This window comes from Zootoca vivipara, chromosome 1 (genome assembly GCF_965207765.1).
Source record: "Zootoca vivipara chromosome 1, rZooViv2.hap1.1, whole genome shotgun sequence".
Lineage (NCBI taxonomy): Eukaryota > Metazoa > Chordata > Lepidosauria > Squamata > Lacertidae > Zootoca > Zootoca vivipara.
Window position 1 is genome coordinate 69,243,149 of NC_142582.1, and position 53,234 is coordinate 69,296,382.

The 53,234-nt window shown below is 41.0% G+C and overlaps 1 protein-coding gene across 28 annotated transcripts; it reads left to right on the top strand.

Annotated features, from left to right (window-relative positions):
• The first annotated feature begins 3,124 nt into the window (after positions 1-3,124).
• FAR1 (fatty acyl-CoA reductase 1) lies at positions 3,125-44,733 on the top strand. Of its 28 annotated transcripts, none has more exons than XM_088667668.1 (13): positions 3,125-3,350; positions 10,323-10,492; positions 17,779-17,973; positions 24,280-24,455; positions 25,903-26,082; positions 27,098-27,275; positions 28,217-28,261; positions 28,354-28,481; positions 30,046-30,113; positions 32,377-32,548; positions 38,106-38,235; positions 39,814-39,941; positions 42,214-44,733. In XM_088667668.1, the coding sequence occupies exons 3-13, from the start codon at positions 17,782-17,784 to the stop codon at positions 42,374-42,376; spliced, it is 1,560 nt and encodes a 519-aa protein (XP_088523794.1). In that variant the 5' UTR covers positions 3,125-3,350; positions 10,323-10,492; positions 17,779-17,781; the 3' UTR covers positions 42,377-44,733. The 28 variants fall into 28 exon arrangements, 24 of the variants coding, with proteins under 24 accessions (XP_088523794.1, XP_088523812.1, XP_088523829.1 ...); XM_088667686.1 differs by having other exon boundaries at positions 28,354-28,472; XM_088667703.1 differs by lacking the exon at positions 32,377-32,548 and adding an exon at positions 32,823-32,994 and having other exon boundaries at positions 28,354-28,472.
• Positions 44,734-53,234: the final 8,501 nt, after the last annotated feature.

Here is a 53,234-nt window from a genome sequence, read left to right on the forward strand (position 1 = left end):
ATCCAAAAACTCTGCTTGCAGAAACCAATAGCTATAGATGAATTAAACATAATTTTTACAGTCACATGCATGGGCTTTCAGTCTCTTCTTCTAACTTCCAAACAACTTTTATTTTCCTTTCTTTCCAGAGCTCAGCACTCAGCCTTCTGTATCTCAATTAGGCCATGCCTTGCAGCTCCTATGAGAGATTTCCACTTTTACCTTATTCAGTTTTGCTCTTTCCTTCAGAGAAGCAGCACTCCAACACTCTATTCAACCTAGCAGTATTCCCAGTGGATTGTGAAACACAGTCATAAAATGGAGTCTCACCCTTACTAGATACCTTCCATGTGACCAACGTTAGCCAATCACATGAGAACTACTAGAGAATACAGTACTTCAGCTACCAACCAATCAAATGTATTTTAATGTTTTGTTGGAAGCCGCCCAGAGTGGCTGGGGGAACCCGGCCAGATGGGCGGGGTATAAATAATAAATTATTATTATTATTATTATTATTATTATTATTATTATTATTATTATTGTTAAACACATCGTAATACATACAAGCATTTACAATTTCAGTGAATTAAATCACCATACTTAACAAGATTGCTGTGAGTGTAGTACATCAGTTGCCAAAATGGGTACAGCCTTTTGCACTAACTTCGTTATTACTTTATACAGACTATGAAACTCTGTTTATATAAATGCCAAAAAGGTAAATAAAGGTAGGGTAAGTTATAGATCAGAACAGCAGGCTTTACTGGTTACAGAAATGTAAAGTTCTACAAGGATTCTTCAGTGCAATGTGAATCCAAATATTGCACATCCAGGAAAACAAGGGGGCTGACTCTTGAGTAAATATGTTTATTTAGCATCAAGGTAAAAGGCAAATCAAATATTCTATTTAAAAATAAAGCTTAGTATTTGGAAAGTTGGCTTTTTTTGTCTTGAGGTTGACAGCAAGGATGAAAACTTGAACGTTTTAAAAATTGTATTTGTTCAATGTAAGCACAGCAGACAAGATAAAATAAATTCAACTGTTGAAGAAGAAGAGAGTTCGGATTTTATATCCTACTTTATCACTACCCGAAGGAGTCTCAAAGCAGCTAACATTCTCCTTTCACTTCCTCCCCCACAACAAACACTCTGTGAGGTGGGTGGGGCTGAGAGACTTCAGAAAAGTGTACCACTCTTAACCACTACACCACACTGGCCAAAGAAATGTTGTGGGCCTAAGTAGACCCAACATATATTGTGTTGTAAAGATGCAGCTCCCTACCAAAAGTGTCACATACAAACCCCACTTTCCCCAGGACCCACATCTTCATTGCTTATTTATGTATTAATTTCATAAATTTTGTACACTGCTCAGGGTAGTTTACAAAAAGATAAAACAATATACAGTCAAACCTCACTTCCTGAATGGCTCCATTTTGGAACATTTTGGCTCCCGAATGTCAAAAATCCGGAAGTAAATGCTCCGGTTTTCAAACCTTTTTCGGAAGTCGAATGTCCGGTGTGGGTTCCACTTGAGTGCAGGAAGTTCTTGCAACCAATCGGAAGCCACGGCTCAGTTGTTGAATATTTTGGAAGCTGAACGGGCTTCCGGAACGGATTACCTTCGTCAACTGAGGTTTGACTGTAATTGAGAAAAATTCACAACAATACTTTAAAAGAAACAAAAGTTAAAATACTAAAACAGATTAAAATTACCCAAACTTTCTAAGCATCTGGGTAGGCTTGTCTAAACAAGCATGTTTTTAGCAGGTGCCCATAAGAGAACAGTGAAGGCCCCTGCTTGATGTCAGTTGGCAGGGAGTTTCAAAGTGATGATGTTGCCACACCAAATCATTGCATTCTTACAAATGCAGAATGGGTATTATGTGGCAAAGATCTTAGCCAATGCTAAGGCTGAGGTTTAAAGAACCAGAGAACTAGATAACACCTGATGGATTAAAAACATCGAGAGATCCAGCACTTAGCTAACGCTCATGTTGCAAAGCCACATGTTGTTTAAAGCCACAAAGAGCATCATGTGGCAATAAATGATGGCATACCCCTCCTACGCTCAAAACACAGTATCAAACTTCTAAAAGATAAAGAAGCTATTGCACTGCACTGGAAAGGATTAGACTTCCATAGTCAGGAATGCCAACTTGAATAGAATATTTGAGAGGAGGGCAGGTAAGCCCTGCCCTTCATAATGAGTCGCATGATGTGGCACATGCACACTATTTGAATGGCAACGTCCAGTGATTTTTTCCTGGGGGTACGCATACCGCTAAACATTTTGTGAATCTAAGTTTGGCCTCATTGAGGGGCAGTTTTTCAATACGAGTAGGGAAATAATAGTACCCCTTAACTTTTTTTAAGGGAAAAAAGCACTGGCAACGTCCATCACCTTTGGGGGGGGCAACCCCCTCAAGTATTTTATTTGGGGGTCGGGCAAACGGATCTTGGCACCTAGGAGTTGGCTCCTATGTCCATAGTAACATCTGTGCAACTCTTTTTTTAAAAAATCCCACTAGGTCAGTGTACCGTGATGACTGGGTGCGACTGTTCAGCGCCAAGTTACTTAAGAAAGAATTAACTTGCAATAGGAGGCCACAAAGGAGTCGGTGGACCAGCTTTTGGAAATACTAAGGATGTGGGGCAAGAGATGGAAATCCGGAGGTCTGTAGACAAGCAGCGGCAACTTTCCTTTCCCGAGTCGGATGCAACTACGGGAAACCTATGCGTGCCTAGCGGGAAAAGGCCGTACTACCGGTAAGCAATGCCGAGCCTAAGGCGTAGCTGGAGCACAGCTTCTTAATTATGAAAATGCTCATTGTACAGGCGGCCGCCTAGAGCTGCTGCCTCCAAGGTAATGGCGAGGCCAGGCGAGACGCAGCCCGCAGGGTTCCTCTCCCTCTATTGGCCAAGCTCCCTCCGCAACTGAGAGGCAGCCAAACCGCCCGCGCTCTGAATGGACACGAAGCGGCCGGCGGGAGGCGGGCCTCCGGGGCCCTCGACCAACCAGGGGCGGCCGGCGTAGGGCAGAGTGGCGCGCTTCCGACCATAACGTCGCGCGAGCGCCAATCGTATTCTCTCCGCCCCCGCGTCTTCTTTTTCCTCCTTCTTCCAGGGCCGCTTGTTGGGCATATAGCGGCGCGGCAGCACCAACGCCACCACAGCCGCCGGCGGTAGCAGCATCACTACGACCTGCGGCGGCAGCGGCAGCGGCAGCAGCAGCAAGTAAGCAGCGCCGTTCAGGAAGGCGTCGGAGCGGGCAGGGCTTGAGGGAGAGAGGGAGGTGGTGAGCGCGAGCCGGCTCTGAGGGAGGAGGTGCAACCGCTCGTCGTGCGCGCGGCAGGACCCAAGTGCCGGTGAGGGACGGCGGCGGGTTGGGCGGGTGACCGTTGGCGGCGGGGAGGTCGCGAGCGAGAGGCTCTGTGGGCGAGGGAGGCGGCGGCGGGGGAGCGAGGGGGGTGAGGCAAGGCGGGAGGGGGCAATTCCGCTCCACGGTAGGCGGGGGAAGGGAAGATGAGGCGAGGAGGCCCCTGGGGTGCCACGGCTTCCTCTGAGGGGAGCCTTGCCGGATGGAGGAGACTCGGGAAGCAAAGCCGGTGGGTGGGGCGTCTGGGCGGCGGATACTCGCCTGGTGCGGCTTGAGGAGAGTTGAGGGCGGGCGAGCGGGTGAGAAACGACGCTCACGTTGTGGGGCGGCCTGTTCAGTTCCCCACACCCCCAAGTGAAAGGGGGCCTGAGTATTAACTGGAGCACGAGTTTATTTTATTTTATTATTTGAGGGCATTGTTATTGTACCCTTTCTCTAAAATGTGGAGAATATGGAGGCCCGAGAGAGCCAGGAAACCGCGGGCGGAGCGGAGTTGTTGGAGACAGGGGGAAAGATGTGCTGCTGCCGCTGCCGCCTGGATCTGAGGCCCTGGAGGTGGAGGTGCCCGGGCGGCTGTGAGCAGCGCCGCGCAAGTTTGAGGTCGCTCGTTGCAATACCGAGCCTTGGGGACAACTTAACGCAGGTTGCCTTTCTCCTTCGCTTTCCTGACCCCTTTCTATCCAGAAGCGACCGAAAAAACGGTTTCTAGGTCGTGGGTTGATGTCTTGTTCTCCTGCGGTTGTGTAATAGGGTTGCCATCAGCACATGTTCGGGGAGATGCAGGAAGACTGAGGAAGTCTTCAGTTTGGCACTGCACAAACTCGCACCCCGGAAACTGCAGGTCTTGCAAGCAAAATGTTCATGATGAGGAACCAAGCATGGGCATGACCAAAATGTTTGTGGAAGGTGGAGAATGAATCTCAACCTGCCCTGGTATTTTTAACGCCTTCTCCCTGTTTCCTTAAGATATTGTTCCCTTGGGTGGGGCTCCGTGCTGGGGATAAAGAAGACTGCCCTTGTAATAAAGCTCTGGGTCTTGCAGCCGTTATTCCACTGTAGGCGAATCTGTGCCATAGTGTGACTTCCCTGCCATGCCTATGTAACTGAATACTGGCTTTGGCAAGAAACAGTTTGGTGTTCCACGGGAAGGGTGTATCTCTTGCAGCAACAAAAGTTAGGAAATGTGCATCTGTCAAAAGGAACTGCCTGCAGTAAAACTTAAGGAAATTGCAATTGAAAAACCTAGTAGCTTAGTTAAAATTCTGCACTTCATCCAGGTAATATTATTCTTAAGCAAACTTCCTTAATACACCCAAGATTACCAGTTTGATGTTAGAAAATTATAAAATGCAAAAGAGCCGCAGCTCTCTTTTCAGTCTTACACATTTCAAGTCTAAAGTCCCAATGAGTTCAGTACATTTACTGCCAGGAAAATGTGTAGTATTGCAGCCATAAAAAGTATAGATGGAGCTTTGTTCAGCGCCATTGAGACACCTGGATGTCACAGTTCAAGAAGGATGTTGACAAAGTAGAATAAATTCTGAAAAGAGCTGCAGAAGTAGTAAAAAGTCTGAAGTAAAGACTAAATAAATTGGGTATGTTGATCCAAAGTCTGTGTTCAAATCTTTTTATTATTTAAAAGGATATTCAAAAGAGAAGGCAGTTTCTACTATCCCTACAATGTAGGAAACTTCAAAATAATGGAAAATGAGGTGAAAATGGAAGAAAATCAGTTGAGCAATGAAGAAATTTAGCTTAAAATGAGGCTTTGGAAAGAGTGCATTGTGTCTGTATTTTCAGTTTGCTGGTCATTCTAGGGGCAAGTGTGACTTTCATTTCATTCCACATTATAGCCCCTAGTGAGATTTCCTGCACAATTGAATTTTTAATGCTTGAAAATGATGATGATGATGATTACAAGGTTTTGAAGGACTTTGTAAAGCATTACCATATTGGCCCGAATATAAGCTACACCTATAAAATTCAAGGGAAAAAAGAGACAATACCCAAATATAAGAAGCTCCTTTAAAATTTTGCTGGCACTCATACCTGTTCTGTTTTACCGTTTGTCTGTTTCAGCAGCAATATCGTAAAAGCCTATTTTTGTAAGGTCATAGATTTAAGCCGCACTTTAACTTTTCACAGTCAGAATTTGGAAAAAGAAGAAGTGAGGCTTATATTCAGGCCAATACGGTAGTTCAAAGAGCAAGTTTCAGGTAAACAACATTTACAGGGATGTTTCTTCTAACTCATTTACTCTTTGTGTAGAGCCTACACAGTTTATTACATTGCTACCTGCACATTCTACTTAACAGATCAGATACCTTTGGAAGTGTTAGGTCCATCCAAAACCCCTTATTATATATCAATTACAGACACATGGAATGAAAAATCACTTTAAAAATGCCAGGTGAACATTTTAGAATATATCTAGTTTTATGGTGGTTGTAACAGCACTATAAAATTATATTTTATATTCTGGCTTTTGAATAAAAAAGCATCCATGAGACAGCCAAAAATCAGTTATATATTAAAACAATTATTCTGTCCATTAAAATCAACAGCTATTTGATTAAAACCAGTAGCTGTAAACAAAACAAATCCCAGCAAGGAAAACAGAAGAAAATACCAAGCCAAAGAGGGAGATCCCTTCAAAAATGGAGCTACCAAAGCACTCCAAGGGCACATTTACTAGCTGTTGGTATGCCAGAAAAGATGGATCTGATTTTTCCTCAGAAGCGACTTCTAGACACTTGGTGACCTCTTGAAAAGTTACCGGTATCCCTCCTCCAGTATACTTTAAATAGTAGATGAACATAGAGGAAGATCTATATCTAACAGTAGATTTACATGGGAGCAGTCAATCCTTTAAGTAAAACCTTAAATAGCCTGCATCTAAAAGGCAGTCAGAATTCCAGTCAACAGCACTTTCATCTGTCTGCATTACAATTTTTTTCCACTCACTAATCAGTCCCTCGGTGGTGGTGTGGTTAAACCACTGAGCCCTGGGCTTGCTGATCAGAAGGTCGGCGGTTCGAATCCCTGTGACGGGGTGAGCTCCCGTTGCTTGGTCCCAGCTCCTGCCAACCTAGCAGTTCGAAAGCACGTCAAAATGCAAGTAGATAAATAGGAACCGCTACAGCGGGAAGGTAAACGGCGTTTCCATGTGCTGCTCTGGTTTGCCAGAAGTGGCTTTGTCATGCTGGCCACATGACCTGGAAGCTATACGCCGGCTCCCTCGGCCAATAATGCAAGATGAGCGCGCAACCCCAGAGTCGGTCACGACTGGACCTAATGGTCAGGGGTCCCTTTACCTTTAATCAGTCCCTCAGTGATCCAAGACACCTATTTAGGACATCTAATACTTCCCTAGGATCATATGAGAAAATCTGAAAGAAACTTGAGTAATTAGCTTTGACACCAAACCTCAAACTTCTAGGCAACATCACCCAGCAGTTTCATGTGGATATTTAAATAGTTTAGGAGACAAGCAGGATCTCTATGGCATCATACAAGCCAGCAACCATTGGGATGGGTTCTTCCATCTGTGTTTTCACAATGCTTATCTACTGGAGTAATCAGGGCAATCCAAAGCTGGCTGCAAAGCCAACTTGAAAATATTTATGTGGGCAGTAAACTTGGTGCTTCAAATGTAAACAGAAATCGGACTTTGAAACTTCAGATATGTGAGGTGTGAGAAAGTAAATAAAAATCTATGTGAGACACATTGCTGATAATTACTGGTAAATGGCAAAAGTGACTGTGACTTGTAATCACTCTATCTGAATAGTCCATATTTATGGATTTGGATAAAGGTATATTGGAAGCTTTTTTAGGAAAATAATGAGGAATACTCAAATGTTTGTCATTCAGATAATTGCTGTCTTAAAGATTAACTTTTTACTAGTCTGAATTTGTAAATAGAAGGCCTTCTTTCACAACTTTAAAGAGAACTTAAAGGGGGGGAAATTATGTACCTTTCATGTTAAGCCCTGAAACCTTTTTACCACTCTTGCCACTATCTTTTCCATTCTTTATTCTACTTACTATAGAAGCTGCTGCTTATGTGTATATTTTGTTAGTCCATTGCTGCAAGCTTGTGCACTCTTGTATTTTCAACCGTCATACCACCTGAGTTGGAACTGACATGAGATAGTGATGTTTAAAATTCAAAAACAATTTTGTAAAACCAAACAACACTGTCACCATTAGACCACTTTGCCTTACTAGTTCTGTTGGATGTTTACAATGGCTCTGCTTTCTGCTGAGTGGAGAATGAATTGCCACAATGTGTAGTTAATTGAGAAGACAGTGTCTGAAATATCCATGCAGTGAACAACTACATACTGAGGTATTGATATTACTAAAACCAGTTATAGTGTATTCCCAGTTTCAGCAAAGATAAATACATATGAAAATGCTTCCTAGTTAAAAAAAAATCCTTTACACTATCAGCCAGTGCATAAAACAACCAAGTCCTGCATTGTGTTGGAAGGATTTTGGATGGAGCAAAAGTGCCCATCTGCCCAGCTTTGCCCTGCTGAGCCAGCCTCTGCTGCTAGGGAGCTTTGCTGTAGGAGGGGAGGCCCTGCCAACGAAGGGCACACCAGTCCACAATGTACAAATGGCAGGTTCATATTACCACTGGTAGCACTCACCAAAACCTGATGTTTCTAGTGGTGGTGGACTGCTGCTGGGTCACTGTTGGTGCAGCAGGCTTGATCCAGGGCTCTTCACTGTGTCAGCCCAGGAGCTGGCACAGTGAAGGAGTACTTTTATGTTATTAGCTGCTCTGAGCCCGGCCTCTGCTGGACAAATCATTTATTTATTTATTTATTTCCCTCTCCCTTTCACCCACAGCATTAAAAGTGTGGCTGTGGAAAATGCAGTGGCTTTACTGCTCTTATCAAGCGGTCAGGAATTTGGATTGAACACTTTGTATTAGTGGCTAACTAAGGAAGCAACCAACAGGGTACAAAATCATCAAATTTTCTCCTTTTTTTAAATTAAAAATTGCATGGGTAGTTCCCACCAGCTCTCAACTGACTGGGGAAGGCTTGATCAGTGTTTTCCAAGTGGTATCTAGGCATTGCATGGCAAGCTCACAGCCTTTTATTTTGTTTATTTATGTTTGTTTTCAAAACGTTACTCTGCCTAATTTGGAAAAGAACTCAAGCTGGTTTACAACCTGAAGCATAATAATAAATTACATAACATTACCTTTTAAATCACAAATACTGACATCAAACCAACTCTCATAAGAAAACCTAAAGCCACCAACAGTCTGGTAAAAGCCTTTTAAAACAGACACGTTTTTACTAGTCACCTAAAACAATATACCGGTAGTGATAGAGTCTGACCCTTGTTAAGGCATTCAACAGGATGAGTGCTACAACAAAAAAGGCTCCGGCTGCCTGCACCTTTGCCATCTGCAGGCAATTTGAGATCAAGGAATATCCTCTAATTACAAACAGTCTTTCAGGTAGAGTCTAACCCCATGCAAAACACACTCTAAACCAAAGTCCATCCACTAACAGTACTTCTGTTTTTTCTGACTTAAGCTTCAGCTTGTTCCGGTGCTTCACAGCTACCAAGCATTAGTTCAACCTTTCAGCTTCCTTCCTAGGATCAGATGGAAATGAGAGATAGAGTTAGGTATCAGCAGCATACCAAGAACTCTGCACCCCAGCCATCAGTTGCATGCAGATATTACAGAATCTTGCAGAACCTCATCATTACCTAGCACCACATTGCAGTATGGTTCTGCCCGTGAAGTATTTCTGCTTCCTAGATGGAATGATTCCCCCCCCCCTCACACAACCTATGCTCTGTTCTCAGGGTTCTCCCCGCAAAAATACTGGCTTCTGCAAGCACAACAACTTAGTTGAATCTAGACCTATATCACCATTCTCTTAAGTACCAAAAGCACTCAACACTTTCTGAGAGGCATTTATTACCGCACTCACTCATGTGTGCAAATGTGACCATGCTGATTTCACATCCAGTTTGAGTGAGAATCAAGAGCCAAGCCTGTTAACTGCATCTCTCTATGGATTTAATGCTCCTCCTCAGGGTGATGTATAGCATTGAATAATATACTCTATTCAATTAGAATGAAATGCTTGTAATCTTGAGATACTTTCATTTTTAATGTTTGGTATTTTCTAAACGATAACTAGTGCTGCTAAAACACATCCCATTATATGAACAATGCAAATACATAATTTAAAATGTTGAGATATTAAGTGATCAAAAGTATACAGCTTTCTGACTCATTCCTGACCTGTGTACTTTTCTAAAGCAGACCTTTGACTTTGATATTGTGTGGGATAAATCCATGATTTATCTTGAAGTGTGATCTTACCTAAAAACAACAACAGGGACTTGCTGATGAGGGGTTGAACTCGCCCTTGGCACATATCTATAGTGTTCAAGTCAGCTCTGCCAAATTGGCACATACCTTCTTTACAGTTTCCAGTGCTTGAAGGTCAGTGAGGCAATCCCTTTTTTATAGAGGTCCTGCTTTGGGATTCTGCTGAAAAACAAACTTTAGCCCCATGTGGTCCTGATGACTCTTTTCATATAACTGCTTTGCACTAAGCTCAGATAGTATCTTCAACTTAGTTGTCTTGTTCTTTTCATGATCCTATGTTTCATGATCCTTTGATAAAGGAAATTTTTCGGTGTGGTGAACATGTTCCATACTGTTGCAACAGTGCCATCGGTTCCATTTCGTCAGGTGGAATATTTATATTCCTTGGAGTTCTCTACACTATGGAAGAAAACTTAAAGCGCCAAACATTGAAATATGTTATTTTATTTTTCTTTAAGGCTCTAGTTTCTGTGAGGTAGCCAAGACTATAACAAAAGTTGATACTTGAACAGATTTCCTCTAATTTTAAGAACAGGAAATTATGTATTATTGCAAATAACTATATTAAATAATACTTCTATTTTCTAGTTCAGAACAAGAAGCAGTTTGTCCCAACCTGAACTGGTCTTCCCTGGCAGATGGCTAAGCTTGTTCCAGCCTTCAAGAAAATCACTAGGAAGCAACCATTTTAAATGTGCAGCCTGCTTTATATCAGAGGCCAGGAAAAGGAAAGCTAATATTAAAACCATATAAAACAGGTAGGATAAAACTGATGAAAAGTTTCCAGTGCTAGCACAGTCTTACCCAACTTAGTCTTCAGTTTTAAAAGCCAACCCAAATTGGTCTTTGATTCATAAATGTTTTTGAGCTCTGGCACTCGAGAAAATAAGTCCATTGTTATAGGTGCCTCAGAGTGCACCACTTTGTACACACCCTTGCCAGCCAAATAAGCCATACAGGTGAGTGTATTTGTTTGAACTTGGACATTGTGATGAGACACATTGGATGAACAGATTCTTTCTCTGATAATTCAACCCATATTATTTTGGACCCAAAATGGTACCTTAAATTGTACCTGAACGATGCCAGCGATGATACTGGAAATGCTTTTGGATGTGCTATATGCATACTGATATATCTGTTTTTCATTACAGCCCAGTGCACAATAATTTAACATGAATGACAGTTGCGAGTGTTAAGTGGAAAGCTTTGTGGCCTTTTCCATGGTACCCTGGCTGCTGCTGCAATCTGAAATTAATTCCAGACACAGCTGTAGAACCAAGAGTGCACTATAAGTCTACGCTAATCGTTTCTTTTGTCATGCTCGCATTTACTTCCAGTTGGCGAGTTTACATCCATCATTTAACAGTAGACAAAAACAGAGCCAGACTAGATTAAATTTGTTGCAGGTAGCTCAGTCTCTGAATAGAAGCAGTTAAAAATCTACGTTACTCACTATATAGAATAAGTGGGACTTCCAACAAAATGCTACTGTGGGGCTCTATTCAGTGTTCATGGTACTTAGTCATGTCCTTTCCCATGATACACCATTCCTGCACTCATCCACACTTCCATTCTCTTCTCCATCCTCCAACCAGTCAGCAAGCATTTATTGGCCATCAAGCATCCCAATAACTTCCTCTTATGTATGGATGCTTACATTTTGGTTATATAATGCTTTGCACTTATCTCTTCATTTTAGAAATGGTGGGAATGATAACTGCTGAACCTTAAAACATTCATTCTCAGTAGAGAGGATGCTATTACTATAGAATACTTTCTTTTTTAAAAAACAAAACTAAAAAGTGTTTACTGTATTTGGTAAGCTTTGACTGAGCAGTGCTCTACTTGTTTGTCTGGATTGATTTAAATAATCATACGTAGTATGTGGAGTATCTTCTTTTGTTTTTGTTTCTCTATGTAGATCATCTTGAACCTGTTTTCTGTGCTTCTGAATATCAGATTATATTTTAAGGTTCAACTATATAAAATATTTGGTTTTAAGTTTATATAGTTTTAAATAAATCCTGTGTTTTTTGCTATATTATTTCAAATGTATGTTATACTGCAATACTTTGATGCAAGCATAGTACAAAATTAAAAATTAACTCCATATATTTAGTGTTTTCTTTGTATCTTATTACGTTGCTCTTCTGCAAAGCTCAAAGTTCTAGCTCCTATCAATATTATTTAACCAGAAAAGCTTAGCTTAGGTATATGTCCACATTTTATCTACAGTTGTTATCTCTTGTGTCTGCTGTGTCTTCTCCCATTTGTAAAACTTGAGTTCTGAAAAGAATGTGATTTAATAAAGCTTGTACTTCCAACAAAGCAGAGATGTTGCAGTATATGGGGGCTAACAAGAGCAACTATTGTATGCTCCACAATGGCGCTCACACAGCGTTAGACACAAGAATCTTTTATTAAGAGGAAATGTTGGCCACAATGCTGGAGCTATTAGTCCCTGTTTGGATTTTTTTTTTAAAGTTTCTTCCATCAGAAGAACAAACATTGATCAAACATTTCTGTCAAAAGGGCAGTACCTCAGAATGCATTGTTATGCTCTTGAATACTGAATACTGAATTTATAAATGTTTGTTTCATCTAAGAGTGGACACTTCTGCAAGAAATTCTGGACAAATAGCATTTAGGAATCTCACATATTGAGGGTCTTTTTATCTTTTGTGGGGGGGAAAGAGTGACAAAGTCAAGTCAACTTTTAGCTAGCTTAATTTTTTTTCTTTGGCTTTCCATAATGTTTATTCATCTAACACTTACCCAAAGCATTGAAGAAACTAGCATGCACAGCATTCCTGCTTATCCTTTATTTCTCATTTGCAGTGTAGATTGAATTGCAAAATTCTACACTCCACAATCAATGACTAGTTGCTACTATGTAGCAACCTGTTGTGGATATTCACATAGCAGGAATATCTGAGTAAATGAACTGTTTATGCATGCTACATTAGCAATGAAAGGAAACATTTATTGGCTGGCATACTGGAGCACATTCCAATGAAATCCCTGGTTTTCTATACATTTCTATGTGTTGTTGAGCAGTTCAAGTGGAATACAGATACATTTAAGGTGCCAGTTTTTCAGCAAACCTTAGGGACACTCCTGTAGCTCTTCTTGACTTCGGCATCCTCATTTAGCCAGGAGTTGGGACAAATGTGCCCTGCACTCTGTCAAAGAAGATATCTTTCCTGTCCTTCCAGTTTGGCAACTAACCCCATGCCGATTATTTCTACTTCTGCTTGCTTACACCAGTAATATGAACAGAGCATTGGTGACTCTTGTGGCAAAAAGTGTTAGGACACAGAGAAGGAAGTTGGAGGCCAAGGTGAGAGGAGCTATAATATTTAGTTCAAGATAAACCAAGATTTCTTCAAAGCCTAACCAGTTCATTGTGGAAGGGTAAGTTGCTTGGGCCTGAAGGACTAGGGAAAAATACAAATGACTTTGAGCTATTGAAATAATTGTGTGGAACAGAGCTGATTTTCAGCTCTTGAATACTCACTCAGGATTGTATGTGTGCATAATGCAGCAACCCATGTCTTGAGATAATGGAAGAGTTGCCTGTGCTTAAGGGCCATTGTTACTTAGACCTAGAGAAGGAGTGCCCTAGGGCTGCAGAGATATTCTCTATGACAGTGTTTTTCAACCACTGTTCCGCGGCACACTATTATGGACCAGGAGAGACGATTTGAATTTTAGAAAAAAGACAGCAGTAGACGGTTGCGAGGAATCCCCAATTTCTTGAAGCATGGGAACCCCCAATTTTTTTTAGATGATTTGGTATAACATTTGGTTTGATTGATATATATGTGTATAATTTGAAATAATGTGATATAATTGGTTTTAATTGGAAAAATTAATAAAAATATATTTTTTTAAAAAAATATATAATAAGAATTGTAGTGTTGGAAAGGACCCTGAGGGTCCAACCCACTGGTGAATAGACATTCCATTGTGGCAACTCTAACCTAGTTTTAAGGTGCCATTTGGCATCTAGCTTATATATCTGAGTTTCTGAAACTGCTGTGAAGCCCAGTGAACAACCAGTGGAGACATCATGGGGGCAATCTGTCTGTTCCTAGGTGCTTTTAGGGAGGGATAGTAGCCTAGCCTGATTGGATTTTTAGTTCCCTGTATATCTCAAGTTTCCATGGTTATAGCTCCATTCTGAAGTAGTCTCATGTGTTGGTGATAACTTGGCATGCCTCTCTGCATATAACATGGGTGAGGTGTTGCATGTAACTGTTGCTATGTTGACCATAACATTTGCTTTTGAGACCTTATTATCTCAGGGCAGTGTTTCATTCCAGTAAACAAGAACAGTAGTTTCATAGGGAAAGGTGTAAAGCAATACAGTGGTACCTCGGGTTACAGACGCTTCAGGTTACAGACTCTGCTAACCCAGAAATAGTACCTCGGGTTAAGAACTTTGCTTCAGGATGAGAACAGAAATTGTGCAGCAGCGGCGGCAGCGGGAGGCCCCATTAGCTAAAGTGGTACCTCATGTTAAGAACGGTTTCAGGTTAAGAACGGACCTCTGGAACGAATTAAGTTCTTAACCTGAGGTACCACTGTATGTTAGGAACACAATGGAACCTTCATAATCTGTATATAACCCATTCCAAGGGCCAACCTTGGGGCATGGGTGGCGCTGAGGTTTAAACCACAGAGCCTAGGGCTTGCCGATCAGAAGGTTGGTGGTTCGAATCCCCGCGACGGGGTGAGCTCCCATTGCTCGGTCCCAGATTCTGCCAACCTAGCAGTTTGAAAGCACGTCAAAGTGCAAGTGGATAAATAGGTACCGCTACAGCAGGAAGGTAAATGGCGTTTCCGTGTGCTGCTCTGGTTCGCCAGAAGCGGCTTTGTCATGCTGGCCACATGACCTGGAAGCTGTACGCCGGCTCCCTTGGCCAATAGAGCGAGATGAGCGCCGCAACCCCAGAGTTGGTCATGACTGGACCTAATGGTCAGGGGTCCCTTTACCTTTTAAGGGCCAACCTACATATTTTTTATTTGTATTTTTTCATTTTGTTCTGTAAATAGCAGTGAAGGGACCACTGATCCACAATAGGGTCATGGCCTGGGCAGGGGGGTTTAATCCATTCTCCCCATCCTGCCGTCCCAGCTGAAAGTTTTAACCCCAACAGCTGCTTTTTGCTCATAGAAGGAAGCTATTTTTGACACCAATAGCAGCTTTCCTCCTAGGGCAAATTGTAGCTTGTGGGGGTGAGACTTAATTTGGGGGGCTGTGGTATGGGAGGAAAGTATTCTCCCTCCTCCATATGCTCTGTGATTTCCACTATTTAAATAAATGCAAACAAAATATGCACTTACTATTAATTATCATTTGGTTGAATTGATAATTATTGTGCCATAGTTAATAAATTAAGGCCCATCTGAATGCTTTGTGTGTAACATTTCCCCCCTATGAAACCCATGTATGTGCATGCTTAATTCTAGATCTGCTACACAAATTCATTCCAGTAAGCAAATATGCACTTCTGCATGCCCTTTTGACTAAATGAGCCTGCTCTTAGGCTTCATTTGTGAAAACTGATCATTTGTGGAAAATACATCATTGATAAGAAACAAACATTTTCCCCATAAGTGTTTGTCTGTATTTCGTAGTATTTCTAGCTTTAAATCCTAAAATCAGGTTTCTTATGGCATATTTTAAGGACCTCAACTGTCATGCATTTAGTGTAATATTTTTCAATAATTGATTACCGGTATGTGAAATGCCAGAGTTTACAAATATGTCAGCAATTTGATCTTGGCTTAACAAAAATCAGTAGTGTAAGTAGTATTATGATGAGCTGATTAATTGGTTAACAGAAATTAACATATGTAGAGAGATATAGTTTACACTGAGAACTATAAGCACTATTGTGATATGCAGCAGCAGTCTGAACCTCCAGCAAACGGGATTCAGAGTTAAACTAATAAATTTACAGTTTTGTCAAGGCCTTTCTTTGTTAGAATAGTCATGTGCCATCTGTGTAGCTTTTGCATTTGGATCAAAGTCTTCAAGATATTATTTGTGTGGGGGGTGAGGATAGTAACCAAAACCTCTTATTCAGCTGAAAATGTGTTAACTGTAGCACATCTTGTAATGAATATACTTCATTCTTGAGTCCTGGTCAGACAATTAGTTCTCTGTTTACATACCCACAGATTCACAACTCTTTAATCTAGTTGAGTACTGGATTGTATTGGCAATATTGCAAAACATTATTTATTTACATTAAAATATTTTCTTCAAATTCTATGAAGCACTGAGTTTCTGGTTGCCCGTGATTCAGTGCTTTATTTCTGGGGGGACGCAGGGGTGTGCATGCCCCTAAACATTTTGTGAATTTTGGCCTCATTGAGGGGCAGTATTTCAATATGAGTAGGAGTTGCACGGTTGGGGAAAGAACAGCGCTGTCCAGGTGCTATAAGAAAGCTGCAGATATTGTGCAAGATAGTGTACACCCCGGAAATGATCTCTTTCAGCTTTTGCCTTCTGGAAGGAGGTATAGGGTCATAAAGACCAGGACTAGCTGCCTGAGAAATAGCTTCTATCCAAGAGCGATTTTGGCTTTAAACGCAGCGAAAGGCAGTCTGTGAGGAAGGGTCTATATTCAGTCAGGGGGCATCAGAGTTTTAGGGGGTAAATCAAGAGGGGTATTACAGTTTTAGGGGTTAATTATGTATAAGCGGGATGGGTAGCGAGTTGATATGCATTTTTTGGATGGTAGGTTGATGGTTGTTGTAAGTTTGATGCAGATTTTCAATTTTGTTCTGTATAGGACAATGACAATAAAGAGTATTGTATCAGTATCCCTAAACATTTTTTTAGAAAAATAGCATTGGATATAACAATTATTTTTGGATAATTGATTCGCTTTTCTTTTCTTAAAAAAGAAGAAGAAGAAGAAATATGCATTTTTTCCCCAGACATGTATAACCCACATATATCTTAGACATGGGGATACTGCATGTTTTAATGGTCTGTGGCTATCATCTGTAGCAGGCAAAAATGTGATATCATCTCCCCAATAGTTTATCGGTATCATTGTTACTTTGTTCACTTGTTAGTTCCCAGGTGCAGAAAACTAGAAAAATAGGTATGTAGCCAGCAGAGACATGGGAGCTTTCCAGTGTATTGCACATAATGTCACAGGTATGACGGTCTGTTCGCTGAACAGAAGTTGTGGGTATGTGTTTAGTACAATGAGCTCCTAGCCTTCGGGACACAAGATGGTGACTAGGAGAAGTAGAGGGAGGTTGGTGGACAAGGCAGTTGGGGATGTAAAAGCTGTGTCCCACTCCCAAACTGACAGCACCCCTGGTGTTAGGGGAATGTGGATGGCCTCACCCTGAGGAGGACAAAAGTGATCCCTTAAAAAGGACCTATGCACTGGGGGGGGGGTGCATAGATACTTTGTTCGCCAAGAATACATCTCTGAAGAGTGGAATTACCCTGTCAGTAGAAGAATTGGCCGTTTAGAACATAGATAGCTTGGTGTGTGGTGGGCATGCTGACTTGCCTGCCTGGTGTGAAAGTTGCAAATGTCTCACATTGTCTAGATTGGTGGGTGGTGCTGGGGAGGAATCCGTCACTGTGGTGCATGTAGGCACCAGTGACATGGGGAAATGTAGTTGTGATGGGGAAATGCAGTTGAGAGGTCCTAGAAGTAAAATATAGGCTGCTATCTAAGAGGTTGGAAGCTGGGAAAGTCAAGGTAGCTTTCTCTTAAAAGCTTATCTCCCTGATTCCTGGTGCAGGGTCAACTAGAGAGGCCCAGCTTAGTAGTCTCAATGGGTGAAACTCAGTCTTTTATATGGCACAGTTTTGTGTCTGAGTGTTGTTTAAGGGAAATTGTTAGAAGCAACTAGAGGTCATACCATTTATACTAGGCTGAATATTATGTTTCTGTAAAAATTGAATTTCAAATGTAATTGGGCAAGAATTTAGCAGATAATATGTGATTAAGGGCCAGTACGGATGCAAAACTCTAACTTACTCTTAAATTCTCTTAAGATCATGATGGTATCTATCCCAGAATACTATGAAGGGAAGAATGTCCTCCTCACTGGAGCTACTGGCTTCATGGGAAAAGTTCTTCTGGAAAAGCTACTAAGGTCCTGTCCGAAGGTGAAAACGGTTTATGTGTTGGTTAGACACAAAGCAGGGAAGAATTCTCAAGAACGCGTGGAGGAAATGATCAACTGCAAGGTATCATTCCATAAAATGGCTATGTTAAACTTGACATTAAAAAAATATTGTAACAAAGTTTTGAAGAATAGTGAGAATACATGTGGGAGTACAGGGATGGGGAACTTTTCATTCCAAGGGCCACATGGGAGCCACATGTTATAGGGGCGGGACTCTAGTATGTGATAATTTGTAGCTTTGAAGCTGCATCTTAGTACAGTGAGTTTACATCCAGACCATTTGTATCAATACAGTGGTACCTCGGTTTATGAACACAATTGGTTCCAGAAGTCTGTTCATAAACCGAAGTGTTCATAAACCGAAGCGAACTTTCCCATTGAAAGTAATGGAAAGTGGATTAATCTGTTCTAGACAATGAAAAACACCCCCTAAAGCAGCAATTTAACACAAATTTTACTGTCTACCAAGACCATTGATACATAAAATGAAGGCAATAATCAATTTACTGTACTATAAAATAATCAAGACAGTATTGTTGATGAAAAAAATGAACATTTATTTTTTCCTTACCTAACTTTGGGGCTGGGAAGCTATGAGTGAGGGGTGCTCAGGTGGCAGCGGGAGCAAGCAGCAACAACGGCAACGCAGCGCGGGCAGGCCAGTCCGGGCCGGCTCCTCCGGGCCCGACCTCCGGGCCCGTCCTCACTCTCTCTCCGGGCCTTCGCTCCGATGCCTCCTGGAGGCATCGGAGCGAAGGCCAGGCCTCCCCGAAGGCATCGGACGCTCAGTAGGCCTCGGACATATCGGTTTACTAACTTCCGGGTTAGGATTGTTCGTAAACCGAAAATTCGTAAACCGAGGTGTCACAGATGGGGTGTTGGCTACTCCCGAGTAAGCACTCCACACATCCTCTGGATTTTCATAGTTTTATTGTGCATGCTATATACAGTGGTGAGATGTCTCAAATCATGTCTGCTCTGCATGGGGCAGAAGCCCACAATGGCGTCTCGTGGGCTCTGACCCCCCTTTCAAGACTCGGCATCCAAACGCCCCTCCTCCTTGCTCTATGGGTCCTCCGTGGTCCCAAACCAGGCTCCTGAGGTGCCGGTCTACCTCCTTTCCAGCCCCTGCTGAAGCTAGCTCCTCCCCTGCTTCCCTGCTACCAGCCTGGAGCTGAGCCACCAGGACTCTGCAGAGCCCTGGACCCGTCTTAACCCTTCCTGTTCCTGATTTAAACTCCCAGACTTGCTGCTGCTCTCCCATCTGATGGAAGTAAGCAGAGTGGGCTGCTCACTGCAAGCCCTCTCTCTTACATCCACTCCCCCTCCAGGCTCCCCCCTCCCCCCTTTCTGAGGCCTGGGTTGCCTGGTCTGATGTCTGTAAAGAGGGCTGGAAGCCTGACAGGTCTGCCTCCTCTGCTGTAGTGTGTGTAAAATCCTGTTCCCAGTTGGTGCTGGGTGGCTGGTCCGTGTAGTTCCCTCCGTTGTCCTCCTCCTCCTCTCTCTGGACAATTGCTTCCGATTCCCGGAGGGCTCCTTGGGTCTGCGTCTCCCAAGCTCCCCACCTGGGATCGCCCTCCCCCTCTGTGTCCCCTGTGCTACTGACATGTGGTGGTTCGGATCTGTGGGAGAAAGGAGCGTGCAGTTCCAGTGTGCGGCCCTCCCCTTGCATGGTGTGCATAGGTGCCTCCGCGTTTTGGGAAGCAGGAGTGTCCTGCCTGGCCATCAGACATTTTAACCCCCCTCCCCCCTTCGGGAGCCCGGGCTCGCTGTGGCACTGTAGACCTCTTCCTTTCTTTCTGGAACCTCTTGGCTGCCTTCTCCCTCCACCCTTCTGTCTAGTGTCTTTTGTGTGATTTCCTCCCCCTCCCTCCTGTCAGCGTCTTGTGTTGGATGTGTGTCACGTCCTCTGAACCTTGGGCTTTCCCTAAAGTGCGAGAGCAAAGACCTTTGACCCACGGGATGGACCTTCCTCGCTGTAGGTACTTCCCCCCTGAAGGTGACAGGGTTGATCTGTGTCAGAACCTTGAAGGGCCCCAGCCTTCTGGGTGCCAGCTTCTTCCCCCTTCCCCCCATGGGAAGGCCTTCTGACCACAGCCAGACCCTGTCCCCTCCGTGGAAGACCTTCTCCAGTCCCCTGTGATGGTCTGCCCCCTCCTTGTAAGCCTCATTGCCCCTTGCCACGTCTCCATCCAGTTGTTGGTGTACTGTCTCCCTCCTCTCACCCCATGCCTCAATGGGTGGTCCCCCAATCTCCCCCTCCCCCTGCTCTGGGAAGGCTCTGGGGTTTCGCCCAAGACTGGCCTTACTGGGTGTGAGCCTCGTGAAGACATGTACTGCATGCCCCTCCGTGGGGTTGTCATGATATTGCCTGAGAATCTTCCCTCTGAGGGAGTCCTGGGGCCTTCTAAAGAGTAACCCCTCTTTCTCTGCAAGCCCTTCCCCTGCCCCCTCTCCCTCCCTCAAGTCCCTCCGTATGTTCTGGGTAAAAGTGTCCTCTTTGGTGAGTTGGCTCAGTTTCTCTTCCTGCATCCCCGCCTCTGCGTCGTTCCATCCGCCTGGGGAGCTGATGTGGTGCGATCCTGAGGATTCTCCTTCTTTCCTGCAGTGCTCCTTGCCGTCTGCATCTCCAAAGGTGAGATCTCCCCGGCGCTGGCTGCCCACAGGGTCATTGTCCATTAAGTCCAAAGCTAGCACTTCTGCGTGCTTGTTCACTGTCATCTTCCGAGAGGGGGTCTGTTGCGTGACCTCACCCTCCTGCAATTCCCGGCCGCCTACGGTCAAGACGCTCATGGGCAGCTCCCTTGGGAAAATGGGAATCTGATTCTGCTTAGCCAAGTCCACCGATAGGAAATCGTTGCTGCTGCCCCTGCGGAGAAGCCCGACTGTCTCCTGGGTCTGGCCTCTTGGCAGCTGCAGACTCACTTCCATCTCTTTGTCGTGCTGTGGGGTGTTACCGGAGGGCTCAGTTGTTGGTGCTCCGCCTGGCCCCTCCCCTCCTGATCTGGCATCCAGGCTTGTGTCTGTGCCTGCCTGCTCTCGCCATTCCTTCCTCTGGGGGCAGTGTTCCACCAAGTGGCTGGGTGCATTGTAAAGGCATCTCCCGCCTTTCTCTTCCCTCTGTTTTCCCGCGTCAGCGTTTGAAAGTACCCGCGCGCGGGCTTTGTCCCTCTGCATCACATCTGGCTGGAGAGGTCTGTGCTGGGCTGCAGCTGCCTCCCCGGGACTGTATGGGAACTTGTGGCCGCTGCCTTTCCCCTCCGTCTGTCCCCTCTGCCCGGACTCGCCTCTCAGCCTCCTGCACTTCCACGCCACCATGCCTTTCAGCCTTAGAGCCAGCTTGTGCTGAGGGTCGCCCTACAAAGCGCTGGCCCGTGGCGGCAATCAGCTCCTCAGCCCTCCTGAGTGTCCTCTCTGCTTGTCCAGCCTCCGCTCCTCCGGCTTGGCTGTGTTCAGAGCTGCTCGGTTCAGTAAGCCTGGCTTCCCCTGTGCCCGGGTGCCTACCTGGTGCTTGAGCCGTTCCATAGTTGCAGGGTGCTGGCTGCAGCTTGCTCTCTGCTGCTCCCCTCACGCATGCCAATCCTTCCTTGGCATTTCTCTCTTCCGATTTAGATGCTGCCACGTTCCCAGGTCTCTCCCCTCGGGGTAGCCATCAAAAGATTGTGGGCTTGCTGTCACAGATGGGGTGTTGGCTACTCCCGAGTAAGCACTCCACACATCCTCTGGATTTTCATAGTTTTATTGTGCATGCTATATACAGTGGTGAGATGTCTCAAATCATGTCTGCTCTGCATGGGGGAGAAGCCCACAATGGCGTCTCGTGGGCTCTGACCCCCCTTTTAAGACTCGGCATCCAAACGCCCCTCCTCCTTGCTCTATGGGTCCTCCGTGGTCCCAAACCAGGCTCCTGAGGTGCCGGTCTACCTCCTTTCCAGCCCCTGCTGAAGCTAGCTCCTCCCCTGCTTCCCTGCTACCAGCCTGGAGCTGAGCCACCAGGACTCTGCAGAGCCCTGGACCCGTCTTAACCCTTCCTGTTCCTGATTTAAACTCCCAGACTTGCTGCTGCTCTCCCATCTGATGGAAGTAAGCAGAGTGGGCTGCTCTCTGCAAGCCCTCTCTCTTACACGAGGTGTTCGTAAACCGAGGTTCCACTGTAGTAAAATCAACTAGGAAGCATTTTTAGTCTCTTATCCAGAGTAACAATGATACAGAAAGCTTTTAAAAATACATTTTTCGCAGAGGAATGTGTGTGTTGCCATCTCACATAGTTATCCCCTTAGATTTGTGCTGTTAAACTGCATACATTGTGCTGCTGATTGCACTGTACCTGCCTGGGGGAATTTTAATTGGTGCCACCCATAAGGCTCTACACTTGCAGGGTCCAGTGCATGTAAGTTCATTCATACATGAAATGGTGTACAGATTGCATGGATCATGCCTGTTATATTGGGCTCTGTAGTTTAGACCATTGTGTAAATTTGAAGTACCATGTGCTAATGTTGGATCCTGATGGATACTTGTTTTCCCAATATATTATAAAGATAAAAAGTCTGTACAGGGTATAAATTTTGGGATGTTCATTCTAACCAAGTAGCAACCTAATATAATCAGTGATATGTGTCCTAGGCCACAATAGCAATTTCAGTGGGCTGAAATACAATTTACATTTTTCCACAAGTGGCATGTTACCAGAGCTATAAGTATTAACTAGCTAACTCCTTTCTCATCCATAGTTAATTGTAACATTAAATTGCAGGAGAAACTAATACTGCTTTGTATCAATACTTTAAGTGTGTAGAGATAGATCTTTCTTAAAATGGATTTATTTTTAGCAGTGTTTTCAACCACCTATCTCTTTTTATATTTGAAAAAGAGTTAACTGGTGAACTGAGCAATTCTATCTCTCATCTAAGTAGCAGTGGGGCAAAAGGGAGTTGCTGAGCCACCACTATATCTGCTACTCATGACAGCCAATGATGAATATGACAGTGCTGTTTTCTGCATAATTGTTTGTTTGTTTGCTTGCTGCACTGATTCTAAGCCTGGATTAGGCCACTTCCAGTGTCTAGACTGGCTTTGTATCCAGTAGAGGTGGTTAGCCTCTTGCCTGGGAGCCTCATCAATTATTTCTAACTCCCCAAGACCTCACTGATTTTGACAGAGCGGCAAAAGAAACTGCTGAGATTGAACCTTTCTGCCCAACACTTTGCCCTGATGGGGATGTAAATTGCCCTTCCCGGGTCACCAGATCAACCACTTGATGAATGAAGCACCTGTGTGTGCATAGGCATTTATGTAAGTGAGTGTTTGGAGAGGAGGGACAGAGTGCAGGGAGCATACTCTCTGCTGGTATGTGGTCCCTGGAGTTATAATCAAGGTTGAACCGGACCCCAAAAAGGCTACCACCCATGGTTTATAGCAGGGGTGGCCAACTCCAGAGACACTGCGATCTACTTTCAAATTTAAAATCTGGCGATGATCTACCTGCATTTTGGGGGGTTCAGTTGTTGAGCTTTTTTTAGGGAGGGGAAATGCCCCGTTTTTAGGGGTTCAGCTCATAGTTGTTGAGCCACTAACCTTCCGATCGCTGACAACATAAAAGCCTCTGTTTTAAAACTCAGGCTTCCCCTCAGCCTTCCCTTCTGCAACAATAGAGGCCAGCGCAGGGAGAGGGGCCGGGGCCGGTGCGATCTACCAAAGCCTCACAGGGATTGACCAGTAGATCGTGATCAACGTGTTGGACACCCCTGGTTTAGAGCATGGATTTCAACATGTAAGCTAGTAAATGCTAACTCCACAGTTAACACTTTTTGCATGTAAACAAAACTTAGCTATGCTAGTCTGCATAGGTTTTCAAGTAGGCAGTGAAACTCAGTAATAATCCCACAAGAAAGCTCTTCAGGAATATTTAAAGATTAAACTGGGGAACTTATTTTTTCCTATTCAGATTCTTTGTAGATGAAAGAAATTATTTCTCAAAGAAAACCATACCCATCAGCATTGTCCATTGCTGCCATTTGGTGTAGAAATATATTTAGCTGTTGAAATGGATGAAAACAGTTTGTTGTGGCATTCAAGATACTTTTATTTAAAAAAAAGAAATATAAAGCCTTTTAATATGCACAATGTAAAAGGCTTTGCTTTGGATATGGAATTAGTTGCATATACTTGAGTAACTTGCCCCTCAAAAGCTTGTACAGAGCGGTATCATGTTGGGACATAACCTTAATAGTTTTGAGGAAAGAAAATACCACAACAGTTGAGCCAGGAATATTCTTGCCTTGCGGTCATGTAACATGCATTTACACTTTCTTTTGACCTTGTATATTGACTCTTAGCTATATTTGGTCCTGTTTTCTTTTGACAGCTCTTTGACAGATTGAGAGATGAACAGCCAGAATTTAATGAAAAAATTATAGCAGTTGCCAGTGACCTTACAGAAGTAGACATGGCCCTTAGTGAGGAAGACAAGGAGAACCTCATAAACTGCACTAACATTGTATTCCACTGCGCTGCTACTGTAAGATTCAATGAAATTCTAAGGTGAGTCTGAACTATTAATTTAATAGTATGTTCTGGTTCCCTTTATAAAGCTACCTTTGCCATCTTGTAAACTTTATAAAAGAAGAAAATGCTTTATCCCTGGTTGCCTAAATGCTTTCGGCTCACAATAAGAACATATGCATTCATTCTATGCACTTTAAACTTTAGAAAAGGGAAGAGTAAGAGGTATTAGCTCAACTTTTCATTTGACAGTTGTGAAATGGAGTGGTGCCAGTTTAGAAACAAGATTTAAAAGTGGTATGTCTCATTCTCTGTTTCTTCATACACATTCCCGTTATGGTAGGCATTTTCTTTTGCATTGTGTTTTTTGGTGCAGTCTAGTGTATTGAGTGTTGTAGCGCCTATATTTTTTACTAGCTGGGTGTAAAGCAAATTGTTGCATATTTAATCTGGCTGAGGTAGTTCAGGTGTTCTGACTCTTGGATTACTTTGAGTGATAGATATTAAAGGAGGAGGCCTGTGGCTCAGTTTTATTATTGCATGCATAACGCACAAGTTCAGAAGTTACATCTAATCAAACTTTTATTGCTTCTAAATCTTGGAATTACTTAAGTATTGCCTAAGGATTTTGATGCTTCCAAGATACTTTTTTTTTTCTTGAAACAACTTGGCTGCAGTAGTCTCTCTAGAATTTAGTGATTTTTTTTTCTCTTCAGATTGAAATGAATTCCATCCTCTTACTGTGGTGTCTGTAATCTGAGGAGAGAGATAACATGCTGAATCTTCCGCTTACTTCACATCTTTATCTCACTAGTCCTCTTTTCTCACTCATTGCCTTCATCCTTTCTCATAGCACCCAGCCAGGATTTTCAACACTGTCCCCTGTTTGTGCATTATTGTGTGTAATGATTGCCTTTAAACAAGAACCTGCAAATAGTGGGGTTCAGTTTATGTGACATGTGAAGCTTGGACTAGATATCTGTTCATTGTCCCAGTGTCACCTTCTTTTTATTTACAGCAAATATGTGACCTACATCATTTGAAGAATATAATATACTTGCTTTTGGCTTCATTTGGTTGATAAGAAAAGCCTAATGCTCAATTTGTAAGAAATGTTAGTCTGCTGTTGTGAGGGAAGTTTTGGAACCATATTATTGAATACCCTCCCAACCTAAGAAAACATAAAGCTTCTTATATTTTGTAAGAGGAGAATGGGGGATTTGGATAGAAGTTGAGTTTGTGCCAAGAAGATTAGAGGTGAGCTGCATGCTACTGGAAACACTTGCTTTTTTCATCTGTTGACAAAAAAGATCCTGTTGGTTTTCAGCAGATCCACTAGTTGCAGCTGGATTTGACCAGGCTATGTTTCCTGAACAGCTAGGAGACAGCAAATCACAAAGGAATCTTGTTGTGCATACATGTTGAGTTTGGATATCTGAAAGTACTCTTTAGTACACTTGTGTTTTTTTTCTCTCTCTCTCAACAGAGATGCTGTTCAGCTCAATGTAATTGCGACACAACAACTTCTCTTCTTGGCCCAGAAAATGAAGAATCTAGATGTGTTTATCCATGTTTCAACAGCATTTGCATACTGCAACCGAAAACACATTGAGGAAGTGGTGTATCCACCCCCTGTTGATCCTAAGAAATTAATAGATTCCTTAGAGTATGTGTCTAATGCTCCCCTCTTTTATTTCATGCTTTCAAAATAGAATTTTTTTATAGCTGATACAAAATGAGAATGGATTGAACATTGCTGGTTCTGATCTTGGCCATATGCTAAGGTGATTTTTAGCAATAAGAAAAGTAGGGCTTGTTTGGAAATGCCTTCTCTCTGAAATACATTGGCTAGAAAAAAAAGGAAAGTCTACCTTATGACTTAGGGTTTGCTACTGAAAAGCAGAATGGGGATAAGGCATCAAAATACGTCTTAAATTAGAAACCGGTTTCTGTAAACTGCTGTTTAATATAATTGTTTCAGATGAAAGATAAATTAGAAAATATTCTTTAAAAAACTGTATTGTACTATAAAAAGGAGCACATTTTTGTAATGGAATTTCCATGAGTAAAAATTTGCATCACTAGGTATTCTGTTTCAAGTGTAAATAATGACTACAGCAATGAAGTAGAGGCCTCAGCCCAAAGTGTGTTAAAAGAAAATGAAAACAAAAGAGAAGTAACATCTCAGTCTGGTAAATTTCTTTCTTTGTGAAGTTAATGCACAAATAACACAAATATGTTAACACACATGACACCTGAATCGTGCCAGAATTTCAGTAACAAATGAATTGTCAAGTTCTGTTAAGATGTCATTCTTTGTTTAAAAATGAGTTACAATTATGAGTGATCCAAGGTTGCCCAGGGGAAACATGACTGCTTTGAGTTTCATCAATTCCCCTCCAGCATTATGCCAGTGCCCACCCTGTTCAGCTAGACCTGCAGCAGGCTAAGTGGGACACTTTTGAATCTAACCCTCCACATACTAGAAAAGCTTTTCCAAACTTCTTTTAAACTTTTTAAGTGGTTGTATGTGTGTGTGTGTATATATATATATATATATATATATATATATATATATATATATATTATTTTTTTCATGAAGAACAGATTTTATTAGCCATCTTTGGTGCTTTTGAGTTGACTGATAGGATATAAATGAATAAATATATTTATTTCTTTAGGTGGATGGATGACAGCCTAGTGAATGATATTACACCAAAACTAATAGGAGACAGGCCTAATACTTATACATATACAAAAGCCTTAGCAGAATACATTGTACAACTGGAAGGTGCAAAACTAAATGTAGCCATTATAAGGCCATCAATTGTGGGTGCCAGCTGGAAGGAGCCTTTCCCAGTAAGTCAATCTTAACCTTTTTATAGCTAAATTTGTTAGTCATTATTTACTATTGATTCAGTCTTTATTACTAAGACACAGGCCAGGGCTGTGTGAAAAGCAGATAATACATTGACTCCAGATTACCATCTCTCTTAAAATCTTGTGTAAAGGGAGCTAAGTGATAAATGGATGTAGGCCATAAGGAAGCACTACTTGGGGCTTATGGTTTATCAGTACTGAACACCTTATGCTTGTAATAAGAGTAGTTACATACAATCACAATGTTACATAAGACCAGGCATAGGCAAACTTGGCCCTCCAGATGTTTTGGGACTACAACTCCCATCATCCCTTGCTAACATGACCAGCGGTCAGGGATGATGGGAATTGTAGTCTCAAAACATCTGGAGGGCCGAGTTCGCCTGTGCCTGAATAAGACATTCTTCCAAATACCCTTACACTTCGTATCACTTCCCATATTACAGTTGCTACTCCTTGAGTTTCTTATGGAAACATAATTATCTCAGAAGAAATGGTCCTTGCCTAATGATAAATCAGCAAGCAATGAGTCAATGGGCTTATTCTTAGCATATTGACTATTCATACATTTCTAAAGTAGTTTATTGTTAAATATTTTACTTGTTGAATGAAAAAAAGTTTTTTGTGAAAACTGCATTAATATATTTGTGAATTTTTTTGAAAATGCTTTCTTATTATGACTGAAAGCGTTAATGTCTTCCTCTTCTTACCCCAATGATTTTCATTCTCCAAAAACATTGTTTGTAGAAAAGAAAAATGTTTATATACTGTGTATGCATATGCAGTATACATAAATATAAAATTGGATTGTAAATAAAAAATGGAAATATTGTGACATTTACTCAGTTGCAAAATGATTCCCAGTTTATTTTCATAGCAATTAAGCCAGTAAATCATCCTTATACTTTGTTTCCAAACAGGGATGGATTGATAACTTTAATGGACCTAGTGGCCTTTTTATTGCTGTAAGTAAAAGTTAAAATGTAGACAAATATATTTTTCTGAAAAGCTAAAGTAGCTTGAACTGGCTTTCTCATCTTGTACCTTCTGTTTTAAGGCAGGAAAAGGAATCCTTCGAACGATGCGAGCCTCAAACAATGCAGTTGCAGATCTTATTCCAGTAGATGTAGTCATCAACGCAACAATAGCTGCTGCCTGGTATTCCGGAGTTAATAGGTATAACAGGTGACAAATTTTTTTAAAAAAATTGACTAAGCAGTGGTCTTATGATAGTAAACGATTGCTCCTACATCAATATGTGATCGTGGTTTATGTTTCTATCCCCCCCGCTATTGAGCGGCCGAGGGCGTGCACAATCTGTAAGGGCGCCACTTGAGCGGCGTCCATATGGACTGCGCATGTGGCATTCCGTACGGAGTGCACACGTGCAGGATGCCGCACATGTGCAGTCTGTACTGGCTGCACTGCCCCGGGTGCCGGAGAGGGTTCCTCCACAACTGTCCTTGCCCTCGGTTAAATGTGAAAGTTTTTGGTGGCAGCATTGTAATGCTGGAATACTCTCCAAAGTGAGGCTTCCACGCCCCAATACTGATTACTTTAAACTATTCCAGAAGTTCTAGAGAAGAAACACAAGAGGAAGCAATGTGATTTGGACTTCCTCACTATGTACGGTATATACTTGTGTTTCTTATCTGAAGAGGGCAAAGAAACACATCCTCTGTGCTTCCTCTTCCCACTCTTCTGGCAGGTCCAAAGCTTAGATATATAGTAAGAGTATTTCCAGTCTGTCTCCTACTTTTATTATTCTATTACCCAAACACTCACTTACATGAATGCCTATGCACACACTGGTGTTCCATTCATCAAGTGGTTGATCTGGTGACCAGGGAAGGGCAATTTACATCCCCATCAGGGCAATGTGTTGGGTGGCCCTCTATGCCCTAGCAGCTAGGAAGAAAGAACTTGATGGGCTAGTGGTCAATCACAATTGATACTCTGATATCTAATTTGCACCTTTTTTGAGAATTGCTTTTTATTCTGTTTAATAAGAAATTTTTGGTGGATTTGACCGTGGTTTTACTGCATATTTAGCAACTGCTGTCCCCCTCCCCCCCTCCCCTTTTCCTTCTTTGGATGTTGCCATGGCCTTTGTCTAGCTCAATAAAATCCAATAAAAATAAAATATATAAAAGCAAAAATGCATAACACAGGAACATGGTAACAAACAGAAACAATAATGCCCCCCCCATTTAAAATGGCACAGATTGTTTAATTAGCTAAAGGCCTGGAATGTTTTTGCCTGATGCCTATAGATAGGGAGAGCATTCCACAAGCAGGGAGACATCACATAAAAGTTCCATTCTTGTGTTGCTACCCTCCCAACCTCTCACAGAGGGTGCATTCAAAGAAAGAAGGGCCTCAGATGATGAGTGCAGGGTGCAGGTCAGTTCATATGGAGAGAGGCGGTCCTTGAGGTATTGCGGTCCCAAGCTGTTTCAAGGCTTTATAGGTGAAAACCAACATTGTGAATTGGGCCTGGAAACCAATTGGCAGCCAATACAGTTGGGCCAGGATTGGTATTGAGTAATTAATAAATCCACTGAATCAGTTTATAAATGCTACACTACATAGTGATTTTTTTAAAATGCTTGGCTTCTTATTCATATTACTATTTGCTGTGGTATTGGTTAGCTATTTTTACCTTTTTTGCTTTTTATTATGTGAACTATTCTTTTGTCTTAAGAAAAATGATAATATAGAAAAATCTTAAATAATCTTTGTTTTTCAGACCAAGAAATATTATGGTATACAACTGTACTACGGGTGGCACCAATCCCTTCCATTGGGGTGAAGTTGGTATGCCTTTTTTTTTCCTCTGCAATTTTATAAATTATTTTATTGGTGAACCTTTAGAAAGCCATGCATGAAGATTCACTAAAAAAAAATAAGAATTGCTTTTAAAGGACCAAGCATTGATTTGTCCCTGCTTTCTGATTGGGAGCAGATTTTCAAATAAATTTGCTCTCTCCATAGATACTTGTCCTTCTAGATGGCTAGAACCATTAAGCTCATAGGGGAGAGGATTGTTTTGTTATGTATGCTTGAAAATACATTGTGTGACACAGCATTTTAGTGTATGCATGCAGTGTTACAATGTGTACCAAATATTTCAAATATATATATATATTTGCCTTTTTAAAGCATTACAAAAGTAATAAATATAATACAGTATAGTATAAAAGAGGCTTTACTTAGTGGTGTGTGTGTGTATGGTGTGGTTCCACAGAAATGCAGATGTTTTCAGAGAGAACATGTTTCAGTGTGAGGGTAATAGCTGCTGAAATCACAGGGCAGAATGGTGATTGAATGAGATTTACCAGTGGTTTGAGGGCAGAGCCTCAGTAGTCTGTAGAACTTCTTTAGCTTTAACCATGATTCTAGAACAAATTGTGCAAAATAATGAAAAATATAAAATAAATAACTCAAAACAATGTAAACATTAAGCAGATTTTCATAACTTATTCAGGCCACAGATTTCAATTTTTCTACCAAATTGAACTACACTAGTACCCAGCTCCTACATTTTTTTTTAGCACAGTGTATATACACACCTGGTTTTACTCAAGTATGGGGCTACAACTGATAGCAGTACTTTGATCAAAATTATAACATCAGAGCAAAGCACATTATAATGATTCTTAAAGGGCAGAGGGCCAAGAGTTGCAATTCTGCACCAGTGTGGAGTTTGCAGGCATTACATATATGTAAGGTGGTACCTTGGTTCCTGAACTTAATCCGTTCCGGAAGTCCGTTTAACTCCCGAAACCATTTGAAAATCAAGACATGGGTTCCGATTGGCTGCAGGAGCTTTCCGCACTCAAGGAGAAGCCACGTCAGAAGCATAGCTGCCAAGTTTTCCCTTTTCTCGCGAGGAAGCCTATTCAGCATAAGGGAAAATCCCTTTAAAAAAGGGATAACTTGGCAGCTATGCAGAAGTTCAGCTTCCAAAAAACATTTGCAACCTGGAACACTTACTTCTGGGCTTGTGGCGTTCGGGAGCAAATTTGTTCGGGAGCCAAGCCATTTGAGAACCAAGGTACCACTGTACAGTATAGCTTTTCAAGCAAACCTCATAAAGTGGCTTACACAAAAATGTTAAAACAAAAGCAATGAGCATTAGTTAAATGGTTAAAATATGGGGAAGAGAAGCTGTAAGGAGAAAAAAAAATGTTTCAAGGCTAGATCTTGAGTAGCAGCAGTTGATGGGCGGGCAAAACTAGTATATCTGATTTACAGCCCATGAGAAAATGGGATTTGCTGAGTTTTGAGGAATCAGTGATATATTAAAAAAGCAGTTACGTAGGACTAAGTTATTTTCCAGTTTCTCAATTTCTAACCGTACTAACATAATTTGTTTAAAGTTTTACATTTCTGGATTATTAGTATTTTTAAAGCATCTCTTCCCAGGCAATTAATAGCCTGCATATAATCTTATCATTATTCTTTACCATCTTCTTTTCTGTCTAGTCAAAATGTCAAAAGCAGTGCATAAATCATCCTCCTCTTCTGGAGGATTTCCTTTTTACTGTAAGAACACTTCTTTAGTTTCACTGGAAGTTGGGTTAAGACAGTACAAGATTACAGATTCAGGCCTTCAGTCTGAGAAACCAAAATAAACCTTAATGAACAATTCCTTAATTTAATTCAGATGTGTGTGATACCTGAGTTAATTAAAAATGTTGGGTTAATCTGTAATGCAACTTACAAATTGTTGTGTGATACATAGGTCATAGCATAGTGTCAGCCAGTGGAGCTCTATTTACAATTATTTACAAACACAAGGTTAATAATTTAGTAGGAAAGAGGAACAGAGAGAGGACAGAACAGGAAATGAAGCTGCAGGCAGTGGAGCACTTAAAAGCACCAAAAGAATTCCAGTGAGAGAGACTATTTAGGCTTAACAGTTGAACTGAATGAATGCTGAACATTGCTAATTAAGATGTGTACGAAAGATCTGCTTTAATTCATTGAGAATAGTATACTTGTATGTTATGTCCATGGAAGTCCATTACATTTAAATGGTTATTATCAAAGCTGTTACACAACTTTTCTTTCTTAGAATACCATGTAATATCCACTTTCAAGAGGAACCCTCTCGAACAGGCCTTCAGACGGCCCAATGTAAATCTAACCTCCAATCACCTTTTATATCACTACTGGATTGCTGTAAGCCATAAGGCCCCAGCATTCCTGTATGATATCTACCTCAGGATTACAGGAAGAAGCCCAAGGTAATGGTGACTAGCTCTGTCTTCTGTTCCTCATGACAAACCTATGTTTACACGATTAACACATTAACAACATGTTATTTGTTATTATGATTGAATGGGCCACTAAATCCACAGAGATGTTTGACTTCAGGCCATGAAAATGGTGTAGTATGGATAATGTGCTAAGTAGCTAAACCATCAAGATGTCTAAGGCTGTTGAATTTGCTACCTAACTGTGGGTTCATTCTTTGAACAAGAGCTGCTCAAAACATTGTGACCCTTATTTTTCCTACAGAGAGTTACATAAATTTGACATTCAAGAGGAATCCTTTAGAACAAGCAATAAGGCGTCCCAATGTTAAACTTCAGTCCAACCCCCTTAAACATCATTATTGGACTACAGTCGGTCACATACTTCCTGCGTTGTTATACGATGTTGTTCTAAGGTTGACAGGTCAGAAACCGTGGTAAGAAGGAAAGGGCTAATACTTTGGTGGAAAGGTGATGGAAGCTTTTTGGAGGTGTAGATCAATGGCATGAGCTTCTTCTGTAAATTTACTAATAGAAGCATCAACAATAACAGTAAAAGAGCTGGATGTTTCTTAGGCCTTAGTGATTGTTTGAAGTTCATTTTCTTACAATGAATCTAGCAGTCCCAGCCATTTTCTAAGTCTTTTGAATCATTCCACTCTAGCACTGTTATTGAAATTATAAGCTGAAATGGAATGGGAGGGCAAGGAGATGTAAGAGAAAAATAAATAAATAAAATATATTGCCATCTGTATAAATATAGATGACAATCATGGTGCACTTGTGTGTTTTTTAATGGATGATACAAGTCACTTAACACATTTTATCTCACCGGCATTCGGCTTATAATTCTTCTGGCTACCTTTTTTAAGTAAGCAAAAAGTTTACTTTAAATCGTCAAAATTGCATAGTTTTATTCTTCCTATTTTAAAGTTTTAAAATGGCACGATTTTCAAGCTTTCTTTTGCAGAATGGATGTTCAAACTGCACAACCACCACCACCACCACAGAGATCTGAGGGAACAGAGGAACTGTCAAGTTCTGTTCTTTTCAAAGTTAAATTAGCATTTGCAATACTACTACTTTTTTTAAAAAAAAACAAATGCGTATTTTGGTATGTCCTCTATTGACTTTAGAAGCTCCAGCATAAAACTTGTCCATGTTCTGTGAAAGCATCAGCATATTTTACCAAAAGTTAGTTCATACATAGCAATAATGCTTGTTATGCTTTATTGCTTGTGGTATTGTCTTGATAGCTATTGTGGAAGCATGGGCAAGTATTATGCCTACATCTTTGGAATTTGGTGACTTTATGCCATTCTCTCAGCTGCCAATACCAGCTTCTCAGGTCCATCAAAGTAGACTCGCTACACATAGAGGCTCTGTTGCACTGATCCAGAGGAATTTGCTCTGTTGGTTTTGGAAGAACTTTAGCATTCTTGTCAGTTAAATTTTATGTATGTATTTATGTATGTAGAGCAACATTCTTATCTATGTACAAGACTTTAGGCTTCAATCCTTTACCATATGGATGGGCATTGGCCAGGCTGACGGGGGCTGATGGGAGATTGAGTCAAACAACATCTGGAAATCACAGGGGACCTGCAACTGCTATGCAAATGACCTGGGACTAAAGCTCATTGAACTCAGTGGGACTTACTTCTGGCTAGATATGCATAGCTTTGTACTGTTTTTTGTTACTTTTCCAGACCATCATGTAGTTCCTTATGAGATTAACACTGCTCAGTATCTCATTAGTTCAGTAATGGTAAGAAAACGTCAATAGAAACAGGGAATCTTCAGAATTGCAGTAAAATACCTAGCTAGCATTCTGTGTTGACCGACAGCACACGTTAGAATACTCCACAACACACAAAGGTGTTTCTCAATATAGGCTTTTTGAAAACAGTGGTCTTCAATGTGTTTATTAGATCATTTCCTATGAAAATAAACCTGTGAAAGCATTATAAAGAGAAAGCTAAAGATTAAGGGAGGAATTCAACATAGCACTATGGCAATCATGTTAGTGAAATCATTTCAGCTTGCCAGATGGTAGGTTCCCCCCTCGTCATCTCCCCTCTGCTGTTCTGGGGATTCTCCCAACCCCTCTAGGAGCAACTAAGGGAAGGAGGGAAAGTGCTGTTGCCCTAGCGGAAGTCTTTGGTTGAATCTGGCCCACATATGTGCCCCCCTGCTTATACTAGAAGCTCCATTCATCCATTGAAGCTGGATGGTTAGAGATTTAGTAGAGAGAAGGAAATGCTTCAGACAGCACATAGTTATAAACTGGGTTTCACTACCAAAAGATGTAATGATCATCAATTTGAACAGCTTAAAAGTAGATCAGACAAATGGGTGGAGGATATCAGAGGCAGTATGCTGGGATCACAAACAGGAGTGTGATACGACACTCATATCCTGCTTGCCAGCTTTTTATAGGCATCTGGTTGACACAGTAAGAACAGGACACTTGACTGGATGAGTCTTTGATCCAGCTGGGTTCTTAGGTTTAAATCACAGCATGCTTGGTGACAGGCTAGTGCAATATAGTACCATAGTATGTGATACTGCATTGGCACAGCAGTTATACTGCTTAACCTCTCACTGGTGCAGCAGTATGTGTGTGTGTGAGAATCAGTAGCATTTATTTCATAGCAAAAAGTACCAATATTCCTACTTACTTCCTTTTGTGGAGTGCCTTGAAAGTGTAGTCAGGGGAGAGCGAAGTCTGTGTGAGCAGACTTTCTCTTTCCTCCTCTCCAACTCTGGTCCAGTAACTCATAGGCCTCCAGAGCAGATTTTGAGGCAGTTCAGGGAGGGGCAGAGGAACTCCTGTCATGCCAGAAGAAATCATTTTTTCTGGTGAGAAGCCCCATTGGGTGTCGCCCAGGGAATTGAAACTCAAAATTGTTCATCTAGAAAGTAAAATACTCACTCTTAGTAAGCTTGCATCCTTAACTTCAAGTGTACTTGAATTTAATGCATTTTTTTTCTTACTGCTAAAAACTTTATAGTCAATATTTTTCTGTTCTTCTGAATTTTGTGCTTATGAATGAAAGAAGCAGGGTGGATTTGATTTAAATCAAACTGATTTAAATCACTAGTGAGTAAGGCTTGATTTAAATCATAGTTTTCTACATAAAGGCTAATTCTTGCTGGTATAACTTTAATATGCAAGTAGATGAAGATTTTTAGAATAACAACTTTTCATATTAGTTTTTTATCCCCAGTTTAATAGGTTAATCATTCATATTTGGACAACTTTACTGTTGTACTTAGGAAGGAGAAAAATAATCATTACCTTAATAACAACAATTTAAATAGATTTATTCAACTGAAACAATAACATTTCAGCATATGTTATTTGCTTAAACAAACATCCATGTTTGTTAACTAATTTGGCTAAACAAAAACAATATATATATATATTTTAAGTAACTTAGACTGTCAGCCCAGCCTACACATGAAAAACTTAAATACTGTCCACTCCAAACAATCAGAAAAATATTGTTTCTATTCTATTCACTGAACTTCTTGAAACTTAGCACTGAAGGGGTTGTTTCTGTATTCATAGGTTTGTAGAACAATAGGATTAAGGTCTTTTTCTCAACTCTGTTCATGTTATAACATTTTTGCTGTGAAGAAGAGGCATGTGATCTCTGTTGAGTCAAATTCAGTTTTGAGAACTGCAAAAGTAAACCAAGCATCTGTGATAATATCTTGTAGGCAGAGAAACTGCCCAATAATCTTACAAAAACTTCTGGAAGAGTGTGACATTGTGAATGGATTAATGGAATTTATTTACCAAAAAAATTAAACATATACAACCTTATTCTACATAATTAAAAAACTAATCTTTATTTCATGATGGAACAACCTTTGGATGGTAATATATTTTCCTCAAAAAGCATTTTATTTTTTAAAAAAATCTGATTTAGATTTTTAAAAATCTGATTTAATTTTTTTTTAAAAAAGATCGATTTTTTTTTGTTTGTTTTTAAAAAATCATTGATTTTTATCCACCCTGGAAAGAAGAGCTCTGGCTAAGCTTTTCATAATATGGGTGAGATGCGCAAGTTCCCTTGATGTAGTTCAGACACATTTTAGGTTCTTAGAAGAAACGTATATAAAAAAAATTCCTAATAAGAAAAATTGTTGTATAGTTTCATTGTCTTCTGTTGCTTTTCTGGTAGGTAGTTATTTATATTTGGGATGTAGTTCTTCCTGTTAAATAGCTTTCCCCCAAACATACTTCCTTTATTTAAATTATAAAATATTTTACACACAGTAGAATTTGACCAGCCTGCTTAGTATAGGCAAACAACCACGGTCTTTCCCAAAGCTGTTTCATACAGATGCTGATTTTATTTTCTCTTCCCCTTTTCATCTTCTTTGCTCTTTATCATCAGTGCCTTCCATTGTAAGGATCAGGCTGGAAATGTGTATGTGTAGAATCACTGTATGCTCTTGGCTGTAGCTAGCCAGTGCCAGTGGAATAAGTTGTTGCTCTAGGAAGACAATATGCACCAGAACTTAATTTTCCCTACACATGTATAAAAATATGAATATTCAGTTTCCTGGATTCAAATTTATACATAAACATATTTTTTAAAATAAAAAAAGCTGTTTTCCGTGTTGATCCTAATAATAGAATGCACTGTATTCAGACAAGTTATTCATTGTTGCCCCAGGTAGGCAATGAACATGGATAGAATATTTCTGCATTTTATGTAGTAAACTCTTACATCTGAACTGGCATACTGCATTGCATCAGTTGATGTAACCTGTGAAAGGAGAATTGTTTTGTAATGAAGGCCCTTCTATCACTTTCCTTATTGGCCTCTGGAATAATGGGAGTGGGCATCTGGTGTGTTGATTCTCAGACAAATACCCGACATTTGATTTGTGTGAGAATTATACTCAGGGGCACTTTCTGTTGCAGGGGAGCTGCGCTTTGATGCTATCCACAGAAATACTATATATTCCTGCGTATAAGACTACTTTTTAACCCAGGAAAATCTTCTCAAAAGTCGAGGGTCGTCTTATATGCTGGGTTGTATTTCTTATACGGCGAGTATATCCCAAACTCTATATTTTAACTGGAAAAGTTGGGGGTCGTCTTATACGCCCAGTCTTATACGCTGGAATATATGGGTAGTTTTCTAGGAGCGGTGGAGAAATAGAGAAAGGACATCTATCTCTAGAGTTTGTAGATTGAGGCTTAGCTTTGGTCAAGCCAGAAAGTTACAGATAAATTTTTGAATCCAGTGTTCTCCCTCTTGACTCCGCAATGAAAACTACTAGATAATATTTCTCTTCTTTAACTGTCTACTTCATATTAAATCTCTCTATATAATCTAGTTTTCAATATACTTTCTAAGCATATCATTTTCCTTAAAATATTTATTAAAATGCAATGCAGAAATATTCTAGTTATGTTAAATTTACTTGAGTGCCTTGGGGTTGGGAGACAATTAGAGGATCTGAGTTTAGACATGTAGTTTTTCAAATGTCATTTTCTTGAATAACATCTTTCCCTGAACTGTAGGATGATGAAAACAATAACACGTCTTCACAAGGCTATGATGTTGCTAGAGTATTTCACCAGTAATTCTTGGGAATGGAACACAGATAACGTCAATATGCTCATGAGCCAGCTGAGTCCTGAAGACAAAAAGGCAAGTTACATTTGTTTTTGTCTTAGCTATATACTATAGGTATAGACTATACTATTGACATGCCAAGCTTTTCAAAGAAAGAATAGCTGACAGGGAAAATATGAGAAAGTATAGTATAATAGTATAATTGTGTGCTTGGTTCCTTTCTTTGCTTTAACTTTTATAAAAACTAATTTACAATGTTAGACACCTTGTCTGTACTAGCATTTCTGATACGTGCAACTAATCCAAATGAGTTTAAATGATCTTTAAATATCTGAAATTGAGATCAATTGGTGAAGCTAGATTTTTATTTTTTGAAATTATGTAGACTCATACTCTATGCAGGTATCTGATACTGAATCATTTTAATCTTAGATTAAAAGGTTAATGTCAAGATAGCTCATTAGCTTAAATCTGCTTGAAAACAATAGGTAGGCTATGAGACTAATTTCTGTTCAGTTTGTTAACATAAACTACGTAGGACTAAACTGCTCATATGCAGCAGTTTGTGATTATGTTACATTCAGTAACAAGGTTTTAAGAGTATGTGTGCCTATTTTAAGTCTTGTTATGTGTTGGCAAAAACAATGATAACTTGAAACAGTAGTGCTTCAATGAGTTCTAACCATATACAGAATCTCTAAAGGATTGAATTTAGGACCTTCTGCATGCAAGGCAGGTGCTCTGCCACTGAGCTAGGGTACTGTGATTGTCCACAGTCCTGTGCCCCAGCCCTGCACCAGCATTGTTTCTCTGCTGGCACCACCTTACTTTGGGGCTCCTTCGATAGCACAGTGTGCTTTGGTTGTGATTCTTTACCCTTCCACCCATAATTCACAGATAAGCTCATTGTGACAATGGCTATGCATTCTCCAACCTTACAATGTAGGACTGGCTACAGGGACCACCATTTTATTGCCTACTCTGAAAAGCTATGCCCTTTTAACCCCCCCCCCCCCGCTTGCATCAGCACACAGTCCATTCAGGCTTATGATGACTACCCCTGCTCTACAGGCACCAATATTTACATCATTTCACATCCAAAGGTGCTCCCTACTATAACTCTACCAACCTTTTTACAGGGGGAAATTTAAATGCCCTGATTAGCTTGAAGTGGCGTGTGTGTCCTCCTTTCAGGTTGATTCTGCATGTCTCTTGATTAACAGTTTGTAGAGTTATAGTGGGGAGCACCTTTAGATGTGAACTGATGTAAATATTGGTGCCTGTCGAGCACGGGTAGCCATCATGGTGTACTCCATACATTGTTGGTCTCCAATTTCAATAAACTCCAACCAGCATAGCAATTGGGGATGATGGGAGTTGTAGTCCAGCAGATCCGACTCACCCATGAGGCAGGGTGAAGCAGCCACCTCAGGCAGTGGAAATGAAAGTGGTGGCTGCCCTGCTGCTTCCACCACTGGCAGAGACACAACCCGGGTATGGTAGGTTTTGGTGGCTACAGAGCAGCGCAGCATTCCTCTGCCCAGCGTTGCTGATTAACTATGAAACAGTTTCATCGGTTGTGCTCTTGACTTAAGAATAGTTACATTTCTTTTGTTAAGTTTGGCATAATACTGTTCGTTCTTTTTGTGACAGACCTTTAATTTTGATGTTCGACAACTACACTGGGCAGAATATATGGAAAATTACTGCATGGGAACGAAGAAATATGTATTGAACGAGGAAATGTCTGGTCTCCCAGCAGCTCGGAAACACTTGAATAAGTATGTATAGTTTGTGGGTGGAATTTACCTAACAAGTCCAATCAGTGCAAGCTCTGCACAAGGGCTTCCACTTGTTCAACAGAGCTTTTCCTTCTTCTAGTATACTCCCTAAATAATTTGACTTGTGGGGGCAGGTGTCAGGAGAGTCCCCATAACATCACATGAGAGAGGAGATAGTTCTGCTTGGCAAGCTGCGGTGCTTGTGCTGATGGGAAATTCACTATAGCATGATTTAAGGTTCCGCCCTCAACCTTTATTCTTTACTTTTTAGAAGGTAATGCCAATTGAAACCTTACTGCCTCTTTTAATGTCTGGTGCAGTGGAGGGTAATGCTGCATCCGTCTGGTTTTGGGATCAAAGAATGTCATGTAGATATAATACCTGAGGGAGGGTGTTAAGTGTGACACCATTTGCAAGTAAAGAAAAAAGTTTACTGATAATTTTCCTTTTGAAGTTTAACAATATAGCTGCTGTGAAGTCATAGAAGTCAAAATATCACACAATGTAAAGTACATAAACCTGTACAAATGGAAAATTTAATCTCCTTGATGACACCACCATTCTTGCTGCTTTTCCTAATTAAATTTGACTGGGGGGGGAGTTGCAGTAATATTGGGTAGCTTTAAAAAAAAGGTTGGCACCACAGAAAATCACAGAACATATGCTCTATTGTGATATGAAATAAAATACAGTGCTATAACATGACTTTTGTATGTAGGTGAGCAGCTGAGCCTAAGAATTTTGCAACATGTATGAGCAGGGTTTAACAGGGGAAGGCTTACCATCTCAGCTGGTTTACTGACAAGTCTTGTTACAAGGAATCGCTAGAAATCTGGGTTTGGCCCAGGTGTTTATTAAAACTGGACTCTACTTTGGACTGGAAATCCTGAATGTATGTGCACATACATTCTTACATGATGTTAGCTATGAAACAGTTTAATCTGTTGTGCTCTTGACTTACTTAAGAATTAAAAGTTACATTTCATTTGTGAAGTTGGGCTTAATACTGTAAGATTTGTTGTTACAGGTGGTTGACAAGTCATGATTATTATACATTTATTCTTCAGTAATTATTAACTGTTAGCCCTTACAACCATAGCACACAGTCTGTGTATAATTGCCATGTTTCGCAACTGTGTTAGTTGGACACACCGTGCTGCAATTTTTGGTCATTGCACAGACCCTTTTCTTGGTGTCAGCAGTGGCAGGCTCTACTAGTTCTGAGGCTGCCTTTCTCAAAATCCTAGGTAAGTTGTTTCTAAACTTATCCCAGGATTTGATCAAACCCAGATCTATGGTCTAGAAAGATAACATATACAAGGATGTTTACTCCATTTTGTGTTGTCTAGCTTCCAAACCATATAGGCATTAAGCAAGGAATGTCTACTACAGCTGGAAAAACACATTTGCCACTGTTTGTCTTCACAACAGTTTCCAGAAGCATGATCTGACCACAAATATCCTAGCTACTTTTAGTTTTACTATAGTAAAGAATAATCTTAGGCTTGGATTTGTGCTCTGAGATTGCATTGGTATGCAATGAAGAAAAGAGAACTGCTGCCCTTCCTTTCTCACAACACTTGTAAGTTATGTACTGTATATTCCTGCGTATAAGACTTTTTAACCCAGGAAAATCTTCTCAAAAGTTGGGGGTCATCTTATACGCCGGGTCATATTTGTTATATGGCAAGTATATCCCAAACTCTATATTTTAACTGGAAAAGTTGGGGGTCGTCTTATATGCCCAGTTGTCTTATACGCCGGAATATACAGTAGCTGTCTTCTAGAAACCACTTCTGGATTGGTGGGTAAGGAATTCTGGGGGAATTCCTGATACTTTCCCTCCAGTTTGCAAACCAGAGCCAGGCATTTCTTAGCTGAAAATGTTACTGGTTGGGTTATCTATAGGGACTTATATGACAAACATGAAAGAAAACATCTACTGGTAAAAGATGCAGCTTATTTCCTTATTGCAGGAATAAGTAATGTGATGCTCTTCAGATTTTTAAGACTCCAAACTTCCATCAGCTCCGGCCAGCATGACCTAAAGATCTGGAGGGCACCAGGTTGGCAAAGGCTGGCTTATTGTATAATGCATACTTTATACAAGTAGCTGATTGTTAGGCTTCTCAATTTATAACCAAACCTGTTGTGGACTGTATTGTTAAACTAGTCAACAGGGGAGGGCATCAAGTGCCAATTCATCTTACAGTTGTTAACTTTCCTTGTGGGTCAGCCTATGTTTTTCACATGTTTTTCCTTTCTTTCCTAGGCTAAGGAACATTCGTTATGGCTTCAATACAGTGCTTGTGATCCTCATCTGGCGTATTTTCATTGCAAGATCACAAATGGCAAGAAACATCTGGTATTTTGTCGTTAGCCTCTGTTACAAGTTTCTCTCTTACTTCAGAGCATCCAGCACTATGAGATATTAAAGATGGCAATTCTAGAATTAGGACATCTATGCATATGGTGGTCTAATGGCATAAAGCCCTAAAATGTACCTACTCATCTCGTCTTTTGTAAAAACATGAAATATTAGATCTGGATTGTGAAATACAGTACACGTGATGCTTAATTGTGTATTTCTGTGAAGATCATATGGCTGGTACTGGATCAATCTGTCATTAGGCAAATATGTAGGTTAAATATCCAAATGAATTTAATATCTCTGTATGAGGAAGAACTTTAGGCCACTGACCAGTGTAACTGTGCAATTCTGGAATGCATTGAAATTAAAATCTGCCTTAACATAGTAAACTTAATTTTTATTGCAAATAAGCGTGTTTAGTTAAGGTGAACAAATTATTGGCTTAGATGGTAGAGCTATTTATTTGAGACTTTAAAACTGCAACTGGTTTGTCTGGTTATTCTTATGAGAGAGGTATCTTTGTAAATGATTGTGAGTTGGGCATTTGTTAGTCTTTTATTCTCTCCTCCTTTCCAGTCCCTTGACTTGAAAAAGGAGGGATCCTTCAAGGGGAAAACTGCAGCTGATACACAGCATTTTTCTCTGCATGTTTTTCTGACTTGTGGCTTAGAACTGTTTGTATGGCCAAGGAAAGAGGTGATTTTATCCCTTGGAAGTTGCACACAAGGGAACCACACCATTACAAGTCACTAGTATTTTCCTTTTATTGCAGAAGAAATCAGGAATTTTGAAATTTTGTTCAGTGATTTAGAGCATAAATCTGTTTACGAAATGCCACATTTCTTAAATTACCTACAGAATTTTAAACTAAATTATCAAGCACTACTTCTGAAGGGGTGAAATTGATATTTATGCTAAATAAAACTCAGCACAGTTTGGGGGAATGGTGAAAATAGAAATGAAGAAAATAGAAATAACTGAATAGGTACTGGTTAAATGTATTTTTCTGCATGTTGCTTTACCAGGAAAAATGCATTTACAGCAGTCCTTACTCGAAGATTTAATTAAGTACATATAATATTAAAATCTTACTCTGTAAAACATAGTTACATACAATTCTCTGCTATCATTAACATTCTTTTTATTTTATATAATCTACCATACCTGTGTGGTGGCAACCAATTAACTTCTATTATACCTGGGTTTTTTTTTTATTAATATGCCTAAGTAACTTGTGAATGAATTCTGAATGAACCATAGGAGTTACGTGAAGCACATGCATCCTATACTTATAATTCCACATATAGAGCATGTCTTGCTGCTGTGGAAATATAACTTCTTTCATGCAAATGTGCATCTGATTTTGGAGAGAGAGCTTCCTTGTTGAAGTTTAAATATTTTATCTTATTAAGTACTTTAATGTACAGTTGTTTTTTGTTTAAAAAAAGGATCTGCATATAATTTTACAGGGATACAAAATGTTACATAGTCAAAGGCCACACTATTAAGAAGTGTGTGAGTCTGATGTTACAGTGTTGGAATACAATAAATTGTGGATTTAGTGATTTAAGGTTTTACAGTTGGGTGCAATATTCCTACTGTATCTGCTACAGCTGCTCCCCTAATTCTTTCTCATTGAACTTGAATATTTACTTGGCATTTTAGTACGTTGTAAACTTTTGCACAAGGTGCCTGGAACCCAACAAGCCACTTTGATTTGTGTATATATGTACGTGTGTGTGTGGTTGAACTTGGTGAGAGGCAATTGTAATATGCTTAGATGCTGAGTTCATTTTCTCACTGTACTGTTTTTATGGAACAAATTACTGCTTACTCCTGAAGCTAATGCAGCTGAGAAAATTGCACCAGGATCCATACTACGACTTTAAAAGATCTCTGAATAACTGATGGAGTTGTTTAATTTTCCACACTAGTTTAACTTCCAGTATGGCTGCCATATTGGATTCCTAGGATTTCCATTTAATTTGAATGGTTACCTAGTTTTCTCATACAAAGAAATAACATAACTATGTCGCAATAATGTTCTAGCATTCCACATAAATCTAGATTGTAAAGGTTCCTTCAGTTTTGGTGTTCATACTAATGTTGCAACTTCAGTAATTTCAGACTTGTTAATTAAAATAAACAAGATTCATATTTTTGGGTATTAGTCTGAAAAGTCTAATTGACTTGAAGAAACTATCCAATCTAAAGTGAGAGAAGAGCATTCTGAAGTGGATCACTCAGAAGGTGTGCCAGAACTTTAAAATTTGGGACCATAGAAGAAGATTACCCTGCAATGTAGTTTTCTGCTGTAGGAACAGATTCTGAAAACAAAATTTTAAATCATAAGCTTTTATAAAATAGAAATATTGGGTGCCTTTGTTTGTAAACCAAAAATAAACAAATTCCTGAATATGATGTTTGTTGAATTTATCAAGTTGTTTAAGTTGTGTAGAAACTTTAACTTAAAACATTTTGTGATTTGAAATAGAAATTAGTAGTAAAACCTCATTTCAAAATGTCTACAGTTGCATGTATATTCAAATATCTAAAGGGCTGTCAGATGGAACAAGATTGTTTTTTCCTGCTCTGGAAGCTAGCACCTTGAACCAATGGATTCAAGTTTTAAACCGAGGTTGGATGGCCATCTGTCATGTATGATCTGATTGAGATTCCTGCTCTGCAAGGGGTTGGACTAGATAACTCTTGGGCTCCCTTTCAGTGCTACAGTTACAGTTCTATGTATATGCTGTACATACTACAGTCATATGCTAAAGGTCACACAAACCCCTAGTACCAATGAGTACTAATATAAAACCCTAAATTGAAGAAATTTAATGTTGCATGGTTACTTTAGGTGAAATCTGACTAAATCATGCACAGTAGACTGCCTGAAATCAATGGATAAGTTACTTAAGACAATTGATTTCAGTGGATGTACTGTATTCTGAAAATGGCTAGTGCTGAATATCACTCACATGAGCAATTTTTGGGCATGTTTACTCAGCGTCTCTCTGAGTACTCGAGTCTCTCTCTCTGGGACCTTCTAGATAAGCATGCATAAGATTGCAGGCCTAACCATTTTTTTATCAGTGTATTCATTTTCTACATTGTGTTTAAGCTTGAATGAAAAACAAAATTGATTCAGTTGGTTCTATCCAACAATTTAACTACTTATTTAAGATGGAAGTGCATAACAGGTCTTTCTTTACTTGTCACATTATTCAGGCAGTATAGGACCTTAGATGGGATGAGATGCACAAATTTTACTTTCTGTATTACAATAGTAGAAGTTTGGTAGAAATGAGGCACAGGGGGAAAGTTCAGTGTTGCTTCTTCACTGAAAAATGAGCTGACATTCACATAATCTTGAAACTTTAAATAAATGGAATATTTCTAAAAATAACACTACCACATAATAATACTAATTTGAAAACTTAATTTCCATCTAGTCCAGATGAGTAGGTTTTTATTTTAAAGGATCTCTAGATATTCTGAGCCTGTCAGACTAACACTCATCCCAGAAAGAGGAGGAAATGATTGCTAGAATAGGCAATCATGTTTTAAGAACATTTTATGCAGCATATACCTTATATTCCGGCGTATAAGACGACTGGGCGTGTAAGACGACCCCCAACTTTCCCAGTTAAAATATAGAGTTTGGCATATACTCGCCGTATAAGAAATACAACCCGGCGTATAAGACAACCCCCGACTTTTGAGAAGACTTTCCTGGGTTAAAAAGTAGTCTTATACAGTGGTGCCTCGCTAGACGAATTTAATTCGTTCCACGGGTCTTTTCTTATAACGAAAAAATCGTCTAGCGAATCCCATAGGAATGCATCGAAAAAAATTTGATTTTTTTTTTTTTTGCCCATAGGAACGCATTAATTGAATTTCAATGCATTCCTATGGGAAGCCGCGATTCACTAGACGAATTTTTCATAAAACGAATTCGTCTAGCGAGGCAACCTCCGCTCGAAAAATCCTTTCGTTAAGCATGGCATTTGTTAAGCGAGGCACCACTGTACGCAGGAATATACAGTATATGCCATCCAGTAACAGTGATTTTCTTGGTTGCTTACAAGCAATAGTATACTGAGTACAGCTTGCTGGGGGGGGGGGGTGTGGAGAGAGAAAGATAAGTGGATCCAAGCAAATATAGAAAAGTATCTGAAACATGAGAGAATGTGGGCTAAATGGTAGAATCAGCCCGGTTCACACAAATTCACAGCTCTTTGGCTAAGTGTTTCTTGCTACTCATCAGTTTTTAAAAATAATGCAGGTGACCCAGGACAGATTCCAAATGGTTTGTATCTCAAGGGATCTTCTTCTCCACACTGAGCTTCCACGCCTTATATGGCTTGAGATCCCAGTTTCCTGACGCGTCAACTTTCTGTACTGTATCATGTTGCTGCAATTGAAATCTGTTTGATCTTTGTGAACTCCCAAGATTTGTCTACATGAATAGTAACATCAATTTTAAGGCTTTAAATAAAAACCGTTGATATGGCATGGTCTTAACTTGCATATAACAGTGTTTTCTCTTGTAATTATGACCCCCCCCTTTTCTCGGTCAATGGGAAGATGGGGTACAATGAGTTTGGCTAGTTACAGTTCTAAAGGGGCCCTTTAACGTAATTTTTTAACATGGGCTACTTGGGACTCTTGTCTTATGGTTCTGAACCATTTTAATTTCAAGAGGTGACAAGGCCTAATTCTGTCAAAGTTGCACAGTTAGATTTTCAGTCCATTTTCCCTAATCACAATGTATGGGAGTGGTTGTGGCTTAATTGAAGTTGATGTGAGGATGATATGCACAGCAAGTAAGTTAAGACCCAGCATAGGTCTGCATTGAAATGCTGAGTGGTGTACTTTGATTTGGGAAGATGGTGGGCTACTCATGGCTGTTCACATTTTCTTACCCTTAGTTGACTGTCTCTGAGAGTACAGTGTTCCTCGGGTTACAAACACTTCAGGTTACAAACTCCACTAACCCAGAAGTAGTACCTTGGGTTGAGATATTTGCCCCAGGATGAGAACGGAAATTGTGGTGCGGTGATGGTGGGAGGCCCCATTAGCAAAAGCACGCCTCAGGTCAAGAACGGTTTCGGGTTAAGAGTGGACCTCTGAAATGAATTAAGTTCATAACCTGCTGTACAGTACCACTGTAATTCCTAATCTTAAGCAGGTAACAGATTTATGAGGAGAATGAATTTCTGCAGCACATCTGCTACCTCTATTCATATCTGGAAAGGTTTAACTACCATCTATGCAGCCCACTAGTGATAACTACTAAGATGTGCTTTCTATGTGATGGTGGTCCTTTCTCATGTGGGGTATTGGGATGGTGCAAGAATACTCGCTCCAGCAACTGCTCTGCCTGCCTATCAGCTTCACAGAGTAATTCAGAGTGTTGGTTTTGAACTTCAAAGCCTGAGGTGACTTGTGCCACTTTAAGAAGACCACCTTCCTTACCCACTACTAAGAGGATTTCGTGAAACTGTACTATTTGTACCCTGCCCATCTGGCTGGGTTTCCCCAGCCATTCTGGGCGGCTTCCAACCAAGATTAAAATACATTAAAATGTCACACATTAAAAACTTCCCTAAACAGGGCTTCTGATGTCTTCTAAATGTCAGGTACCAGTAGTTGTTTATCTCTTTAACATCTGATGGGAGGGCGTTCCACAGGATGGGCGCCACTACCAAGAAGGCCCTCTGCCTGGTTCCCTGTAGCTTTGGTTCTCACAGTGAGGGAACTGCCAGAAGGTCCTCTGCGCTGGGCTGAATGATGGGGGTAGAGACTGGGCCAATGCCGTTTAGAGCTTTAAAGGTCAACACCAACACTCTGAATTGTGCTCAGAAACGTACTGGGAGCCAATGTAGGTATTTTAGGACCGGTGTTATATGGTCTTGGCGGCCGCTCCCAGTCACCAGTCTAGCTGCCGCATTCTGGATTAATTGCAGTTTCCAAGTCACCTTCAAAGGTAGCCCCACGTAGAGTGCACTGCAGTAGTCCAAGTGGGAGATAACAGCATGCACCACTCTGGCAAGGCAGTATGGGGGCATGTAGGGTCTCAGCCTGTGTACCAGATGGAGCTGGTAGGCAGCTGCCCTGGACACAGAATTGACCTGCACCTCCATGGACAGCTGTGAGTCCAAAATGACTCCCAGGCTGCACACCTGGTCCTTCAGAGGCACAGTTACCCCATTCAGGACCAGGGAGTCCTCCACACCAGCCCACCCCCTGTCCCCCCAAGAACAGTACTTATGCCTTGTCAGGATTAAACCTCAATCCATTAGCCGCCATCTATCCTCAAACTACTTCCAGGCACTCCAGTTCTTAATTTATTCAAAGAGTTCTTAACATCAGTGATCATCTGTCCATCCATCCCAAAGTTATGGTATATCACTCCCCCAGGCCCAGCAATGCCTTTTTTCTATTCAGGCTTGAAGGAAAGCCTTGGCTGACTTAACAGGATGGCATTTAACAGACATTGTGTTTTAGACTTTGTTTACAAATGCTTGTTGGGCTTCTGTTATTTAATGGGAGGGTGCGATACCATTATGTTTGCCTGCGTTTGTACAAAAATATGTTTAAAAGTACCTCTCCACCCTCCAAATACAGAAGTTCTCTTCTTTGCAGTGAAGAAAAAAGAATAAATCTTCCAATTGGATGTACCATTTTTGAATTACGGACAGGTCAGAAGTGTGAGAATTAAGCAGATGCCTTCTCTGCATTATAACTAAATAAACGGTTAACCTCCTAAGATTACCGGTATATTCAGTTGTGGATGGAAGACAATGTTTCTTCAAATTACCTACTTCTCTGAAGTGCTCTGGGACACTACCTGGAAGTACGACACTGGTTTCCAACTACAACTGATATTTGTGACATCAACACCTACGGTTTTCCTCCGTTTAATATTTCATTTGGAAAGAGGAGACTGCACGATTATTTTCATTCTTTGTGACTCTCACTTAAAGCCTTGCCCATCCATTTTTAATAGGAATGTGCTGCACTTAGCTTAATAAGCCTGTTTCTGGGCACACTGGTTATGCATGCCTGTGTTTTGGTTTTTTCCATGCTTGCTTGTGCTTCCAAAACAGGCACAATCTGAAGTGGACCTTTTCCTGGACTGAGAGCAGCTCAGTAATGGAGTGATAGTGAATCCAGACTAAACTTCTCAGTAGCCATCATCTGGTATTTTTGTGTCAGAACATGTGCAATCTAGTGCAGTTTTGCAAAAAAATTCCCTGCCAGTGATCCATATTGGGTTAGGTCTACACAGTGTGGAAGAATTACTGCATTGTACAGCTTGTCTGCCTTACAGAAGCTGAGGTTTTAGAATAGTGGTGCCTCGCTAGACGAATTTAATTCGTTCCGACGGTCAATTCGTCCAACGAAAAATTCGTCTTGCGAGGCACCGTTTCCCATAGGAACGCATTAAAAGGGGAAGGCAGGCGGCAAAAAGCCTGTGGCTGTGCGGGGGCTTTCGCACTGCCGTGCTTCGGCTCCGTCCCCTGGAGCCGAAGCCCGGAAGTGTGAAAGCAAAAGCCCCCACACCGCTGCACTTTGGCTCTGGGGGACAGAGCCGAAGTGCGGGGGCTGCTTTCCCCCAGCTGCCTGACACACACCTGCTTGCCTTCGCAGCCCCCGCACCGTTGCACTTCGGCTCTGAACCCCGGAGCCGAAGTGCGGCGGTGTGGGGGTGTTTTGCCACCTGTCTTCCCCAAGCCAAGGGGAAGGCAGGCGGCAAAAAGCCCTGGCAATTTTTCGCTGCATGCTGGACTTTGCAAGACGAAGCGGCGGCCATAGAAAACCTTGTCGTCTTGCGAGGCAACCTCCGATCGCAAAATCATATTGTCTAGCGAAAAATTCGTCTTACAGGGCACTCGTTAAGCGGGGCACCACTGTATTTAGTTTCAAAAATGAAAGTTGCAGTAATTTAAGCCATTACAGTTGCAGCAATTTAAGCCATTCACAGGCAAGTTAATCTGTTTTGCCTATGTGTATAAACATACAAAGATAAAAATAACCTTTAAGCGAGAAAATGTAATGCTTTTTTTCTAGGGCAAACAGAAATACGAATAGATGGCAGTGTATGCTTCCTCCGCCTCCCGTTGGTGCCAACTCTGTCTAATAATATCTTTGCTTTTAACCTTTACCAAAGAATGTTTTGGGATACTAGAGTGTGTGTGATATAAAACCTGGCAATGCTCAAACAAGGGATTGCTGAGCAGTTGATAGCTCAAATAATTTAACCTTGTAAATTGGAAGGCAGAATAATCCTGCTATATTCTACACAGCAGCTAAAACCAGAGGGCAAGCTTTCAGACATGACATTAAGAGACTGATCCCTACTCTTTGGCAGCAGATTCTCAACATGTGGGATTCTTTTCTTACAAAAATATTGTGAAAGATTTTTTTGGGGTAAGTATTTTTATTGACTTTTACCCATTTAACCCAAACAACAAAATAGTGCTTCATGAAACAGACACATTAAAACAAAAACAAACCAAGGGTGGCATGGGATGCTATATTCACATTAATGTGGAATTCTGAACGCATCAGGGTAGGTTTGAGGGTTGGTGGCTGACATCCAGATGGAGAGTTTAGCCACCTTGTGACTTCTCTCCACTTTGGAAGAGTTTTATTTGTAATGGTTTAGTCCATAGACCAAACTTCCATGAACTGATGCTCACTTCTTTGAAGTTAGCAATGAATCTGCCCAGTGCTACAGATGCTCCCACTTAACAGAATTAAAATACATGCTCTAGACTTGCCTATTTTCAACTTTAATACCGAAGTTAATAAAGAGCAGGTTACATTAGAAGAAAATATGGGAAGGTTACCTGGACTTACGTTTGGTTCATGCCTGTGCTTTGTGAGGAAGCTGGTAAATCATAGAATCATAGAGTTGGAAGAGACCACAAGGGCCATCCAGTCCAACCCCCTGCCAAGCAGGAAACACCATCAAAGCATTCTTGACATATGGCTGTCAAGCCTTTGCTTAAAGACCTCCAAAGAAGGAGACTCCACCACACTCCTTGGTAGAGGTAAAGGTAAAGGGATCCCTAACCATTAGGTCCAGTTGTGACCGACTCTGGGGTTGCGGCACTCATCTTGCGTTATTGGGAGGGAGCCGGCGTACAGCTTCCAGGTCATGTGGCCAGCATGACTAAGCCACTTCTGGTGAACCAGAAACGCCGTTTACCTTCCCGCCAGAGCAGAACCTATTTACTTGCACTTCGACATGCTTTCAAAATGCTAGTACCTAGACACTAAATGTCTTACATAGCTCCGAACTCAGAAGAAGCCCACCTTTTAAAACTTTCACACAAATGGCCCATTTAAATGGGGCAATGAAGCAGAGCCCATGGATGCAAGTGTTTGCTAAAGTAATAGAAGGTGTCAGCTGGTTGGAATCCTGATACAGTCATACCTCATGTTACGTTGGCTGCGGGTTATGTCTTTTCAGGTTATGGACGCGCCGAACCCAGAAGTCCCGGAACAGGTCACTTCCGGGTTCTGCGCATGCGCAGAAGCACTGAACTGCATCATATGCGTGTGCAGAGGCAGCGCTTCAGGATGCGGCCTTTTCATGTTGCAAATGGGCCTCCGGAAAGGATCCCGTTCGCAACCAGAGGTACCACTGTACTGTGAAAAGAAAGGGGAAACTCCAACCACTCTGATTGATGGTTTAATTCAATGTTAAGCCTCCCTCCCACAACACTGGTTTTGAAAGGGGAAATGACAAGCAGCAAATATATTCTTGCAGCCAAAGCTGCACACAAGAGGGAGTTACCAGTAAACTTGGGTGGGGTGTGGGGAGCTAAAAAACTCCCATGAGAACGGAGCATGTTCAGGGGCCCACAAAATGTAGAGTATTTGGTTAGGTGGGAGGTTTAGGAAACCAGAGGGATGGAAATAGATATGGAGTACCTCTAAAAAATGTGGCTGGCTGGAACACTGAATAATAATAATAATAATAATAATAATAATAATAATAATAAATTGTCCAGTAGCACCTTAGAGACCAACTAAGTTTGTTCTGCGTATAAGCTTTCGAAAGCTTATATTGAGAACAAACTTAGTTGTTCTCTAAGGTGCTACTGGACATTTTTTTTATTTCGACTGCATCAGACCAACATGGCTACCTACCTGAATAATAATAATAATAATAATAATAATAATAATTAATAAATTTATTATTTATACCCCGCCCATCTGGGTTGGTTTCCCCAGCCACTGAGCGGCTTCCAACAAAAGATTTAAAATACATTAAAACATCAGTCATTAAAAACTTCCCTAAACAGGACTGCCTTCAGATGTCTTCTAAATGTCAGATAGTTGTTAATTTCTTTGACATATGGTGGGAAGGCCTTCCACACCGATGCCTTCTGCCTGGTTCCCTGTAACTTCGCTTCTCGCAGTGAGGGAACCGCCAGAAGGCCCTCGGCACTGGACCTCAGTGTCTGGGCAGAATTATGGGGGGCAGAGAAGCTCCTTCAGGTATACAAATGAATGATATTTGTCAAAGCAGGTCATAGAATCAGAGTTGGAAGGGACCCCAAGGGACATCTAGTCCAACTCCATGCAATGCAGGAATCTTGGCTAAAGCATCCACGACAGATGGCCATCCAACCTTAGGGAGCTGGGTATGTTTAGCCTGGAGAAGAGAAGGTTAAGGGGTGATATGATAGCCATGTTCAAATATATAAAAGGATGTCATATGGAAGAGGGTGAAAGGTTGTTTTCTGCTGCTCTAGAGAAGCGGACACGGAGCAAAGGATTCAAGCTATAAGAAAGAAGATTCCACCTAAACATTAGGAAGAACTTCCTGACAGTAAGAGCTGTTTGGCAGTGGAATTTGCTGCCGAGGAGTGTGGTGGAGTCTCCTTCTTTGGAGGTCT

Bases quoted from the DNA above. Each gene is read 5' to 3' on its own strand.
- FAR1 (XM_088667595.1), top strand. From the start codon at position 3,876: ATGTGCTGCTGCCGCTGCCGCCTGGATCTGAGGCCCTGGAGGTGGAGG. The intron at 4,005-17,778 runs GTTGCCTTTCTC...AATTCTCTTAAG, and splicing joins TTGGGGACAACTTAACGCAG to ATCATGATGGTATCTATCCC. The intron at 28,262-28,353 runs GTAAGTAAAAGT...TTCTGTTTTAAG, and splicing joins CTAGTGGCCTTTTTATTGCT to GCAGGAAAAGGAATCCTTCG.